This window comes from Juglans regia, chromosome 9, assembly GCF_001411555.2.
Source record: "Juglans regia cultivar Chandler chromosome 9, Walnut 2.0, whole genome shotgun sequence".
NCBI lineage: Eukaryota > Viridiplantae > Streptophyta > Magnoliopsida > Fagales > Juglandaceae > Juglans > Juglans regia.
Window position 1 is genome coordinate 15,897,074 of NC_049909.1, and position 72,089 is coordinate 15,969,162.

General features: G+C 38.3%; 4 protein-coding genes across 6 annotated transcripts in view; 2 read left to right on the forward strand and 2 right to left on the reverse strand.

Moving 5' to 3' along the window:
- The first annotated feature begins 24,174 nt into the window (after window positions 1–24,174).
- Window positions 24,175–28,891, forward strand: LOC108991575 (ATP-dependent Clp protease proteolytic subunit-related protein 4, chloroplastic-like). Its single transcript, XM_018965893.2, has 8 exons — window positions 24,175–24,506; window positions 25,193–25,396; window positions 26,229–26,284; window positions 27,205–27,331; window positions 27,511–27,588; window positions 27,929–28,042; window positions 28,129–28,240; window positions 28,600–28,891. Exons 1-7 carry the CDS (start codon window positions 24,258–24,260, stop codon window positions 28,198–28,200), a joined length of 900 nt encoding a protein of 299 aa, XP_018821438.1. The 5' UTR covers window positions 24,175–24,257; the 3' UTR covers window positions 28,201–28,240; window positions 28,600–28,891.
- A 694-nt stretch (window positions 28,892–29,585) lies between these two features.
- On the reverse strand, window positions 29,586–49,848 carry LOC108991569 (histone-lysine N-methyltransferase, H3 lysine-9 specific SUVH6-like). 2 transcript variants are annotated; one of them, XM_018965882.2, is made up of 3 exons: window positions 49,734–49,848; window positions 38,179–41,186; window positions 29,586–30,168 (listed from the first exon to the last, which is right to left on the reverse strand). In XM_018965882.2, the coding sequence occupies exon 2, from the start codon at window positions 41,143–41,145 to the stop codon at window positions 38,215–38,217; it is 2,931 nt and encodes a 976-aa protein (XP_018821427.2). In that variant the 5' UTR covers window positions 41,146–41,186; window positions 49,734–49,848; the 3' UTR covers window positions 29,586–30,168; window positions 38,179–38,214. The 2 variants fall into 2 exon arrangements, with proteins under 2 accessions (XP_018821427.2, XP_018821426.2); XM_018965881.2 differs by having other exon boundaries at window positions 29,586–30,183.
- An 11,626-nt stretch (window positions 49,849–61,474) lies between these two features.
- On the reverse strand, window positions 61,475–62,473 carry LOC108991562 (protein FAR-RED IMPAIRED RESPONSE 1-like). Its single transcript, XM_018965869.1, has 2 exons — window positions 62,081–62,473; window positions 61,475–61,996 (listed from the first exon to the last, which is right to left on the reverse strand). Exons 1-2 carry the CDS (start codon window positions 62,471–62,473, stop codon window positions 61,475–61,477), a joined length of 915 nt encoding a protein of 304 aa, XP_018821414.1.
- A 6,535-nt stretch (window positions 62,474–69,008) lies between these two features.
- LOC108991578 (E3 ubiquitin-protein ligase MBR1-like) overlaps window positions 69,009–72,089 on the forward strand; it is a 6,787-nt gene continuing 3,706 nt past the window's right edge. For both annotated transcript variants that reach the window (XM_018965896.2, XM_018965897.2), the window contains exons 1-3: window positions 69,009–69,505; window positions 70,625–71,698; window positions 71,828–72,022. In XM_018965896.2, the coding sequence (XP_018821441.1) occupies window positions 69,341–69,505; window positions 70,625–71,698; window positions 71,828–72,022 (1,434 nt within the window). In that variant the 5' untranslated portion in view covers window positions 69,009–69,340. The remainder of the gene's footprint in view (window positions 69,506–70,624; window positions 71,699–71,827; window positions 72,023–72,089) is intronic.

Below are 72,089 nucleotides of genomic sequence, written 5' to 3' on the forward strand. Positions count from 1 at the left end.
AAATTTTCTTGAGAGAGAGAGATGGAGGTTAGGGGTTTGAGAGAATCGAGGAAAAGAGAGTAGATCTGAAAGGGTAGGGATATACAAAGGATTGAGAGAGAGAGAGAGAGAGAGAGAGAGAGAGAGAGAGAGAGAGAGAGAGAGGAGGGGGGAGAAGTTTCGAGAGAATTTGAGGGGGGGAGAAATTACGGGAAGGTGGGAAGGGGGGAAAGAAAAATGGTGGGAGAGAACGAAAAGGGATGGGGAAAAGGGGTGGGGCCCTGGGGAAAAAGAAAAGGGGTGGGGAAAAATAGAACAAGAAAAGGGGTGGGGACGGGAAGGGCTATGGAGTCTGTGAGAAAGAACACATTGTAATGTGTTTGTAGACCTACCTACTAGCACATAGTTTATTTAGGTATATAAATTGCACATAAAATTGTAATAATAATTTAAAATGTCAAAAAAATAAAATTGACATTCTTATAAAATTTTATTTATTTTAATTTATATCAACTAGGCACACATGCAGCACGTGTGTTGCCTTACTAGTGTATATATATATATATATATATATTTATTACAAGTATTGTGACGAGCCCATAGTGAATCAAGTCGAGTTTATACGAATTTTGTTCACGAGCCTACACCAAGTCAAGTCGAGATTACACGAATTTAGCTTGTTTAATATTCGAACCAATATTAATGATCGCGAACAACTTATTTATCAAATGAACTGAATCCGAATCGAGTTTATACGAGTCAAACTCAAGCTATTCGAGCAGTTTTATTTGTTTGCAGCCCTATCCACAATAGAGGATGGGTGGTTCCACAACGCGAAATCGTCCAGGATGGAACCGCCACAGCCAGTAGCGACCTGAGCACAGCTAGAGGACCCGTTGCCCACTAGGGTGTAAGGATTTCATCGAAGCCAAGAAAAATAGAAGAAAAAACAAAGGAACTTTGGAAGAAAAGCGAAGAAAGACAAATGAACTAAGAGCTCATGTAGCAGAGCAAGAATCATAGAATGAAGGAGAAAAGACAGAGTATAATGGGTTTCCCAATGTGGAGGAGGGTCCTTATATAGGTGGGGTTGACGTTTGACATCCCGAGGTGCCATAACTCCACGTATCACCAGGCCTTTTCGTAATCTTAATTTCGCGTCAACGAGGTTCATAATTATTCTTATGCTTATGATGGATCTTTTCCACTCGGACTTCATTGAGAACCAAAAGTACTTGATCGATCTCAGAAAACCATGCAATACCTAAGAAGTTAGCAAGATAATTAAATATGCAAAACAAAGGACATTTGAGTGCACTATTAATCATGAAAGTAATTTCAATATAAAACATATAATGTGTGTGTACCTGTGTGATGGCCTGAAAAGGCATATATAGGTCTTTGGAAGTGAAGGAACAGACGCTTGTTAGCTAGGTTCGGTATGTTTTGGGAATTATATATAATATGGCTGAAGAGCAGATGTGCCATGGGGGTATTATTCCTCATCCTATTATATATATACAGATATGTTATATATCAATCTACACTCTCTACACATCATGGTTTCAATTTTTTTTTAACTCAATACACTAAGTATGTTGAGGCTGATGTAAATAATTTTTCATATATATATATATATGTACACCCTGTAATCTTGTGGGTTCAAATTTTGTGTCTCTTTTTAGAGTGCTTTCCTCTGCTTTAGGTAATATATATGCATGGGCCTGCGTATAGGTCTCTGGTATGTTATTTGGGCAGCGCACGGTGGTTGTGCTTGGACTTGTACAAAATAATTAATTAATTTGTTTATTTATCACGTACAATTGCAGAGAAAAAAATATGGGGCCCGTAGTCATGACATGATATATACTGCGCCGCATGATCACCCCTTAATGCATATAAAGTTAATAATGAAAATAAGAGATTCATGATGAATTAAAATCAAATAAGTTTGTTTATTTTTTATAGATAAGATGAGATAAGTTAAAATCAAAATTAAAAAATTAAATAAGATATTATTAAAATATATTTTTAATATTATTTTTAATTTAAAATTTAAAAAATTAAATTATTTATTTTATTTTATATTAAAAATTAAAATAATAAAATAATAAAATAAAAATATTTTTTAAAAACAAACTAGGAATTTACTTTTTGCCTTTTTCTTACGATAAAACCCATAATTACTTGCAACTTCTTTCCAGTTTCCAGTACTATTAATTTTCTCTGACTGCTCCACACACACACACATCAACTTAATTACTGGACCCTCCAAAGCATCTGCAATAAATTATGAACCCGCGGGTCAATGGTGCAATGCATGATCATTAAGTACTGCAAGTTGACCATTATATATATAGAGAGAAATATTTTGTATCTTCGAAGCTCGAGTGCTTGGATGAAGTTCCATCTCAGATTCTCAGGAATTGAAGGGTCCATCGGATAATTTCCCCATGTCAAAGAAGAGTTCGTCCTTATGCGCAGCTGTACAAAAGGCCAAGACTGCATCTGTCCACTGTCCAATAGTTGGTTAGAATATTCCTCCGTACATTCATCATCCTCCTCTGTATATGGTCTTCATTCAGGCCTCTAGTAATATTAGTGATTTCCTCTGTCATTCTTTGGTTGGTTGCAACCTTGTATATATTCTTTTAGGTGTTATACAATATACGAAGGAATGAAATCATTCTTCTCAAATTCAATTGTCATTTCTTTTATGCTCTCAAATCCAATTTTCTTCATAGTATCAGAGGGCTGCGTAACCTGCATTTTTTCATCTACTTTCTTAACTCATCTTCCATTCTTTCTTCACCTACTCTTTTGTTTCTTTGCAAATGACTGAAGAAGCATCCTCTCATACGAATGCAAATACATTACCCCATACAAACTCACCTTCTAAAGATCCCAACATTCCTTTTTTCCTCTATCACAGTGACAATGCCAACACCGTGATGATCACACCTCCCTTGATAGGTCCCAATTATCTCTCATGGATCAGATCCTTTACTCTAGCCATATCCATCAAGAATAAGCTAGGTTTTCTTGATGGATCCATAACTACCCCAGAGCAGTCCAGCTCTCTGTACGTGCCATGGTTGAGGTGTAACAACCTCCTACTGTCTTGGATCCTCAACTCAATATCTAAGGAGATAGCCTCAAATGTTCTATACAACAACTTTGCAAAAAGGGTGTGGGAGAAGCTCAATGATCGATTTGCTCAACCTGATAAAGTGAGGCTAAATCACTTGCATCATCAACTCAATTTCATTGTTCAAGGAAACCATTCTGTGAGTGATTATTTTACTAAGTTAAATGTTGTTTGGGAAGAATTGAACAACTATCGCCCTCTACCTCATTGTTCTTGTGGACATTGTACCTATCATGCTCTAAGTGATGTTGGTCAACAAGTAGATTATGTTTTTAAATTTCTGATGGGGTTGAATGACTCTTTTGATAGCATTAGAGGGCAGATAATACTCATGAGTCCCATGCCATCTCTGGATAAGACCTTTTCCCTAGTTTTGCAAGAAGAAAGGCAGAAGCAAGCTTGTACCCTAATGTCACTTGCACCAAAATACTCAGCATTTGCAGCATTTCAAGGTCCAAACAAGAAAAAGGATCGGAATGATGTCACTTGTAATCACTGTGGGAAGAATGGACATACGTACCAAGGACAAGTGCTATAGGTTGATTGGGTTTCCACCCAACTTCATGTTCACTAAAACTAAATCAGCATATTCCACGAATCCTTCAGCAAACCAGGTTGCTTCTCATAGTCATGGCCAGGAAAAAGAACCTATGACTCCATCTCTGCTGCCTTTCACTCAAGCACATATTCAGATTCAGCAGCTCATATCTCTTGCCAATGCTCAGACTTCACAATCTAATGATCACCCCTCCATCCCATCTGCTGAGAACATCACTGGCAACACTACTTTTTCCAACATGGCAGGTATAGGACTATCCACCCTCACTGATATTCCAAGTACTTCTATTTTTTCTATCAAACATCATTCATCACTGCATCATTCAAATTCAAACACCACTGAATGGATTGTTAACACTGGAGCCACAGACCATATGGTCTTCTCTCCTTCCCTTCTCACATCCATCACTTGTGAAACACATGCCTATGTCCAACTTCCAAAAAAAACTCTGGCTAGAGTCACACACATAAGGAATGTTCAAATTTCAAAATATCTCACTCTCACAGGGGTACTTTGTATTCCTTCACCTTCAATCTGATTTATGCCAGTAAGCTTACTCACGACTCTTCCTTATGGCTTATTTTCTTGGAAAACTTCTATTTTATACTGGCTCTCTTTCCTTGGATGACGATTGGACTTGCTAAAGTCCACCACGACCTCTGTTTTCTCCTTCAAAGTTCATTTTGCAGCAATGTCAGCAAACTTTGCTCCTCCAATCTATTGCCATCTATCCTACTTCATATCATAAGGCCCTCAATGCCAATACACAGCAGCCTTTCAACCTTTGGCACTTTAGATTAGGGCATGTATCTAATCAGAGGATGAATGTAATCCAATCTCTTGCTCCTAATGTAAAGTTTGATGAATATATGCAATGTACCATTTGTCATTTGGCCAAGCAAAAGAGAGAATCTTTTTCCTTGAGCAATTATGTTTCATCTTCTGTTTTTGAACTTGAGCATTGTAATATATGGGGCCCTTATTCATAAGCATCCTTTCAAGGTCATCATTATTTTCTAACAATAGTTGATGACTATAGCCGAGTCACTTGGGTTTTTCTAATGAGATTCAAATTGAAGTAAGGGCTCTTTTACAGTCCTTTGTTCACATGATAAAAATCCAATTCAATGCAAAAATCAAACAAATTCGATCTAACAATGGCCTTGAATTTCAAATAACTGATTTTTATAATCTTCATGGCATTTTGCATCAAAGATCTTGTGTGTACACTCCACAATAGAATGAAGTTGTTGAAAGGAAACATCAACATCTCTTTTCTGTTGCTCGAGCCATCCTTTTTCAAGCATCTCTTCCAATCAAATTTTGGGGAGATGTTTTCACTACTACACACTTAATCAATCGCATTCCTACACCTATCCTCAATAACAAATCACCCTATGAGGTCCTTTTTTTCCACTACACCCCCATGCAATCACCTCAAAGTGTTTGGTTGTTTATGTTTTGCCTCTACCATTCAACACAACAAGTCTAAGTTTGATCCGAGGGCCAAGAGATGCATTTTTCTTGGCTATCCTGCAGGGGTCAAAGGCTATAAAGTCTTTGATTTAGACACTCAAGCATCCTTCATTTCCAACGATGTAGTTTTCCATGAAAACATCTTCCATTTCCAATCTTCTAGCACTACTTCTCCTCATACTAGTCCCTCTGATCTGACTCTACCTCCAGCTTTACCAAACTTGTCACCTTTTTCTTATCCTTCTTCTGCTACTGATTCTTCTCTTGTTGCCCCTTTGCCCAATTTTTCACCTAATCATGATAACAATGCCTCTTCTCCTTGTCCCTTATCCAACCCTACACATCACAGGCCTTCTTCTTTGCTCCCCTCACACACAAATCAGCCTTCAACCCCATCTACACCCACTGATGTCCAATCTCAAACACTACCTTCTAATACTGATGATCAATCTCCTATTATCCACATTAGAAGGTCTGATCGAGTCAGGCAACCACCCACTTACTTAAATGATTATCATTGTCAGTTAACTCTTACTGATCCTCACCCTTCCTCGACTCAACACTCAACTCACCCAACCACTGCCTATCCCATTCATAACTACCTCTCCTATGCTCAGTTCGCTCCCTCCCACAAAGCATACTCTATTACTCTTTCTCTTACATATGAGCCTATAAGTTATGATGAGGCAGTGTTGTCTGAACATTTAAGAGAGAGGCCATGAGATCTAAACTGGAGGCTTTAGAGGCCAGTGGCACATGGACAATTACCCCCTTATTTGTTGGTAAATCAACAGTAGGGTGCGAATATGTCTACAAAATAAAATTGAAGTTTGATGGTACAGTGGACGAGCACAAAGCCCGATTGGTGGCTAAGGGCTACACATAGATAAAGGGCTTCGATTACCGAGAGACCTTTAGTCATGTTGCTAAAATCACCATTGTTCGATTATTCTTAACCTTGGCAGCCATCCACAATTGGCATTTATGTCAATTGGATGTTAATAACGCATTTCTCCATGGAGATCGTGAAGAAGAAATCTACATGAAATTACATCTAGGCTACCAAGTTCAAGGGGAGTCTCCTTCACATGGCAGTGGAAGATTGGTCTGTAAGTTGCAAAAATCTTTATATGGCTTAAAATAAGCCACTCGGCAGTAGCACTCAAAATTCTCTTCTGCTCTTGTTGTCATTGGTTTTCAACAGTCAACTATTGATTGTTCACAAGATCAGATGAGTAACGATACATTGCCCTTTTGGTCTATGTCGATGATATCCTCATAGGAAGTTCAAGTTTGGCTACCATTGAATTTGTCAAACTGCACTTGCACTCTCAATTTAAGATCAACGACCTTGGATCTTTGAAATACTTCTTGGGTCTAGAGATTGCTCGATTTACAACTGGAATCCATCTTTGCCAAAGAAAATAAAGCCTTGAAATTCTTGAAGATGGTGGTCTTCTTGGTTGCAAACCAGCTAACACTCCTATAGAAGTTAACCATAAGCTGGCTCATTCTCCCACAGATTTATTGGCTGATATTACAGGGTATAGAAGAATGGTGGGTAGATTGATTTATTTGACAATCACACGGCCTAACATCACATATGGTGTTAATATTCTCTGTCAATCCATGGATAAGCAAGCTCAAGTCCCTTTGCAAGCAGCTCATAAGATCTTAAGGTACATAAAAGGCACGATTGAACAAGGAATTTTCTTCTCTTCACAATCTTCATTGCACCTTAAGGCATTCAATGATTCTGATTGGGTTGCATGTCCAGAGACTAAGAGATCAATCAGAGGTTTTTGTGTCTTCATTGGTGACTCTTTAATCAGCTGGAAGTCTAAGAAGCAGGCCACTGTTGCACGATCATCAGCATAATAAATTGTTTGGATTCTTTCTTTATTAAAGGATTTCAATACAGAACATTCACGACATGCTTTACTATTGTGATAGTCAATCAGCTCTCCACCTTACTAAAAATCCCATCTTCCCCGAAAGGACAAATCACATAGAGTTAGATTGTCACTTTGTTAGAGAAAAGGTCCTTTCTGGTATCATCACACCAGTTCACACTGCTTCCAAGTTTTAACTTGCAGATATACTGACCAAAGCCTTGCCTGCAGCCGCACTTCATTTTCTACTATCCAAGATGGGCATCTTGACGGGGAGTCTCAAGAATTGAAGGATCCATCAAATAATTTCCCCAAGTCAGAGAAGAGAGTTCGTCCTTATGCGAGCGCAGCTGTACAAAAGGCCAAGCCTACATCTGTCCACCGTCCAATAGTTAGTTAGAATATTCCTGATCTGTACATTCCTTATTCCTCCTCTGTACATGGCTGGCTGTAGTGCTAGCAATATTAGTGATTCCCTCTGTCATTCTTTGGTTGGCTGCAACCTTGTATATATTCTTTTAGGTGCTATACAATATACGAAGGAATAAAATCATTCTTCTAAAATTCAATTGTCATTTCTTTTATGTTCTCAAATCCACTTTTCATCAATCCAGCAAGTTCATACATATATATTTAAACCCTCTGCCCTGTATTTTCTACATACATGAGTAGTACCATATATTAAAACAATGTGCCTGATCTTTTCCAAGGACAGAGATCTGGGACAAGTAGTCTTCGACGATTATAATGTTTTAACCTTTCATTATGGTTCAGATCGAAGCATAATATATAATATTGCGCTTCTCCATCTTTGCATGTCTGACTCTATGGGCGCTATCCCTGCGTGCTCGTCCGTGCCCCGCCAACCCCACTGATTTATAATATCACATATCGACGGCCAGTACTAGTCTAGCTGAGAATATCTCCAAATATGCTTAATTAATTCCTCATACATTATATTCTAAGCCGAGCTAAGTGCAAGCAATCAATCTCAAAAAGACGACAAATTTAACATGGGGGCCGGAGTCCAGCAACTCGGTCAAAATTAATCTAAAGTTATTGCCGAGTCATCTACTGTCTGTACTGTTTCCCTTCCGAGATCTAATAATTATGATTCTCCACAAAAAGGGTTTCCTTGAGGAAGATGATCAGCATGCAGGCCGTTGTCTAGTAGTGGGAATATCTTATACGAGGCCAGATACGGAGATTGATCACCGATCATGCCACAATGGTAAGTAAACATAAATAAAAAAAGAAAAAGCAGCACTAGAGACGATCAAAGCTGGAATACGTACGTACAGGATTCAAAAAGGAGTGAGACAAACTTCTAGATGATCACTAGGCAGTCCTAAACTGCTATGCGCGCGATGAATCGAAAACCAGGAGCTAGCAATGGCCGGGCCGGAGGCTGCTGGCCTCTGCCTTATGTTTCCTGATTAAAACAGATCGAAGTGATCATGCAAGTTCGTCATAATATATAAAATTATACGTTAATTAATTATTTGGAATTAATCTTTCTTTTTCCTCTAAAAGAATCTAATGCATGCAGCATGCCTCGTTGTAAAGTATTAATAATGCAAGTTCGGGAAACCTAGGTTTTCAGATATCTTTTGGGCTATATATATTGGCAAAGAATAATTAAAGCATTATATATTTAAGGTCAGGGATGATCATGAGAAATCCTTTACTGTACGTACGTATTACCATGATATTCTTGGTGTCTGGCTCTTTTCGATCTCCTTCACGTTTGCTAGCTAAGGCAACCAGCTAGCTAGGTCAGACGTACTATTGATAACAGCACATGCATGGTGCGGTGCTGAATTTATATATATATATATATATATATATATATATATATATCTAGGAAAAGGAGATGATCTCTTTCCAGTCGTGTAGGTTTAATTCGGTGTCATCGATCTCTTCCTGCCCTAATTAGCCATCGATCCCCCTCGGCTCCTGATCACTATAATAGGGTTAAATTAATTATTAGGTTTTCATGAACCAGAAAAAATTCGTTAAAACCTCTAGATTCATGTATAGTGAATCTAGATCTATATATACATGAATCTATTTATTGACACGCCCAACACATCAATTAATAAATCTTCTATATAATTTACCCACTGAAAAGCAATAAATAAACAAATATATATATATGTATGTATGTAAGAGATCCACTACAAGAAATCAGATCTTTTACAGCAACTTTAAAATTGCCACAAATAAGTTAATTGCAAAGACGATTATATTTCACTGGAAATAACTTTTTGCGATGATACTTCACAATCACTGAAAAAGAACTATTTTTTTGCGACGATTTGTTAATTACTTTTTATGACTATTCTTAACGATTTAATGGTAAATAGAAAGTCTATTTCCGTCGATTTTTGGAACAGTTACGACAGAAAGAAATTGTCTGAAATAGTATTTTTTTACGACAATTTTTATATATCACTAAAATTGATCAGAAATGACGCCTTGATTTCATCAAACATGCAGCAAATTATAAATTGTAAAAAATGATCAATTGTATCGATTATTAGGGATATTTGTGATAATTTTGAGCATTGGAAAAGACTTAATTTCTTGTAGTGAGATCATGGAAGTGCATTGGAAAGTAAAAGGTGGAGAATCTCTCGATCGAGCACACGTGCATACGAGAAAGAGAATGTCTGGGCACAAATTCAAGAAGTCATCAAAGGGGAAGCCGACAGCTGATCAAGGGCTCATCATTTTTCTTATATATAATGGTCAGTGATTATAAGGAGTTGTCGTACTCCTATATATATATTATATATAATATATGGTGCAGCTACCTTAACTACTTTATAATTATTTCTTGCTGTTGATCACCGGCGCCACATAACTTTCACATCAGGTATCTAGAGTTCCATATTATATATATATACACACAACAAATATCTACGCAAATTCCATGCCAATTGGTTGCCGTTAACATGCTGAGCATCTGATCAAATATCTCTGTGAAGTCTTAATTATTTTTTTTCTAAATTTTCAGGATTCAAACCGCGTATTTATCATGATCATTAGTCAGAGTACTCCTGAAAAGTCAAAAATATTCTTTGTGATTGGAGCAAAGTAATAATTCAAAAATAAATAAACTTGGAAAAAAACAAAAGAAACAAAAAACAAAATCACAGAGCTCATGATGATGAGAAACATGTGTTGGCTTTAACAATTCCATAATATATATATAAGCTTAGTGGAAGAAGCATTTTCTTTATAAAAACTCAGTTAGATCATCGATGTTGCAGATCACTTCATGAGTCTCTGATCATCATGACTATATTATACAAACAATTAATTAACAAAACGGGAATTATAATGCTAAGCAAAGTGATCATCATCTTGGTGTTGTCTAATCATTCTTGCTCTAATTATATAACTTTAAGATTCTATATTGCATTCCAATGAATGGCCGTGAGAAAGTTTTACTTTGAGTTGGAACATGAAGCCAGAGAAATGCTAATTGCTTTTCTTCCTAATTATAGAATATTTATATATAAATATATATATATATATATATATATTTATATATATTCTCATGCTCGATCGATCGCTAATTCTTTTCTGATATCTGCTATATTTCTTTGATAATATCTAATGCGAACATCTCCATGTGCTGCGAACCTTGTTTTATAATCATGTCGAAAGTTAAAGAATGCCACACGTGGGACCGTCACAAACAACTTAAATAGCAGTCTCTACTAGTAACATGACAAGCGTCAGTCAGCACATGAGAAGCTAGCTAGCTTGATTCTTTCCTTAATTCCCCCGGCCATGTCTGTTTCTTCTTAATTAGTTTAAGAAAACGGCCTCTCCTTTCCAAGTTCCAACCCTAGTCATGGAACACAGAACGATCACGATAACCTTTTTAATCATGGCTATCCTGATCCTCCACCAAAACTTGGGCTCGATAGCAGCGAGGCCATCAAGGCCGCCAATGATCAGTACTACTAGTACTAGTACTACTACAATTCATCCACCAGCTGCAATTATTCCTAGAGGCTCCTTGAGCAAGCCAAGAGTAGTACTACCAAGGCCTCCTTCCATTGATCATGGGTTTACTGTAAATCCTTATAAGATGACCGATGCAGATGCCTTCCGACCGACGACCCCGGGTCCTAGCCCTGGTGTAGGCAACAAAAAAGGGCCGCCATCTACGCACACCATAATAAGAAATTAGGAATCCCATATCACATGCATTCGTGCTTATGCAATAAGATTTTCCTTGCGAAAGTTGTCTTCATCATCATTCTTGTACGTACGTATAAAGACGCTGATTAATCAGGGTTTTCAAGCTGCATGCATGACATGATCATCTGCTTCCAATGTGAGATGCTAGCTCCATTATTATTAGGGCGAAGGTAGTAAGTACGTACTAGATCATGCATGATATATATGAGTGTTCCCTATTTGTGCAAGTACTCGAATTAGTGTTTTTTTTTTTTACATTGTTTTGTGTTTTTTGGTTTTTTAGATATATAGTTTTGGCAATGTTTGGTCTTTGTGCTTTAAGATCTATTGATTAATACTACTCTAAGTTCTCATTTTTCTGAAGGGCTATTAATTACTGAAATGAAATTATAAGCTGCATGGCCCCAAAAGTAAATATTAATTCCCATAATTAAGGGTGCGGTCAGTGCCCTTAAAGAAAAAGAACGTCTCCGTTTCAGTACTTGTCAAACATTAATTTTACTTTTATATCTTGATAAATAAAATGAATAAAATATGTTAAAATAGAGAGAATCTTTATAATTCCCTTGAAGCTTGCTGTGTGTGCGTGTGAGCGTGGGTGTGTTTTACATGAGAGAGAGAGAGAGAGAGAGAGAGAGAGAGAGAGAGAGAGTTCAGCGAGGGGAGAGAGAGAGAGATCAGCGAGGGGTGCGGGGGCGGGGCCTCAACCCGGCCATATATTATATCCCAAGTTGCAGGGTTTAAATGATATCATATATACTAATTTGACATGCAGTTCGTCCTTTTGCTTTGGGAGATCATGATAAAATTAGAAGGGTCTTGCAGCCGTAGTTTATTGCTTTTATCACCTGCTGGGCACGTACATACATATATATATATATATATAGTACTTTAACCAGTCATTTGCCACAATAATTGAAGAAAATACTTTAATTAGGAACCTGACTCTAATGATCATTCATGACCATCAGCTAGCTAGCCACGGCGGGCGGCCTTGATCTAGATCTTGAATGACACATTTGATTTGGGGTTATATCATCATGTGAGCCGAAATCTCTTTCTCTCGATCTCTGATGATCTATAAAAGACGATAATTTATAAGGGTACTGGTACTGCCTTTTAATTTCCTTTATGATTTTGCTAAGACCAGTGCTGCACCAATATTGTCTCTTTCTTTGACAAATTAAGGCTTATAATATATTCAAAAAAACATAAAGATGATCATAAGCTGTAAGGTTCAGAGACTCGGATTGCAAGAAGGGAAAAATGATTCTAATTTCTTCCAAAAAGTAAAGTGATTTTACACTAGTGTTCTATTTATATACATTATAACAAAAGCTATTGAAAACAGAAACAAAAAACATTACACGTGCATACTTAAATAAGAGAGAACTAATTAATTACAAAGTCCTTAATAATAAGCACGTGATTTATATACATCTAATACTTCCCCTCAAGATGGAGAATAAATTTTTAAGATTCTCATCTTGCGTAACAAAATAGAAAAGGATTGAAAACCAAGTGGTTTGGTGAGAATGTCAACCAAATGAGAAGCAGAAGCAACATGTAATGTCCAAATTAATCCAACCTGAAGCTTCTCACAAAATAAGATGACAGTCAATTTATATGTGTTTCATGCGCTCATAAAAAATAGGGTTTGTTGCAATATGAAGTGCAGCCTGATTATCACAAAAAAATAAAACAGCTTGTGGGTGAGAAATGGAAAAATCAGCAAATAAAGAACGAAGCCAAGTAAGTTCACAAACTGTAGAGGCCATAGCCCTATACTCAGCCTTTGCGGAATATCTTGAGACAGTGGACTGCTTCTTAGATTTCCAAGACAACATACCAAGAAACACACAAAAACTAGTGATATATTTCTTTGAATTAGAGCAAGCTGCCCAGTTTGAATCAGCAAAAGCTTTGAGATGAAGTGGAGAATCTGATGGAAAAAATCAGCCTTGACTAGGTGCGAATTTAATGTATCGTAGAATACGATGTGCAGCATGAAGATGAGGAACGAGGATGTGCCATGAACTGACTTAAGTTATGAACTAAAAAAGTGAGATCTAGTCGAGTCAAACACAAGTATAACAGATGACCAATCACATGTTGATAAGCACCAGGATTAGATAATAATTCACCCTTAGAATTATTTAGTTTCAAGTGTTGTTCCATAAAATTGACAGGTTTAGCTCCAAGAAAACTTGTATCTTTTAGAATGTCAAGGGCATATTTTCTTTGGCAAAAAAAAAAATTCCTTTAGCTGAGCAAGCAAATTCAAAGCCTAAAAAAATTTTTAAAGGCCCCAAATCCTTGAGTTTAAACTAACTGTTGAGAAACTCTTTCAAAACAAAAATTGCATGAGTATCATTACTGGCAATGACAATATCGTCAACATAGATAATGAGAGCAATGAAAGAAGAACCTTGAAACCGAGTAAACAAAAAATAGTCATTCTTAGATTGAGCAAAACCATGTTGAACCAAGGTGGAGGAAAATTTAGCAAACCATTAGCGGGAGGCTTGCTTTAATCCATAAAGAGATTTGTGTAACCGGAAAACCCAAGACTCCCCCTTATTGCCAAAACCAGGTGGAAGAGTCATATAAACCCCTTCATCAAGACTACGATTCAAAAAAGCATTATTAACATCTAATTAGTTCAAAGATCAACCCTTGATAGCAGCCAAAGCAAATAAGATTGAATAGTCACCATTTTAGCTACAGGAGAAAAAGTTTCCAAGTAGTCCAAACATTGACGTTGCGTATAACCCTTTGCAACTAAGCGGGCTTTATGCCTTTCAACTGAACCATCAGTTTTAAGTTTAACTTTATAAACCCACTTACAATCGATAGGTTGCTTCCCAACAGGTAAATCAATAAGAGACCAGGTTTTATTCTCTTCTAAAGCTGCAAATTCAGTTGTCATAGCATCTCTCCAGTGGTTATATTGCATAGCTTGTTTAAAAGATGTGGGCTCAAATTGATCAGAAACAAATAAGGAAAAAGCTCGATGGGCAGAAGATTGTTTAGAATATGAAAGTGTATGAGAAAGGTCATAAGGCTTACCTGCAAGAGGAGATAAGATTGTAGGAACTGAAATAGAACTACAATTGTAATCATGCAAATACCCAGGTAATCGAGAAATACGAGTGGATCTTCTCAAAGGACAAGAAGGAACAAAACTAAATTAGAATCTGAAAGAAACTATGAAGAATTAGAAGTGGTAGAATCAAAGATTGGGGAAGGTAAAACAGAAGATGAAAATTGTGAATCAGAAACAGGAGAATGCTTAGAAGTATGAAGGTTAAAAGAATGGAATGGAAAAATAGATTCATGAAACAAAACATCTCGTGAGACAAAGATGAAATTAGTATCAAGATTTAAAAGCTTGTAACCCATGACACCATGAAGATAACCAAGGAGAATATATCGACGAGATCTAGGATCAGATTTAGCTCGATTATGAGAAAGGGTTGCAGCATAGCAAAGAAAACCAAAAACTCTAAGATGAGTATAAGAAGGGATAGCATGAAAAAGCATTTCAAAATGAGTTTTATTGGACAAAACAGGTGTAATGAGATTGATAGCAGTAAGTATACAATCTCCCCAGAAGCAAATAGGAAGATTAGCTTGGAACTTGAGAGAACGAGCAACATTTAGAATGTGTTAATGTTTATGTTCAACAATGAAATTCTGTTGAGATGTTTGCACATAGCTACTTTGATGAACAACACCCATAAGAGCAAAAAAATCTTGCATAGAAAATTCTACACCATTGTCTGACCGAATGATTTTAATTCTAGTTTGAAATTGAGTTTCAACCAAAGTAAAAAAAAAAAAAAGAATGAATCAATGGGCGCACTTCAGATTTATATTTCATCAAATAAACCCGAGTATGCCTAGAATAGTCATCAACAATTGTCGAGAAATATTGGAATCCATCAAATGTAGGAGTAGACATAGGACCCCAAATATCACAATGAATCAAATCAAAGATTGAATTATTAACTCGAGTACTAATAGGAAATGACAGTTTCTTTTGTTTAGCAAGAGGAGAAATTGAGCAATGATGTTGCTTATTAGAAGAAGGAATTTTAGATGCAACATCATGAAGAACAATCAATTGAGAAAATGAAGGGTGACCTAAATGATGATGTCAAAGATTAACAGACTCGTGAAAAATAGGAAAAACAGTAGAAGATATAGTAGAAATGAAAGACTTGTGATACACTGGTTGTTGCAGAATGTAAAGCAACCATCTTTGATTTTATATTTCAAAGTGGATATCATTTAGTTCAGAAAGAAACAAACTTAACCCTACAACAACAATATTTAAGGCCCTACATTTGGGTTTATATTCCAAAAGAAATAGTCAAGTCTATATTTGGAGTCTAATGGAGTCCTTATAAAGGCCAATACGAACCTCATACCAATGTCAGATTGAATCTCATACCAATGTCAAGTCTATATTTGCAAGCTCTCATTTGCCACCGTCTTATAGACATAAGGTGTCATAATCTCGTCCACTTAAATACCTAATGTATCAATTGTCAAGCTATTTTGTTGTGATACGTGTTAAGATATAAAATAAATAATAATTTTTACGTATTTTCATTAGCTTAATCTTTTGGAACAAGTGGTAATTTCACATGGTATCAGAACAAAGGTCTTGAATTCGAACCCTGACTTTACATTTTACCCAATTTAATTAAATATTTCATGTATTGGGCTCACTTATTGAAGAGGGATTTGGCCCACAAGTGTGAGAGAGTGTTAAGATATAAAATAAATAATAAAATCTATCACTTCTCATCAATTAATTAAGTTTTTGGTATAAGTGGTGATTTCACAATACGGCTTAAATCACATACTTTTTTTTTATTAGGATTGGCTTTATTTCCATATGTAATGAACCAACAATGCTCATGTCATATCCGAGCTAATATTCCAAAGGAACTAGTTAAGATTGCAATTCTCATTCAAGTATCTTATAAACCCTTTTAGTGTGATATGATTCAAATTATCTCATATCTAGTTAGGATTGAATTTGACATCATTTATAACAACATAAGAAAAGTATAAGCTGCCACATATGAGTTTATGCTCCAAATTGAAGTTATAGTTGGATTCTTTTAGAATCATTATCAAAGAGCTTCTCCACCATTGTGGGATGTGGAGGTACTCAATGCATGCTTATGATCAGACTCATTCACCTCTATGATAGATCACAACTCACCCAATGTGGAGTTTGATTGTTATTACAATCTCCTCCACTTAAATGATCTCTAGTGTTCTCAGCAAGGCCCACATTGCACTAAGTATCCCAATGTCACATAATACTATGATATTGACTTTAAGGGAGAAATTCCTGGCCTTACAAAGATTCTAGAGAATTTCAAACGTGATATTGACTAATGTTTGGAGTATAAATTCACACGTGGCTTGAACTTTGATTGGGTCGTTACACTTTTCGAATGTGGATCCCATACATATGGAGATAATTATTATTGTGCCTTTCTCTCCAACTTGGGAAATTATTTTTTAAAGTAGAGAATTGGAAATTAGGATCTTAATCCCTACCTAACTAGTGCTCATAGATTTGAAACTAATTAATGAATTATCAATAATGAAACAATGTACTCTTGTCTTACCAACTACTCAATCGGCATCACTATAATAAGAGAAATGGGGTGATCATTGGCATTTTTAACTAGTTTCTAATCAATGAGAATTGAGCTTATAATTAATTAATGAGAAATGATTTATACGAGCTCTAAATAGACAAATCTCATACAAGGCCTTGTAAAAAAATGGACCACACATTAAAAAATTGTAAAAAAAGACTATTATTTATTAGTAAGACCCTCTTTTTTATAAAAAAATTTATATGAGTTTTGTCTATTTGAAACTTATATCTAACATTACTCTTAATTAATTAGACGAACTACATTGTTTTGAAAGAATATATCAAAAAAAAAAAATTTGATGGATGCAAGCCCAACTCAAAATTTAATATATAGGTTATGATTTAACTTAACAAAAGTGGCCCAAAGGCCTATGGCCTTATGGCATAACACCTAAGGCTACGTTTGGATGTTAGGAGTAGCTTAGTCAGGTCAATTTTAGACATCATCTAACATCCAAACGCACTTGAGTCTTCACTTTAGGTTACTTCCACTTGAGACTTCGTGGGACCCACTGACGTTCTCTCCCTATTTCTCTCCAAAAAGTAGCCGAATCTCTCTTTATTTCTCTTTCCTCTAAAAGAGTAATGGGACTCACTAGGGCTGAGCTCCAACATCAATTTCGACTCCGATTCCGTTCACTCCAACTCCAATCGGAGGTCGGAGCTTTAACCGTTTATTGGGCTAAATGAATGCCATTTTTCGACTTTTGGACTCACCAAAGCCCAAGTCCTAACTTGTAAAAAAATACTGGAAAAAAAAAACTTGAATACAATAGTTTAAAAACTAAATAACATGTATGATATAGCCATAAGTTATAGCAGTCTCATTTATAATAACATTGACTTAGCCTTTAAAGATAACTACATAAATATTAAACATGGATTTTACTCAAATTTTAATGGTCCATTGGTTATACCTGAAATGAAGATAGAAAATTGCAATCAATAAATGAAAAAAATTGATAATAAAAAATTGAACACGGTAAAAGTAGAATTTGATTCTTACCAAGAAAGGGGGTTCTTCATAGTCCATAGTCTCTTAACTCCATCACAACTCTCAAGGGGCGTCCATCTCAGATTCTCAATCATCGGCAATTATATTAGAGTTCACAATTAGGTATATAAAATCATAAAAAGTAAAAGTTAGAAACATTAAAAATAATTAAATAATCATTTAAAAACATATAAAGTTACACGATTCAAGCCTATAGCTCTTAGCATCAACGCTAACGGTATCTAGTCCAATGGACATTTCACTTATCCAATTCTATGTGCAAACGAGGCCTCCAAGGTTGACGGTGACAATGAACTCCGATAAGCATACAACACGCGACCTCCAATGCTAAATGCCGACTCTGAGGCATTTGTAGTGACAGGAATGGCTAGCACATCTCGGGCTATACGGGAAAAGACTGGATACTTGGTGGAATTAACCTTCCACCAAGTTAATAATTGAAATACACCAATAGGTGCCTCGACAGCTTCCGTAAAACATCGTTTAACCGCAGACGTACACTGCATAATATTCCTCGTTGTTGCAATGATTTGATGATAGTGTTGCATCATAAGATGGCCTGTAACCTTTACGGATGGGTTAGTATCATCTAAGGAAGCTGTCAACCCCGTCAGCCTCGAATGTGAGGAGCTACCAGCTGCGGATGAAGGTTGACAACTATTGCTATAGTGACTATATAGGTCATCAATATCACTTTTTAGCACTCTAATAAACTCTACAGCCTTCACTGCCCCCGATAACAGAATTTACCCATAATTCTAGAACAGCCAACTTATATCGAGGGTCAAGGATCATAGCCACAAATAGCAATCTATTTATCTTCTCAATATTCCTCCAATATTTATCATATTTGGTCTTCATCCTCGTAGCCATAGACAATAACAATCCCTTAGAGTCAGCACAACTATTTTGCAAGTGGAAGTAAAGCCCCGAGAGCTAGCTAAAGTACAAGTTCACAATCGTATATTTGGATTCAGATATCCACATGGTTATGTCATAAAAAAATTTTAAAAATTGAACAAAGTATCTCACACTAGTCCAATCATGTGCGTCTGGTGCACCGAGCCCCTGTCTTGCTAGTTCCAACAAAACATACATTAGGCCCCCATCTTCGACCTCCATCCGCTCGAACGCTTTTTGGTACTTCTGTGTTACATCCAACATCATGTATGTAGAGTTCTATCCAGTTAGAACATCCAAGTACAACATACTAGAATATACAATCTGAAGATTTTCTGCTATTACTTTAAACTTGGCAAGCCTTTGGGAGAAACCCCTCACATATCGCACAATGTTGCGGACTCGAATAATGGAATCATCAATATCTTTTAACCCATCAACAACTATGAGGTTGATGATATGAACACAACATCGAACATGAATAAACTCGTGGGCCCAAATGACATCATCTTTTACCGTTGTGTTCCGCTTGAACCAATCAATTGCTGTTTCATTGGCACTAGCATTGTCAATTGTAATACACAGCCCTTTTCAAATTCTCCAGTCTTTTATACAATCATCCATCTTCGCCCCAATGGATGCACCTTTATGATCCACAATTTCTTTGAAGTCAATAATTTTTTATGCAAAATCTACTGACTATCAATGTAGTGTGCTATGATACACATGTAGCAGACATTCTGTATGGACATTCATGTGTCAGCCATAAATGACACTCTTTGGTCAGTGGTAATAAACATCTTCCTCATCTCCTTCTTGTCCTTCACATGCCTTTTCATACAATCTCGCATCACCGTATACTGTAATGGAATGGAAAATCGTAGCTCAACAAAGTTTAGAAACTTTTGGAAGCCTCTTTTATCGACTGTGGTAAAGGAAATCTCATAAGTAATTATCATATCTGCAAGCATGTCCCTCAACATCTTCTCACTATATTGAGAGATGAACAATTTCTTAATCTGTGTACCATCAGTGGCCATAGAAGTTTCGTAACTCAGGTTGGTCTGATCAGTGGCCGCCAATCCCTTCGCGATCTTATATCGTTGGCAACCATTTAGATGTGCTATTAACACACTGGTACCTTGCTTTTTCAAATGGCATCCACAAAGTTGCCCATAGTGATGACATCTTGCTAGCGGGTTCGCAATATCACCAGAAATTTTGGTGAAATGCTCTCATGTCCATTACCTTTTTTTATAATGTCGTGGTAGTTGATCGTGTTCAATGGGCATCTCCTCCTCTTCGTTGAACATATCCTCACCCTCTATATCTACTAGGAGTGGGAATCGACTACTCGCACAACATGTAGCTGCTTTAGATGCAGCTGCCCTAGATGTAGCTCTAGGGGTGGAAGTACCCACCAGTGTAGGAGTTGTAGCATTGGCATCTGCCACATCCCCTTGTGGACGATTGTCTCCACTAAGTCTAAGATCCATATCACAATCAAATAAGCTAAAAAATAAATTAGAAGCAAAAAATTAATTTAAAAAATAACTAAGCTATATTAAAAAGCATCAACTCATTTATGATGGAAAAAAAACAAATTAGAAGCTAAACATAAACAAACATACATGAAAACATTGAAAAGAGACATCAATTCATTAAAAGTCATCAACTCATTTAAGACAGAGTGTCTTATGACCACTGAAATGAATCCTAACATAAGCATTTGTATACTCAAGGTGGAACTAAACTTAATCTTACAAAAAAAAAAAAGAGACTCACAAATTTTGTACTAGAAATGTGACTTGGAGCAAAGATTCTTTAACTAATCCTAACATATGAATAGAGACTGAATCCAAGCAACTGGTACAACCAGCATACCTGAGGTAAAGCAACAACCAAAACCCAACAATCAGGAAAGACAAAGGAGCTCATCTGATATTTTTAAAATTCGTTGTAGGCCAATTTCTTTTATTTGTTCAATTTGGATATAAAATAAATGCAGAAAATTGGGATATAAAAGAAGCGCATCTGATTTCTAGCTTAAGGACCATGTTATAACTGACAAAAATGTGGTTTTGATTTTTGAAGCAATAGCATATCTTACACATTTTATCAAACACATTGCATGCATACTGGTTTGCACAGTCCGTTGCCATCAACCATATTCAATTTTTGTTACATTTCCTTATTACAACACAACTTCACAAGAATCACAACAATTAATCCCAAAACAACTAATTCTAGGCAACTCAACAACATGGAAAAAAAGAAAACATCAAATTAAATTTCCTTGATTTAATTTTAGGGCCCGAATCGGACAACTTACCAAAGGCTATGGAGGCTGGCCTAAGAAGTGAAGGGGAATGGAGTGTTGCCCACTACGGAGGCGCAAAGAAGAACAGCAACAACAGAGAGGGAACGAGGCGGCGAGATGTAGAGATCCGAGATGTTCAGAGAAAAAGGAGAAGGAAGAAGGAATGGGGTCCTGCTTTTTGGAACCCCCATGTGATGAAACAACGCCGTTCTACATTAAGTGGAACGGCGTCGTTTAATATTTTTTTTAAATCTAGATGCAAAACGACGTCGTTTTACTTCTGGATTTTTTTTAAAAATAAAATTGGAGTTGGAGTCGGAGTCGGAGCTCGGAGCTCCTACTACTTATTCGGACTACTCCGATTTTTTACCACTCCGACTCGGAATCTGAGCGGAAGTCGGGCGGAGTTAGAATTTTTGGAAGTTTGCACAGCCCTAGGACTCACTAACACTCTTTCTCTCTATTTCTCTCTCTATTTCTCTTTAATTTGTGGGACCTATTGACTCTCTCTCTCTCTGTCTCACTATTTCTCTTCCCCGCAGACCAAAAAAACATTTTGGCTCTCAAGTGGGAGACAAATTTCTCCAGCTCGATTCTTGAGTGACTAAGAGCCCGTTCGAGCAGGAGAAAAATGTCTCCAATGCTGAATCAAGGGAAACCCAATTTCTTGCAATTCAAAAAAAAAAACTTCTTCCGCATTACATGTGTTTTTTTACCGTTAATTAAATAATATATAAATAAATAATAGAATAAAATGTGGACATGATACTGTTGTAATTTTATTAATAATTATTTTTTTATTGTAATTTTTTTATATGCATTGAGGAAATTTATGTTTGATTTATAGTATTTATTAATAAAAAATTTAATAATGTTTGATTTATCTTCTTTATTAGTAAAGGAAATAATAAAATAATTATTCAATCCTTAAAATAACTTTCCAACCATTGGTGGGCTCCATACCTTTTTCAACTTCCTATAAAAAGTATTAAATTCATCTTAATATCTAAACACACTTTTACTTAGTTTAGATGGCACCACATAACTCCATCCACAACTCAACTTACTTAGTTTAAATGGCTCCACATAACTCCATCCACTAGGGGTGCTACCCGCATGGTGCGGGGGGGCACCTCTCCCCCAGGCGGGTGATGGGGTTTTTCCCCCTGGGGGGGGAAAATCCATCCACGCCCGCCATTATATTAAAAAAAAAAAAATTAGTCTAAAAATATTTTTTTGGTCTAAAAATATTTTTTTAGACCAAAATTATAATATAATTTAAATAATAAATTAAAATTTATAAATATAAAAAAAATTTAAACTCATTAGAGTTAGATTTTGGATTGATTTGGCACTAAGTCCCACATTGCTTAAAGATGACTATTGTATTGCCTTGGCCTCCTATATAAAGATTGGCCTAGGAGGCCAAAGCAATCCAATGACTTGAATATAATTTTAAGTCTTTTATAAATTGTGTATATCTATACAATATATTTATTTAATATATATAAATAAAAAAAAAAATTTAATGTGGGGCGGGGGCGGGGGTGGGGCCCCGCTGGGATCATCCCGCCCCCCGCCCCCGCTATGCTCTCTCTATGCGGGGCGGGGGACCCCGCCCCCATATGGGCGGAGTGGGTTAGCCCGCCCGCCCATGCGGGGGCGGGGCAGAAGCCGGGCGCTGCCCACCCCTACCATCCACAACTCAACTTACTACTATTCATAAAGAATTGAACTCAGTTGAGCTGAGCTCAACATTTAAACTTTATCTAAGGCTGTGTTTGGGTGTCCGACTACTCTGAGTTACTCTGAGAAACTCTTGTACAGATGGAAATAGTCTTCCATCCAAATGAGTTTGAAGTAGTTCTCAAACATCTCTTGCCACTGTGTTTCACAATGAGCCTAGAGTCTGTGTTGGGTGTGAATGCCAACGTGCGATGGAAAGGGAGAGGGAGAGGGAGGCTCGTGGTAGCTAGGTCTGCGAGAGGTGGTTGCCGGTGTGAGGTGGTGGAGGTGCGGTGGCTTGGGTGGCTGCGTATGGCGGCACAAGTGGACAGAAATGGGTGAAACACATTTCGGTTGGGTTACCGCAAGAGAGAGAGAGCTGCGCGCGGGGGAGATCGGTAGTGGCTGGCTTGGTCGCCGGCGCGAGGGGGAGTCACCAGTGGTGGCAGTGAGGTTGGGTGGCCGTGTACGGCGGCACAAGTGGAGAAAAAATGGGTGAAACCCATTTCGGTTGGGTTACCACAGGGGAGAGAGAGAGCTGCGCGTGGGGGAGATCGATAGTGACTGGCTTTGTCGCCGGGGTGAAGGGGAGTCGCCGATAATGGCGATGAGGCTGGGCAGCACGCGGCAGCGCCGAGCTAGGCTGAAGGAGAATCGGGCGTGAGAGAGAAAGAGAGAGAGAGAGAGAGAGAGAGAGAGAGAGAGAGAGAGAGAGAGAGAGAGAGAGAGAGAGAGAGAGAATGAGGAAAGAAAAAAATAATAATAAAATCACTATAATATTTATCACTATTATATATAAACAAAAAATAAAATCACTATAATATTTATCACTATTATATATAAAATAAATAAATAAAATCACTAAAATATTTATTACTATTATATATAAAAATAAATAAATAAAATCACTAAAATATTTATCACTATTATATATGAATAAAATTATCATTTCATCATCATTAAAAAAAAATTATTATTGATGCGACCCGTACGTTTTTCAACTATCTATTCAAAAGTCAATAATTTAACATATTTCATACATCCAAATAACTCAAAATATTCTCAATGAGAGCTACAAACTCACTTCAATCTCTACTCATAAATATTTACAAATATTTTTAACACTTCTCAAGTCTCCAAAATGAAAGTTTTGGATTCGACTCCTCCCCAATGTATCAAAAAAAAAACTTAACAAAAGTGAATAGTGGGCTCAGAAGCCCAATCTATGAACCCAAAGCCCACTACAATAATCCTTTTCTAGTTTAGCAATCCTCTGCTCTTCCTTCTCACTCACACGCACCACCAACACGCACCACCAAGTTACCAACTGCTAGCTATGGTGGCCGTCGTCACCACCCCTTCGAGCTTAGCGCTCCACCGGCCCTTGCTATCACCGCCCATCGCTGTAAATCCCATCCGCAACTCATCTTCCTTCTCTCCCAAAGCCTCTTTCTCCACCAATTTCCTCCCTCTCTTCTCCGGTGGTAGCGTCTCCGCCGACTTCTCGGGCCACAAGCTCCGTCCATCGTCTCTCAATCCGGCGTATTTTCCTCGCTCCAAGGGCAAGCGAGGTGTTGTCACCATGGTACAACCCTCTACCCAATTCCTATGCATTTTTTGAATTGTTCTGCAAGGTTTCTTTGTTAAGTTGTGATTGGGTTTGATTTTGAGTCTTTTCCTCGCTTCAGGGTGTATGCATTTCCCGCAATGTCTAGTCATATTTGTGTGTGTCAGTCGAATAGATTTTTCGAATGATGGATTTTGATTAAAATCTCGATTACGACGATTAGCAAAACAGCAAGTATAATAAGAAAGGAAATTTAGTATAAAAATTACAAATATAAACAAACAATATAAAATCTGACTAAACCCCACCTACTAGATTCTAGCTTTAGAATAGACGAAGTAGCAAGGAATGAACTGGTGTATGTGAGTTGATGTTCATAAGCAAGTAAGCTGATGTTTATTTATTTTTTAACCATTAAGAGTTGTTAAGAGTTGCTATGAAGTATGAATGATGTATATGTGATACTCCTGTTCCTGTTGTATAAGCACCTATTAAAATCTTTCATTTTCATTTCTTTGAATATATAACAACGGATTGTAAAACAACTATACGTGGTCTACCACCCCATTGTTATTTTCCTGGTTCTCTTAATTTGATTTTCCTGTGAGCAATATGAAGTTGTTTTACTTCATATTGAATTATTTATAATTCAGAATAAGATATCAGATGCGTCAGTCCCCTTCTCCTTATGTATTTGTGGACAGGTTATTCCATTTTCAAGGGGTAGTGCATGGGAGCAACCTCCTCCAGACTTGGCATCTTACTTGTACAAAAACCGGATTGTTTACTTGGGCATGTCTCTTGTTCCTTCCGTCACAGAATTGATACTGGCCGAATTTTTATACCTCCAGTATGAAGATGTTGACAAGCCTATCTATCTATACATAAACTCCACTGGAACAACCAAGGTCAATAATTTTCTTTAGTCTCTCTAGTTTGTTTCTGAAACTTTACTAGGACATTCTTTTTGTATTTCTAGTATGGATATATTATCATATATATAAATTGTTAACAAGGTTTGGAATTCAGAGTTTGATTCTTCCATGTAAAACACTATCCTTCCTTTTCTCCTTTTCAAATTTATAGTAAAAGAAATCTGCTGGTCCTTTTTATCAAATTAGTTTGAAATTGATTTCCCTTTCTATGGAAGATGAGAAGAATGAAATTGTTGCTCGATCTCTACAACGAAGGCTTCGACCTTGGGAACATTGAGTCTTCTCTATCAGGCTTGACTTGGAACCCCCACGTAGAAAAAATTTATGGATGGATAAACAATTATAGAACTTTTACTATGTGGGGGTTTTATGAGATTTTTTTATATATGAGAGAGCTATAATGACTCTTAGATCTTAAATTGCATGTAGACACTATTAATTACGGTGGAAGGAGGTACAGTGAGGGGAAAGGTATACACTTACCAGCAAATTAGTGATGGTTGTATTAATGGCTCTCATGAGCACTAGCCTTTTTCTCCAATAGTAAGAATCCCCCAACCATAGGGTCTTGTTCTTTGAACTTTGAGAGTAGCGTATTTTCTTTGCCTTTTAAAGCATATGTAATGATATTGAATATAAATATTTTGCCTCTTTTTTTTATTATGTCGTAGTAAAGTGATCCAAGTTCTAATAAGAAGCTATTCCTTCTCTTCTAAGCTTGAAGAAGGAAGAGATGAGAGGACCAAATATCCGGTTTTTTCATGCAACAAATTTTTAATTTAATAGCGTTTTTTACTGTTTTCAGGGCGGCGAGAAGTTGGGTTACGAGACTGAGGCTTTTGCGATTTACGATGTTATGAGGTCATTAATGTTTATACTTTACATTAGTGCATAACAGTCATCTATTTTATCTATCTAATTATGCTGAATGGTTCATATGCTCATTTATTTAACTAGAGGGATGACATAGAGAGCCTTTTTACCCTCTGGTGTTCTCTTGGCCACATTATGAGTTTAAAGTTTGTGATCAAGAATGTTTTGACTGGTTCCAATGTCACCTCGTTTTGTGTTTTGTGAATCATGCCGAGGCTTCATAGTAACTGCAATAAAATCTCACTTCACATCTACCTATCTGACCAGTCGATCTGGCTGATGAAATCTCACAAAAATTCCATGGTCCAATGTTTTACTTTTTTGTTGTTATTGTTATTTTAAAAAAAAATTATGGTTTTTTGTTGTTATATGCAACTCAGAAAAACAAAACTAATTCTGCTCTAAATGATTGATAGTGACCTCAAAACACCAGTCTGAAAAAAAAAAAAAAACCTCAGAACGGTCTCACACTTGGGAATCAAATGAATGTTCCACACCTGATTGGACAGGTTAAGACAGTATTTAGACAAAAGGACTGCCACCAAAAATCTTTATGCATCCTAGCAAAGTGTATTTTATAATGGGGTGGCTCAAATTTGCCCTCAATTTTGTAGATAGCATTATCTTGATCTGTAAGGACTCCATAGTTTTGCTTATCCGTGTACTTGTGCTAGCCCATTTGCACACTATAGTTACACAGGTTTTCATCTCATTCATCATTTTTTTTTTTTTTTTGGTTTAGTTGATGAGTTGTAGCCTTTGTTTCAGTATCTCTCTTCTAGTAAAAATCTAAATAAGCATTGTGAGATAATTGTGTTTGCAAATCAACTGCAGCCTTTATATTAGATTCATGGATTTATAAATGCTGTATGTTGTGTCTATGATAGTGGTATTCTCTTCCACTGCAGGTATGTCAAGCCACCTATATTTACTCTCTGTGTTGGTAATGCTTGGGGAGAAGCAGCCCTACTTTTGGCTGCTGGTGCGAAGGGAAACCGTTCTGCTTTGCCCTCATCAACAATCATGATAAAGCAGGTTTTTTTTTTTTTTTGGATTTGTAATGCTTTATCATTTTGTTCTTTCAGTCTTTGCCTTCTGTGTCAAACTTGCATATCTTTTTAGCCAAGCTGAATTTTGCTATTTATATGATATAGTGGTTAACCCGTGTTAATTCCTTATGAAAATTATGGTCTTCTATTTCAATCGATCTGCAGCCAATTGCCAGGTTCCAAGGTCAAGCAACTGACATTGACCTAGCGAGGAAAGAAGTGAAGAATGTGAAGGCAGAGCTGGTATGTTTTGTAATTAGTAAAAGCACACATTTCTCCTCTTTTATTGTTCCATTCTCAGCCACATTTTCTACTCAATATATTTGACGTCAAAAGCTGGCCAATGCCCAGTGTTTTAACTTGTATTCCAGTTTAGGGTCTTGCTTCGGGAGACGGGGCAAATGAATTTCTCAAATAAGATTCGGAGATTACCCCCCCCCCATTTCCCCAAGAAAAAACAAAGAACCGGAATTGCATTTTAACAACTCTGAGTTTATTACAACTTGACTTAGCAACTTGACATTTTTTATCCATTTAAACGTGAGCCAGTATACCACCTGACAGTTTTGCTATTTAATTGAAGGTTAATCTCCTTGCAAAGCATGTTGGAAAATCACCTGAGCAGATTGAAGCTGACATCAGGCGCCCAAAATATTTCAGTCCCAGTGAAGCAGTTGAATATGGCATCATTGATAAGGTGTCTCTGGCAGAAAGATTACTGCTTTACTCTCTGTCCTACTTATCATAGATCAATAAATTGATATTTCCATTAACTTTGTCCAGGTACTATACAATGAAAGGAGTTCTGAAGACCGGGGAGTTGTCTCTGACCTGAAAAAGGCGCAACTTATCTGACACAGGGAAAGCATGATTTATTATTGCATGGAGTATTCAGGTAAAGCAGAGCCACAAATTCTCGTCAGATTGTGAATTCGATGATGATGCATACTGGATTTTTACACTCTGCAGTAGCTGGATACCAAACACCCTCTTTCACTGGCATTCTTCGTATTCCTTTACACTACTTATGGTTTTTTGTGCACTGTTGTTCATGCCATTCTACATATTTGACAGCAGTCAGACTTGAGTATTTGACTACATATTGGAAATCCTGGTCTTTAAGCATTGATTTAGTTATGTTATTTGTGATCAAATAGATGAAAAACATGTGTTCAGCATACGTGTTTGTAAATTGGTTTGCTCCGTGCTGTGGTTTTACCTTTTTCATTTTTATTTTTGCTCATACCTTATCAGATTGAAGTTTATACAAAGATCAGCTTCATGATAGCCAGAGCAAGTTGCCCTGTATGAGAAGAAATATGAGCATAAAGTGGCTGATAGAGACAGCCATGGAAATCCCATAAGAGTGGAGAAAACTCGTAAACAATTGGCAGTTTAGTTCATGTATGAACCCCAAAGGATGTATTCTAGTCCGACCATGTCCTTCTTGATATCAAAAGGTGTAGCTCAAGTGTACCTATGTGTAACAACTATTTTTTATGGTGCTCTTTATTATTAATGAGACGGTGAATCATGTTTTAAAAGATGGGATTGGGGGGGGGGGGGGGGTGTGGATTGCAACTTTTTTGTACTTTGGGTAGAACAGTATCAAAATTGAAAATTTAGTTAGGACAAAAATTTGATGTTAATGTCTACAAAAGATCTTACCAAAAAATACTTATAACTTGGCATTTATTTTGATAGATCGAATCTACTTTACAATAAATAAAAAAATTATAATCTAATATATCATATTAAATTATGTCAATTTGTAAGTTTTATTTTGTAAGATCTCTTCTGGATTAGGTCGGAAAAATTTGTAAAAGCTATAAAATATTGAGATTGAACTTAATTCTTCGGGTAAATTATATAAACCCTAAAACTACCGTCCAACATACCCGAGAGCTGTGGGAACTACCCCTCGATCAGGTTTGGGCATCTAATAATAAATAAAAGGGTGGCATTACCTCCAATTTATAACGAAAATACAACAATTTCCCTTTCGCTGATAGGAAAAAAAATTCAAAAAATAAAGACACTTTAAAAATTGGAGAATTCAGAAGTCAAAAAGGGCATAATATGTATCCATCGATGAAGGAATTCAGAAGCTTAATTTTGATGCAACAATGAGGAGAATTTCTCCACTGCTCTGTGACCCTATTTTGAAACCACCATGAATATACGCCTCCTCCAGGCAAAAAATATTACAAAAAATAAAAACTGCAAGCATAGGCTACATGTTTCAAAACTCGGATCATAAATCTGATATCAAGAAAATCATATGTACATAGCACAAAAAATCCAGGCTCATTCATCTCTGAAGAATGGATCAGCCAAAAACCAAAGTGCCATAGTAAACAGCCAGTTATTGATTCTGACAATTATTTCTGTCACCAAGTACAACATATAAAATGCAACCATACTGAGTAGTTTGTTTAGACCGATGTCACTTGTATTTGGAAATATAGTCCTCTCCACAAGCAAGGATTCATAACCATCTGGTTGCCAATAGCTGATCGGCTCAAACACAAAATTTAAGTACAATTCACAGGCACTGGCAATAAGCGCACTCAGAAACAGTATATATAACTTGGCATCGGTGGCTGGCATGAAGCCAACCCATATGAAGCCCAAAAATTACCCAGACACCATACAATGTCTGACTTCCATACTGTGAATTTTACCTCCATAACACTAAGATTCTTCGCCATCATCGTCTTCTTTCCCTTACATTCTTTAGAACAAAGATGAAAATCCTTTTGTACCTCCAAACAAGACCACCGCTAACCCACCAAACAAGCTGGCTCCACCCACGTCCCTACACTGAAGGGTAAATTCCTGCTCAGATCAATACTTTTATCATTAACTTCCCCTCCTTCAAAAAGAAAAATAGAGCTGGAAATATAACACTACACTAAAGATTTTTTTTTCTTTAGTTTAATGGTATTCCTTTTTCAATGACAAAACACATTGAAAAATAATTGTTAAACTAAGGTTTTAAGGACATGAACACTTCTTCAACGTGAAGAAGTTATGATGGCACCATGCAATAAATCCTAGCCACCACTCATACCTAAGTCCATTAAATGTCGTCTGCAACTGAATATAAGGCATGTTCTGACTTAACAAGAGCATTATTTCTCGGTTGAAAAATTTGCACAAAATTATTGGTGTTCAATGGTAAATTTTATTTTCAATGGCAAACCAAATTTTACTAAATATTCATGATTTCTGCCCACACTTACTAACACTGTAAAGTCCTCCAACTAAATAACTAAGAATGTATTGTAAAAAAACAAAAAAAAGAGAGAGAAAGCATAAAAGTAATAACCTCCTTCTTCTTGCTTTTAGTGTGACATTAAAGCACCTAGGGCATACAACCCAAGTAAGCAGGGCAGCTCAAAAAGGTGAGCCAAAGAAATTATTTTTGATAAGTAAACAGCCGATCCAAATAAAAAGGTGAGCCAAAGAAATAAAAAGGAAAAAGAAGAAAAATAAAATATAAAATAAATTGCAGCTCAAAACTAAAGTTCAGAGCTTTTCTTTTTGTTTGACAATGGTATCAGAAGCTTTGCCTCAGCTAGTTCCTTGGCTACATGCAGTCTCCCCATCCCACATACATAGAGCAATTAACAGACCACGCTTCTATATATAATTGGTTACTTATCAAAAAATATATATATATAATTGGTCGAAATGGGATTCCTCAAAAGGGAGATGGCAGAGAAGTGTTGGGTTCGAATGAGGAAACATTGATGCAGGCATTGGCTGTTATGGAGGAAAAAGTGCGTTTATTGCTGGAAGATATATTTTGGATGAAATGGTGCGTTAAGGGGAAGGGGATTATGCAGATGGGTCTGGGCCGGGAGATGGGCTCTAAAGAGGGGTTGGGAAGCGATAAGGCCAAGGGTCAGGGTGCATCGCAATTGGGCCTGGGCAGGGTTTCGGATCCAAGAGCAGAGAGGGGCCCGTTGAGGGTTGCGGTTCAGGCTGGGTCAAGGAAAGAATCCGGGCTGGGCCAAAGTTTAGGCCCAAAATGAGTTTGCAAGCCGTTGTATCGGGAACAAGCCGATATTTCGGGGCAGGGCTGTAGTCATCCTCTTGAGATGCTGGCACGTGACCTGCCGGACCCCACACCGACACAGAAAGTGTCGCTGTCAACCACCTTGGTGGGTTGGAATAGTCACTGTGTTGGGAGGAAGCCGAGGAAGGTGAGCTGGTAGAGGAGCTCGACGGCGGGGATGTTTCAGCTAAGGAGATCAGGCTGTCTTCTGCGAAGTCTAGTCCTTCAGAGGGGGAGGTTCTTTCGAGGGAGATTGTTCCGTGGAAGGGTGACACGGATGTTGGTGGAGAGGGTGAAGGTGGCATCGGGAACTCAACAGAGGTGTGGTGTGGTGAGTTACAGTTGGCTCGACTAACAGGGACAGGGCTCTTAGACTCTGTTCAGAAGGAAGTTAAGAAGGGTGGTGGCGTTACAGCGGAGGTGGGGTCTGAAGGAGACTCAATGGATTCTCAGTTAGTGTGTGGCGAGAGTGGGGGAGTTGATATGAAGGAGATGGGTAGCCCCATTCCTCTATGTGCTATTCTACCTAGTTCAGTTCCTCAATCTTCGGATTGGGTGCTAAAAAAGGTGGCGGAGCTACAGTAGTGGGTAGGGATTTCTTGCGAGGGCTATGAGGAACAATTTAAAGCCCTCTTGGTGGCTATCGAATCAGGCATATCAGCGGCTTTGAAGTCAGCAGTTAAAAAAGACAAGGAGTTGAAAAGATTGATGTGCACTATCAACTATGATAACAAGGAGGGTAGTGTTGGGAGGGAAAGGGTGAAGGGGCCGGGGAGTTGTTTATCTTATGAAGCCTATAATTTTATTTAACAAGAGACTCCACATCCGATCTCTTCTCTGCTGTTGGAAAGTTGATGTTGTGTGACTTCAAGAGACCAAATTGTTTAATGTCGACAAAAACATTATTCGAAGTTTATGGGGCTGTTCGTATGTGGGGTTGAGCTATTTAGCCTCTTTGGGGGCCTCAGGAGGGGTGTTATTGATGTGGGATAGGAGAGTGGTGGAACTAGTAGAGGTGTGCATTGGGGATTATTCTATTGCTGATTCTTTCAAGAATATTGTGGATGGATGGGGGTGGGCACTCAGGGGAGTATATGGGCCTAATGTGGATAGTGAAAGAAGATACTTGTGGGAGGAATTTGCGGGTTTGTTCTCTTTATGGGAACTTCCTTGGGTCGTGTGTGGGGACTTTAATGTCGTCCGCTTCCCTTGTGAGAGGGAATGGGCCTCTTTGTTAACAAGGGTGATGGAAGAATTCTCGGAATTGATTTTTTTTATCTTAACTTGATTGATCTCCCTTTGGTTCGGGGGTTGTTTACGTGGTCTAACAGTACGGGGGGTCAAGGTTGGACAGATTTTTAATCTCTGCTTGTTGGGAGACTCAGTATCTGGATTTATGTCAGAAGAGACTGCCACGGGTATGCTCAGATCATTTTCCTATTTTGTTAGATTGTGGGGGTATTCGTGGGGGTCGATGTTATTTTAAATTTGAGAATGTGTGGCTTCAAGGAGAGGGTGAGGGATTGGTGGGCTTCCTATTCATTCCTTGGCGAACCTAGTTTCATTGTGGCTAGGAAGCTTAAGGCTCTTAAGTTGGACCTGAAAAAGTGGAATATTGAGGTTTTTAGACATACGGATGAGCAAAAGAGTCTTCTTTGGGATGAGTTGCATTCTCAAGAAGTAGGGGGGGTCAATGAAGAAGCTTCCCTGAGAAAGATTGAGGTGGTGGCGGAGTTAGAGAAGGTGTTGTTGTTAGAGGAAATTTCTTGGAGACAAAAATCTAGGATGACATTGTTGAAGGAGGGCGATAAATGTACTAAGTTCTTTCACAAAATGGCAAATTCTCACAGGCGTAACAATGTAATTGAGGCGATTCATTCCGGTAATACGGTGTATCAGTCCCCAGAGGATGTTCAAGATCATATAGTGTGCTATAATGAGGAGCTCCTCAAAGAAATGGCGGAGTGGCGTCCTAAACTGGATGGGTTGTCTTTCGATCAGCTGGACAATACTGTTGCAAGTTCGTTGGAGAGACCTTTTGAGGAATCCGAAGTGCATCAAGCGGTGTGTGGTATGTGCATCAAGTGGTATGTGTGGTATGTGTTGGGAAGTGGTGAAGGTTGATGTGATGCAGGTTTTTCAAGAGTTATATCTTTGCCAAAAGTTTGAAAAGTCCCTTAATGCCACCTCTATTGCTCTCATCCCGAAGATTGCAGGGGCTATGGAATTGAAAGATTTCTGTCCTATAAGTTTGGTAAGTGAGATTTATAAAATCATTTCGAATGTGCTAGCAAACCGCATGTGTTTTGTGATGGATAAAATAATCTCTAAACCTCAAAATGCCTTTGTTTGGGGTCGACAAATTTTAGATTCGGTTTTGATAGCAAACGAGTGCTTGGACAGCCGGGTGAGGGAGGGTAGACCGGGAGTCCTTTGTAAGTTGGACATGGAGAAGGCCTATGACTGTGAGCTAGGATTTTCTGCTTTATGTGTTAAGGAGGTGTGGCTTCAGAGATAAGTGGTGTGGTTGGGTTAAACATTGTGTTTCAAACACTCGGTTTTCTGTGCTTGTTAACGGCAAACCATGCGAATTTTTTCAGAGTTCAAGGGGTTTGAGACAAGGGGATCCGTTATCTCCTTTCCTTTTTGTTTTAGTAATGGAGGCCTTAAACCTATGATGGAAGCTGCTGTAAGGGGTGGTTTCTTGGCTGGTTTTTCAGTGGGAAGCACTAGCAACGGGTTATCCATCTCCCATTTATTGTATGCGGATGACACTCTAATTTTCTGCGATGCTGACAGTGGAAATATTGAAGCTTTCAGGGCTGTACTGTTGTGTTTTGAAGCGGTTTCGGGCCTCAAGGTGAACTTGAGAAAGTCGGAATTGGTTCCAGTGGGGGAGGTGGGGAATATTTACTATTTAGCTGATTTGATGGGCTGTAAAGTGGTAGCTCTCCCTATGAGTTACCTCGGTCTTCCTTTGGGAGCCTCTTTTAAAGCAAAATCTATTTGGGATGGAATGGTAGAGAAGGTAGAAAAAAGGTTGTCGGGGTGGAAGCAGCTTTATCTTTCAAAAGGTGGGAGGTTAACTCTTATCAAGAGTACTCTCTCCAATCTTCCTACATACTCTCTCTCTTTATTTCCTTTACCAGTGGGGGGTGGCTAATCAGATTGAAAAACTTTTTAAGGCCTTTTTGTGGGGAGGTATGGGTGAGGAATACAAGTTTCATCTTGTGGGTTGGCCAAGAGTGTGTTGTCCTAAGGAGATGGGAGGTTTGGGGGTGTGTAACCTGATTACTTTCAATAAAGCCCTTTTGGGAAAGTGGCTGTGGAGATTTCAATTGGAGTAGGATTCGCTGTGGAGAATGGTAGTGGATGGGAAGTATGGCTGTGATTGGGGGGGTTGGTGTTCTAAGGAGGGTAGGGGGACTTACAGTGTGAGTCTTTGGAAGTTTATTAGAAAGGGGTGGAAGGAGTTTATAACACATACCAGTTTGGAGGTTGGTGAGGGCACAAGGATCAGTTTCTGGTTTGATGAATGGTGTGGCGAAAGAGCCCTGTTTTCTGCATTTCCAAGAGTTTTCAGACTAGCCGAAAATCAACAAGCTGTCGTGTCAGATGTGTTGTGCCGAGCCAATGACACAGTGTATTGGAACCTGTCCTTTTCCAGAAATGTGCAGGATTGAGAAGTTGAGGAGATAACAGGCTTTTACAGTTTTTTGTATTCCAGGAAGATAGGTGGTATTGTGGGAGATAGAATGCTGTGGAAACACTCAAAGAACAAGAAATTTTCTGTCTAATCCTTCTACAAAGTGCTGCAAAACCACCAGCCCTTAGTGTTCCCATGGAAGGGTATATGGAGAGTCCCGGTTCCACCTAAAGTTGCATTTTTCGTTTGGACTGCGGCTTTAGGTAAAATTCTGATGGCTGACAACTTAAGAAAACGAGGGATGATTATTTTGGAGTGGTGCTACTTGTGTAAGAAAGATGGTGAATCGATTGATCATATTTTTCTGCATTGTGAGGTGGCAAGGGAGTTATGGGATGGCATTATCAGTAGGGCTGGGTTGTCATGGGTTATGCCCAGGAGTGTGGCGGAACTTCTAGCTTGCTGGAATAGACAACATCATAGTTCTCAGTTGGCTGTGACATGGAGGATGGTCCCTTTGTGTTTATTGCGGTGCATTTGGTTGGAAAGAAACGAGAGATGCTTCAACAACAAGGAGAGAACAGTGGGGGAAATCTGGAACTTTTTTGTATTTTCTTTGGTTCAATGGTTTTCTGCTATTGTATTAAAGGGAGGGAATGGTCATGAGTTTTTACTTTCTTTTCAGCTTGCTAGAGTGTAATTAGGTGTCTCTTTTGTATACTACCTGTGTACATGGGCTTTGCCTAGTTGCATTTGATTAATAAAGTTTATTACTGACAAAAAAGAGAGAGAGAGAGAAAGACTGATTGCGACAACTCAACCAGATGAGACATCTCTTACTTACTATTTAATATACCAAAAATAAATAACTTTCTAGATCATACCTTGATTTACGACCCAAACCAATAAACACTAAACATGTCACAAGGTTTACACACTTTGAGATATTGATAGGCCATGACTCCAGTGGGCACCAACGACCTTCCAACTTAACTGTTTATACCTCTGAAAAGCTTACTATATAAAATATATAGATTTGATAGGTAACAACAGCCTGAGAAATCCCAGTGCAATCCCTCCCAGTGACCTCTCTTTGCCTTCAAATGCCCTCTTATAAGCATCAAATAAAAAAGGCGATATAGCCAACAAGTCAACCAAAGACTTGTCTATAACCAGATTAACACCAGTAATGGAAAAGGACTAAAGAAGAGAGATCAAGTGCAACAGACAATGCAAGTAGAAAATTATCCAACGCCTTTCATGCTCGTATAGAACCAGCTCAAGTAGAATATTTTCAGATTTAATGATAATTATGAAATATAGAAACAGATGAGAACAAAACAAATAAAAAGAATTTTAATTGTACCTGTCTAATTAGTGGACAAATTCCAAAGCCCATCATTAAATGATAAAGATCTATACAGTAACTTCCTAGAATTTATGAATTGAGAAATGATAACTAAAGGGAAGCAGCTATAGAAAAGACACTCCATAGGTCAATTCCTAAAAGTATCAATCCGAAAGTGGGTTTAAACAAATCTTACCACATCTATGGAAAATAAAGGAACACAATGATAAGAATTAGTGATGTCTGGATGTGAAAATTCTTGGGATGAATTTGATGAAAAGTGAAGAAATGAAGTTGAGATGAAGCTTTAAATGTTTTTGTGAGAGTTGTGGGTCCCACCTTGAAAATACATTGGAATAATAATTTTTGTCAGATTGACGGCCACCACGGGAAGGTCTGGTGGTGGCCAGTGCTTAATACAAGCTATGTACTATTGATTTTTAATTTATATTAATTGAAATGAAAAATTTTTTGCGTAAGATATTTTTGAGTTTTGTATGTTTGGCAGAGAAGTTGGAAAAAACTTGGAATTGTAGAGTGAAAACCACTCTACAATTTTGTTGCCAAACACGAGCTTAGCCCCAATCTTCAAAGAAGTGTACGTGATTGTGCAGTCCTGTGATACATACATGAAAACTGTTAGCCTTGTCAATAAGTGCCCTCTTAATTAACATTTAAAAAAATGCAAATTGGGATGACATCCATAAGTGGTATATAGCGGCGTAACATTGTTATCCATATGAGAAGAATGTCAAATTGGAGAGAGAAAGATAGGGAGGGAAAGAGAGACAGAGAGACAGATGGGTGGGAAAGCATTCGACTTTGAGACTCGGTTTCAACCTTCAATTAAAGGAGGTAATAAGCTTTGTTTGGAAAGTGTTTTGGGGTATTTGTGATTTGTAACATCCATAAACTGTTTTTGGATGGTTTTGCAATGTAGCACCTGGAAAGTGTTTGGGAAGATTTTTTAGTGAGGAGAAGGGGGAATTGAAAACAAGAAAGTTCGAACAAGAAAACCACTAAGCTCGGTGGTGGATCTACCCCCACCACATCTGGCTGGCCGCAAGGGAGGCGGGAGATACCCCCTCATAGAGCAGCAAAGCAGCCACGTACAAGGATGGGGGAGATCACTTCCTCCCAGTTCCTCCCTTGGCTCAAACATGAGGATATGCGAGATGTGTCCCATCCCTCGCAGCTTGCCGTACAAAAGGCTGCAGGCTGTGGGTGAGGAGGTGGGAGATCTCATGGCAGTATCTCCCCCATCTTCCTTGGGTTCACCATGCGGCTGTAAGGAGGCAAGGAGCAGGACATCTCCCCATCCACCATTGCTCAAAGGCAGGCATGCACAGTAAAGGCCACACTTGCGGCAGAGGGGAACTATCACTACTGCACCACAGTTTTTTTTTTTTTTTGTTGGGGAAGGGGGGAGATCTTCCTCAACATCTGTACTTTTATTTCTTCTGTTTTATTTGCAAATAAAATTATAGAACAAATTAAAGGAAATTGTCCTCTATAACAATTTTAAAACTTTTACTGAGAACGTAAGTTTTATAACTGTCCTCAAAAACAGTTTTGGTCTTCTGTTTTTTTGGCTGCAATTTTAGGGGAAGCTGTTCGAAAAGAAACTTGTTCTCGAGATTCAGCAAAAAAAGAATATTGTTCTTAAGGACAATTACCAAACAATACCTTCAGGCTTCATGTCTGCATATAAAAGTGAACCTTTAAGCAAGAATAAAAATAACTAGGGTTTTCATAAGTAGAATGCAAGAAAATCACCTTTTCTCCGTGAGATCCAACCGGCTGCACTCTGCCTCAATACATCCTGCCAGTGCATTCTATAGAGCCACAATAGCAACTCTTCTTTTTTATATTGCCATTTGAGTCACGAACCTGATCTATCACATAATTGTAATGGTAAGTCAGCTCCTGCAAAGGAGGAATGTTCTCAGCGGCAAAAAGCATTATGTGAGGAATTCTCCTATCATCACGATCATATAGGACATTTTGGGCATACAAATTGGGAGAGCAACTGTGGTTGATGAATCTCCCCACATTGCCATACTGTGCTGCATCAATGGTGAAGCCACCATCCTCCACAACTTCAGAGGAACTTGCTTGCACATCAGGCATAAGGGACGAGAGTCCATCCCAAAGAGAACTGTCATTGTAGAGATTCCCAATGTCAAACAGATACTCATCATTACCAGTTCTTTGCTCAGCTTCCTTCTCTTCGAGGAGCTCTCCTATATACTCACATATAAAACTTCCAGAAGGAATGGAATTAAGGGATCTCACCCCCCATCCCCTCGATTTGGTTTTAAAAATTTCAAGCTGAAATTTGATACCACGCTGGCTAACTCTATTATGGCAAGAAGGAGGACACGAGCAAGAAGGACCACACTCATAGACAAGGGGCTTTGCTTCAACTATAGCACCATTATGGTTAAATGGGATTTCTCCACCATTCTTGACTGCACACAGACATCTCTCAGAATCTGAGCATCCATTGGTGCAGTTACAACCCTTAGGCTGTAGAGGGTGGCACCAATTGGGGTATATCATGCTAGTTATGTATGTAAATGGTGGAGGTTTTGCATCATCTATGGTATTCACCGCAGAAATGGGAATTAATTCTTTCCCTTGTGAGATATCATTTACACAGAGACCCTCCCTTATTTTGTATTTTTTGGACTTCCTGACTTCTTGCCAAGCAAGCTCTGGTTGACCAGGGATTCTGTCCAACTGAAACTTAAAAACCAGCTTACCATGCGGCCCCAACTCCTGCCAACATTTTCCCACCAAATATAGCCCATCATAGACATATGTTTTTCCATCTGAAGACTCGGAGCCACGGATCACCCTAACCGAATTCTTTTCATGCATGCTATTCTTCAAAGCAAGGTTTCCCCTTTCAAGCTTCTGATCTTCGGGTTCTTTATCTGCATTCATCACATTTCCTCCCTGGCCTGTATATATCAATGAATCTGAATTATCCAAAAGATCAGCATAGCCCCCGGATGCTACAACGCTAGTTGCAAGAATCTTCCCACCGTGCTTTACATAATCTATACCACCCTGAATCGGACGATGAAGGCCAATAATATTAAGTTCAACCCTATAGTGAAACTCATCACCAACTTCAACTCCTGGAACAGATCCCAAGATTTGCTTTCCAGTGTTAACATATTTTTTGTTGTCTTTCAGAATTGCTGCTGCTTCAAAATCAATCCTCCTTTTCTTTTCCTTATTTTCCTTAGACTTTCCATTTTCCTTATTTTCCTTAGACTTCCCTTTTACCTTTGACTTTGCTTCTACTTCCTGCAAGAGCTTCCTACAGATGGCTTGAAATAGACGCAGTGTCTCCCTCACTTTGTTCCGGGTAACTACATCATTGTTTTGACCATTAGAACTTACACTCCATTCAATGGGAGGAACGTTTACTTCAAAACTACGTGGCCTTGGAGCCAAATGAAAGTCGTCATGTTCATCATCATCAGCAGCAGAATCCTCCTTATCTGCAATAACCATTTGACCAACACTTTGATTAGCAGTGTTTCCTGTAACAAATGAGTTCTTTTTTTTAGACTTCACTACAGAATCTTTCGCTTCATGCTTTGTCCTCACCGCAGATTTATATTTTCCACTCTGTAGAAAACTATGTTTCTTCTCTTTGCTTTCACTTGTAGCACCAGATTGATGGGGTTTATAGGCCCCTTTCCCCTTCTTCCAAGGACAATTTGGTGCAGCCATCAGACCTTGCACCACAACCCAGTCCAGCATAGTTTCCAAACTTTCATTATCTTTATCTTCCTCCCGCAGCCGGTTCTGATTTCCAGATATTTTGGAAAGCTTTCTCTTTATGCTCGAGTCCTCTCGGTAAACTACTATCTCCTTCCCCATTTTTTCTTCCAGTTCTCCAATGTCCTTGGATTCTTTTATGACAACTGTCTCGGACTGGCGGTCAACATTTCCCCCCAATTTGCTCTCCGGCACATTTTTATCTTGAACATCCTCTCCCATTAGCCTCACATTAGTTTCTATAGTCTTTTTGAATGTCCTGTCATCCATATCAGACTTCTCTTGACCCAAAATATTGTTCTTTGGAGAACTAAACACCTTCAGACTCTCTTTACTAAGACATGGAGCATTTCTTCCACACATGGGAGGGAAGTCTCTAATGGCAGAAACATTTCTTTGAGAAGGATACCTTTTATCCATAGTCCCCCCAAAACCATTGCCATTAGGAACAGCACTAGAACCATCAGATGGTGAGAAGGATTTAAAACTACTTGGCGAAATCATTTCTTCTTTTGAAGCCGAAGCAACCACCAAATGTAAATCCTTCGATAAAGCCATGGCAGCATCTTCTAAACCCTTTACAGGTTCACTCAACCTTGCATTATTCAAAGCTTGTGAAGCTGGTGACTGTGATTCCACATGTTCAGCACTCACAGATTCAAGTCTATTAACTTGACCAGATGAAACAACCACTTTTTCTTCCTCTGATGTCAAAACACTTTTTGGCTCAAGAGAGTGGGTTCTTCGTACAAAAGGTCCACATCCTGGTGGGAAATCACGAACAGAAGAAACTGAACGCCTCTTATACTTGGGTAGACCGGTATGGCAAGAACAATCACCATTTTCCATAGACAATCTTCCCAATTTTCCTTCTGAATGGCCACTATTTACCGATGTAACTGTTTTAAGAGATTCTGGATGCAGCATATTGTCCATAAACCCCATTAGAACTCCCAAAATGAGTTAAAGCTGCAATCTAAAATGACCTGAAAGCAAAAAGTATCAGTAAATCACACTAATACTGCCCATAAGGAAGTGTTAGTGAACTACACTAATTCCAAAGGTTAAATACCAAATGCAAATGCAACATGTCTTTAATCCGGTTAAACGCCAGACCCGCATAGCGCGTCCCCATCACACGGATTGATAACAAGGTCGAAAACCATCTTTACATTGGATGGTTTGGTGTTTTGATGATCCCTACCTTTTTGACCGCAACTTCAGGTAAATCATCGAATTTTCACCAAGGAGACGCGGCTTCTAGAAATTGCTTTTATTTATAAGTAAGAAAATTTATTGATCCTCATAATTAAGTATAGTCCAAGTACACAGGTGGTATACAAGAGAGAAATACCTAATTACAACCTACGAACAAAGAAAGAAGCATACAAGTCATTATAGTTAACCCCTCTAATACAATAGCCTTAGCCCAAAGTAACAAAGATCGAGAAAATAAAGTCTCGTTTGGATGTTGAGATGAGATGAGAAATCTGTGATTAGTAGTGAAATAATTTGTGAATAGTAGTGAATTGATTTGAGTTAAGATGTTTTATGGGGTTTTGAGAAATATTAGAGAGAAAATTGAATAAAAATATTATTAGAATATTATTTTGTTTCGGGATTTGAAAAAGTTGAATTGTTTTTGTATTTTGTTTGGAAGTTTGAGAGAGTTGTAATGATTAGGTAATTATTAGATGAAAAAATTAAAAATTTGAAAAATTTGAAATTGAAAAGTGTTTGTGTTTGTGTTTGTGTTTGAGTGGTGTTTGGATGTTGAGATGAGACAAGATGGGTTGAGAGCATCTCAACATCCAAACGGGGCCTAAGTCTCTAATCCCCCCCAACGAGCGTTCTCTATTTTCAAAACATCTTCCATTCTTCTCATTCCATGCACACCACATATGACATAGGGGCACCATCTTCCAAACATCCGCTACTTGACGATTTCCCCATGTTCCACACCAACAAGTTAAAAGGTCCACCACCCTCTTTGGCATCACCCAAGCAATGTCCAGCATTACAAAGATTTCATCTCCCATCGAGCCTTCGCCACATCGCAATGGAGAAGTAGATGGTCTGTCGATTCACCATTCCTTTTGCACATCAAGCACCAATCCGTTATAAAAAATCCGTGCTTCCTCAGCTTGTCCATGGTCAGAAGTTTCCCATGAGAGGCCAGCCAACCAAAGAAAGCAACTTTTAAGGGAACTTTACACTTCCAAATGCGTCTCCAAGGGAAAACAGTAGAAAAATGGGTAGACAAAGCATTGTATAGAGATCTAACTAAGAAATTCTTGTTCCTGGGGTGTATACACAGCAACTTGTCCTCCACACCACACACCAAATTCAATGCATATAAAGTGCTGAAGAAATTAGAAATATCTCCCACTTCCCAATCTTGAACTGCTCTGATAAATGACACATTCAACTACAGCAAGCCATTTGAAGAGTCCATATAATTAGCAACAGAAGCTTCCTTATGCAATGCAATTCTAAAAAGAGAAGGAAGGAAAAACCTTCTTGAGAACATCACCGCACCAAACATCAATCCAGAATTTGACCCTTGTTCCATACCCCTCCACAAATCTGAAATTATGAATGAAATCCTCCCCTTCCTAATAAGTTTCCATACTCCCACACCATACGATCCACGCACTTCATTAGAAATCCATTGTTATGGGTAAACTAGTGAATTTACCCAGAACTTAGACAACCGAATGTAAGAACAACACTTCAGAGAGGATAACATGAACAGTATTGAGAAAAACCCAAGAATCCCTTGTTGATTCTCGGAAGAGGTATTCGAGGAACCTCCAACCTCCAAAACAATTGCCTTATTGATTCTGATGATTCTCTGTAATTACAATGCACTCAGTATTTATAACACTCGAGTGATCAAAACGCCCCGTATTGAAATGTAACAAACTCACCGCCTTAACCCATTTCAGTTAAAACCGTTATTCCCTTACACTAAACAAAACTCACCGTTTCATTAAAGATGAAACTCCCCGTTTAAACCCCTTAACAATCTCGACTGCTCTCTCTTTATTAACTAACTGTCTAACTAACTTTCAGCCATTACATTCCCTTCCCCTTAACAAAGTCCTTGACCACAAGGACTTAATCCTCCCCACTAGAGGACCTTGCCCACAAGGTGGGGATAACAATCCCTCAATGTCCACAGAAGTTCCCAGGTACTATCTTCAATAGGAGCTCCTAACCATTTCACCAATACTTCTGTGACAGCATGGTTTCTGATTTTCTTCACTCTTCTTTGTAAGATCACTTCAGGTTCAGGTTGCACTTTTCCTTGAGAGTCCAAAGGAGGTAGTGTAGGAAGTGGAATCACATTCTGACCCAACTTTTTCTTCAAACATGACACATGTACAACAGGATGTATCTTTGTAGAAGGAGGCAAGTCGAGTCTGTACGCAACTGTCCCAACTCTTCCCAAAACCTGAAAAGGTCCAAAAAACCTTGGAGATAATTTCAGATTGTGGCGTAGGGAGACAGTTTTCTGTCTGTATGGCTGCAATCTAAGGAAGACCCAATCACCCACTTGAAATTCCCTCTCAGTTCTTTTTCTATCTGCAAACTCCTTCATCCTGTTCTGTGACTTCAGCAAATTCTCCCTTAGCATTAACCAAAGCTGTTCTCTGGTTTTAAGTTGCTGGTCTACTGCAGGATTGACTGAGGTACCAGCTACATAAAAAACCAATTTAGGAGGTAAGTATCCATAAAGTGCTTCAAAAGGGCAGACTTTAATGGAAGAGTGACAAGTGGTGTTGTAACACCATTCAGCCAAAGGAATCCACAAACTCCATTCCTTTGGTTTGTCACTGGTATAACATCTCAAATACCCTTCAAGAGTTTTATTCAAGGCCTCAGTTTGCCCATCCGATTGAGGATGATAGGCAGAACTGAAATTGAGGGAAGTGCCTTGCAATTTGAAAAGCTCCTTCCAAAAATTACTAGTGAAAATAGCATCACGATCTGATACAATTGATTGAGGTAGCCCATGCAGTTTAAAGACACCAGAGAAGAAAACCTGGGCTACTTTGCTTGCTGAATAGGGATGTGCCAAGGGAAAAAAATGTCCAAACTTGGTGAATCTGTCCACCACAGTAAAAATCACATTGTAACCACCAGAAAGAGGAAGACCCTCAATGAAATCCATAGAGATATCTGCCCATGGTAAGGAAGGAACAGGTAGAGGTTGCAAAAGGCCAGCTGGATGCACATTTTCATGTTTGCATGTTTGACATACTTCACATTCTCGAACCAAAGTTTTAATATCCTTGCGCATTCCCTTCCAGTAGAAATCCAACTTGGCCCTATGTAGTGTTTTATGGTAGCCCACGTGGCCAGCTTGTGGGCTATTGTGAATGTGATGCAATACTTTAGCCTTGAATGGTGAATCTGAAACCACCACAAATTTCCCTTTCCTTAATAACAAGCCTTGTTGTAATGTGAAGTGCTTAGGACCCTCTGATCCTTGTTGCAACTTCTCATAGATGTCTTGGATTATGGGGCAAAGTTGATAACTTTGTTTTAATTCTTCCACCCAAAGAGAGGTAGGAAAAGTGATAAGTGCTAAGGTTGCTGATTGTTCTTCAGACTTCCTGGAAAGAGCATCAGCTACCTTATTTTCTTTCCCTCTCTTGTAATCTATAGTAAAATCGTAGCCAATCAACTTCAGAAGCCATTTCTGCTGAGTTTCTGTGCCAACCCTTTGCTCTAGTAAGTACTTAAGAGCTTGCTGATCAGTCTTTATTTTAAACACAGCCCCCAAAAGATAAGGCCTCCATTTAGCTACAGCAGAAACAAGAGCTAGTAACTCCTTCTCATAGGTGGATAAAAGTAATGCTTTACCTTTTAATGCCTTGCTATAAAAAGCAATAGGTTGATTGTCTTGCATGAGAACAGCTCCTAACCCAAAGCCTGAAGCATCACACTCAATAGTGAAGCTTTTAGAAAAATCAGGCAATCTGAGTACTGGTGGACTAGTAACAGCTTTCTTCAAGTGTTGGAAGGCCTGAGATGCCTCCTCAGTCCAATGGAAAGCATTTTTCTTCAACAACACTGTTAATGGGGCAGCAATGGATCCATAATCCTTGATGAATTTCCTGTAATAACCAGTAAGTCCGAGAAATCCTCTCAAGGCCTTCAAGGATTTTGGAATAGGCCAGTCAATCATGGACATAATCTTGGAAGGATCAGCTTTAACACCACAACCAGAAATGATATGACCGAGGTAATCAACTTCATGCATTGCAAACTTGCATTTTGACCTCTTTGCATAGAGTGTATGTTGCTTTAAAACTTCTAGCACTGATCTCAAATGTGCAATATGGTCCACCAAGTTCCTGCTGTAAACCAATATGTCATCAAAAAAAACCAAGACAAACCTTCTTAAAAAAGGTTTAAACACATCATTCATCAAACTTTGAAATGTAGTAGGAGCATTAGTAAGCCCAAAAGGCATTACTAAGAACTCATAGTGCCCCTCATGAGTTCTAAATGCTGTTTTCTCAATATCCACATCTTTAACTCGAATCTGGTGATATCCAGATCTCAAGTCCAGCTTCGAAAATATTGTTGCTCCATATAATTCATCAAGTAACTCATCAATCACAGGAATGGGGAACTTATCCTTGATGGTTACTTGATTTAATGCTCGATAGTCCACACACATCCTCCATGAACCATCAGACTTTTTAACAAGAAGCACTGGTGAAGAAAAGGGGCTCTGACTAGGCCTCACCACCCCAGATTTCAACAAATCCTGAACAATATTCTCAATCTCAGTTTTCTGATAATGAGGGTATCTATAAGGCCTGATTGAAACAGGACCAGTTCCCTCTCTAAGAGGAATATGATGATTGAAAGATCTGATGGGAGGTAAACCCACAGGTTCAGCAAAGACATGCTCGAACCCTTGTAATAGTTCTTCTACCTCTTGCACCTGACTTCCAAGTTTCTCTATTGAGTCCTCAGTTCTCAGCTGCAAAAACCAACCCTGCTGTCTCACCAACGAAGACTTTAAATTGCCCTCTCCATTTTGAAGCTTCATGCCATCAGACTTCAACCCATGTAAGGTGATCTTGGATTGCCCCACGTAAAACTCATAGACATGGAATTAAAATCCCAACAGATTAGCCCCAAGGTCTTTAGCCATTGAACCCCCAATACTATGTCCCAACCACCCAAGGCTAACACATGAAATGGAATTCTAAACTTTGAGTCTTGAACCTTGATGACTTCTTCACAGCTGCCACTGCTTACCAACTTGTCACCATTAGCTACTCTCACTTGTAACTTCAAATCATCATGTAATTTAAGTTTTGCTGCTTGTACCACCAATGGATCCAAAAAATTATGTGTACTCCCCAAGTCCACTAAAATTTCAACCACACAACTTCCAATCCTGCCCAACAACTTCATGGCATTATTGTTAGAGCAGCCAGATATTGCATTAATGGACACCTCCAGCCCTTCTTCTTCTTCTGTCACCAATTGTTCATTGGTCACTAGAGTCTCATCTCCCTCCTCCTGTATTTCTAAGGTACTACCAGCAGTATCCTCAACATGTAACAGATACACTTTGGGAGCCTTAAATATGTTCGTGGGGTTCCATTTTTCATCACAATGGTAACATAACCCTTTCTTCCTTTTTTCATCCATTTGTGAAGAAAAAATTCTCTTAACTGCCACAGGAGGCTTCTGGAATCTGTTGCCTTCCACCATAGATTCACTCATTGCTGAAACACCTTTCCATGGTTTTTTAACAGCTGACAAGTACTCTTCTTGGATTTTTGCCAATCCAAAAGCAGCTCCAAGATTCACTGGATTGAACATCTTCACAGGTAACCCGATTTCATCTTTCAGGCCACTCACAAAACAACTAAGCAAATGCTTATCAGACAAGCCTATCAACCTATTTGTCAAGGCTTCAAACTGTGATTTATACACAGCAACAGATGTGGTCTGTTTTAACTTGGTTAATGCCTCCATTGGGTCATCATATGCAGATGGCCCAAATCTCACTTGCATTGCCATAACCAATGACTCTCAAGAATTGAACTGACCTGAGTTAAAAGCAGTTTGGTACCAAACTAACGCCTCACCCTCCATATGATATGAGGCCACCATTAATTTTTGATGAAATGGTGTTTGATAAAAATCAAAGTATTGATTAGCTTTAAAAACCCATCCAACAGGATCACATCCACTAAATCGTGGAAAATCCAAGCGAAAGCTTCTCTGGATTGCCCTATCTTCATGACCTCTAGGTTCACTTGTATTAACACTAGAAGACTCAACCAAAGATCGTAGCATATCAGAAACTTGTTCTAACCTTGTTGACATTGCAGTAATGCATTGTTGATGGTTCTCCAACTGTCTGTGCACCATTTCTTGCTGCTTCTGGGATCCATCTTGCTGATTCTTCAGAGCTCCACGCGTGCCGTCTGCCATCACAGGATCGAGTACTACTGATACCAATTGTTATGGGTAAACTAGTGAATTTACCCAGAACTTAGACAGCCGAATGTAAGAACAACACTTCAGAGAGGATAACATGAACAGTATTGAGAAAAACCCAAGAATCCCTTGTTGATTCTCGGAAGAGGTATTCGAGGAACCTCCAACCTCCAAAACAATTGCCTTATTGATTCTGATGATTCTCTGTAATTACAATGCACTCAGTATTTATAACACTCGAGTGATCAAAACGCCCCGTATTGAAATGTAACAAACTCACCGCCTTAACCCATTTCAGTTAAAACCGTTATTCCCTTACACTAAACAAAACTCACCGTTTCATTAAAGATGAAACTCCCCGTTTAAACCCCTTAACAATCTCGACTGCTCTGTCTTTATTAACTAACTGTCTAACTAACTTTCAGCCATTACATCCAACCTCCCCAAATGCTTCCAAATTTAGCGTCAACCACGGTCCTCCATAAAGTATCACTTTCTTGATTGTTACTGTCACAATCATTTCCCAAGTAAGACCACATTGAAAATGCTCAACTTTCTAATCCCCAAACCTCCACAAGAAGGGGGGGTTAAAAATCTTGTCTTATCTAATCAAATGGAATTTTTTCTCATCCCCCAATCCACCCCACAAGAAAGCATTGAAGATTCTTTCCATCCTATTAGCCACACCAGCCAGAATCGGGAATAAGATAGTACATAGGGAGGTTAGATAACGTACTCTTAATAAGAATGATTCTTCCCCCTTTAGATAGATACATCATTTTCCAACCAGCCAATGCATTCTCAAATTTTTCGATAACACCATCCCATGTTACCTTGGAAGATCAAGGTACTTCATAGGCAAAGAAGAAACCTTACAACCCAAGATTTAAGCCAATTGTTGACACCCAAGGGTTATCTTAGACCTTAAGGGAGCACTCCAACAAGACCAAGGCTCGTACCTCTTTGGCCAACCCCTAGGGGTTTGTACAAACTTTCTTATTGGCTAAAACCATAAAAGAAAGGAAGACTTGATAAAATTATGAATTATAGGATCTACGAGATTTTGGATTCCAGGGTCAAATACATTAAAAAAAGGAAATAAAACTCCATTGAGAAGATCAAACCAAAATTTGACCAGCAAAATTAACTTTCCCACCTTTTAGCGGCTGACAAACAACATAGAAAATTAAAACAAATAGCAATCTGTCAAAGACCCAACTATTGATCCAAAATCTCTAGGACTGTTGGATATTAATTTGGTTAAACCTTTAACCCTCAATATCATAACATTCAACTACGCTTCTGAATCCAACAACCACGGCAGCTCACTCTATCGACACTGACCCAGTGGTAACTTTTTCCCTTTTGGCGGCTTCACTCATCTATCAGTACTCAATGAGTTAACACTATGCCCATACATAGTTTCAAGGCATTTTAATCCAGCCTATAGGTCACCTCCTTAGTGACTTGAACCTGAGACGTGGTCCCTTCTCTAATACCAATTGTTAAATAACCAATTATTGATCCAAAAGTCCTATGACTGTTGGATATTAATTTGGTTAAACTTTTAATCCTCAACATCATAAAACAATCGGAACACCGTCATAACGTTATGTTTCCGCCAGATCCCAAAAACAGAAAAATCGACCACCATTAAGAAACTTTAACTATCCCATTTTCCAGTCTTCTCTCAACAACCAAAATAAATATAAAAAAAATAACAAACTATTTAGAAAATAACCTATACATCCTTCGACTTCAAGGAAACGATTTTAAAAATAAAATTAGCATATAATTTCGGCTTCTACGATGCATTAACCACTTAGGTAACAAATAAAAAACGACCCGATACTCGTTTCGAACAGTTCCTTCACTATCCTCTAGTTTACCATCTGCCAAACAGAATTGAAAGAACGACGTACCCAAATTTTAGCATTTTAAGCGAAGAAAGTGGGAATTGATCCTCATTTTCGACGAAATTATGCACATGCATCCACTTTTACCAAGACTTATTACTCTTTTTTCTTTTAACATAAAAAAATAAAAGGTACCTGAAAAACTTCGTGTACGAACATCTTCTAGTTCCTCGCTTCCTCAGCAACGGACTTCTGAAATAAAGCGAAAATGAGCCATTTCTTTCGTACTTTACAATCTTACGGAGGATGAGAGAATGGAATGTACTTTTTCCGGATTTGCGGATCCTCAAAAACGACGTCGTTAAGATGTTGTGAGGACGGTAAATCCAGCCTGTAATAAATACACTGACAAAAATGACTGAAAAAAACGGTGGGCAAAATTGTTGCACCGCCCTATTTATGTATCCTTCTTGTCCGTATCCTAAGCATTTTTGTATTTTCAATTAGTAATTAAATTAAATAATAATATGCCCTTAACAACGACAAACAATGAATTTTCTCAAAAATAACCTTATAAATTAAATTATTTAAAGCGATACATTACATCATTTTATAATACTTTATTGGTAAGACTTTGAAATCTAGTTTTTATTATGAGAAATGTTCTTTATAATTTTATAGCGTGCAAGTTTTATAAATTTTTTTTAAAAAAAATTAGATAAATCTGGTATCAACATGAATTTTTTTTTTAATGATAGATCTCACTTTTTTAAAAAAAAAAATTTCAAAAAAAGAAACTTATACATTTTTAAAACTATATCTAATATTATTATTTTATTATTATAAACCTTATTTACTTTTTTCTTTTTGACAAAATTATTACACATATTTATACTTTTTAGGGCCTTTAGCCAATGGCCTAGCCTTTGAGCCATTGCGAGGTAGACTGTAGCTAGTGAGAAAAGCCAACACTCAGCATAGAATAATCTTTTCAGATCTGGACTAAATACGAAGGCTTGAAAAATATATATATGAAAATTTCAAATATTAAGTACTATCTTAATAAATATTCTACTATTTACGGAGTCCTCCTCTGGTCTCTCTAGAGGTTGGAGTGAGGCTTGAGTATCCTTGCCTTATGCAAGGAATTTAGTACCTTTTCTTGTAGAAATTTATAGTGGTAGAGGAGTGGTAATGGAGGAGGAGGAACTGACTAAGAGATGGGAGAGACTTAACTTGTCTTTGGAAGAAAGTTCTGTGTTTCAAGTGGCTGATGAGGGTGTGAAGGAGAGTTGGAACTGTTGGAACTTCTATGTTATAGGAGGGGTGATGGCTGATAAGGGTATCAACAATGAAGCTTTTCGATCGACAATATCTCAAGTATGGAGGTTAGAGGGGTGGGTGAAATTCAAAGAACTAGGGGATCATAGGTTTTTGATTGAGTTTCAAAATCTGTGTGACAAGGAGAAGGTTCTTAGGGGCCGTCCATGGTTCTTTGATAGTTCTTTGATAGAAACCTTCTGTCTCTCCAAGAAGTTGATGCAACAGTACCATTGAGTGCAATCCTTTTTAATATTGAACCTTTTTTGGTTCAGTTGCATGGTTTGCCTTTGGCAACCATGACGGAGGACATTGGTTTTCAGTTTGGTGCTTCCATTGGAGAGGTGATTAGAGTGGATGCTGACTCTGGAGGTATGGCGTGGGGCAAGTGTCTAAGGGTGAGGGTGGCAGTGGATTTAAACAGACCTTTGTTAAGAGGAAAGTGGTTGATGTTGGAGAACCAAAAATACAGGATTTCATTCAAGTATGAGAGGCTCCAAAATTTTTGTTTTCAATGTGGTATTTTATCCCATAAAGGTAAAAGTTGTCTTAAACAAAGAATCTCCACTTTTGAGGATGATCTAAGACACATGCAGTTTGGGCCTTGGATGCGTGCTCAACCTATGAATTTTGCCATTTTTTACTCTAGAAGATATGGTGGCAGTTCATATTCCAAACACCAGCAAGGGTGGCAGCAGACAGCAGCTAAGGGTGCAGGTGGTGCAGTAGCTAAGAATGGAAAGCAGGTCAACGTGGAGGATTCTCAACCTTTAGTTGAGGAGAATGTCAGAAGTTATGATACTGGTATGGAAAGAACTGATACAGTCGTGCCAAAACCAATAGAGAATACAGAATTTCCAAAATTTGTCTCTGATGATTCCTTTAATGTTAGCACTTTCCAAGATGGAATGAGCTCGAGAGTGGAGGTTGAGAAGGTAAAGTCTGAGGTCCTATTCAGGTCTGAGGTTTCCTTAAATAATCAAAAGAGGAATGATGGTGGGGATTCTTGCCTTATGGAATTGGAATCTTTTTTGGGACATGTGGACTAATTTCCAAAAGAAGATGTTTTTACTTTTGGAAGCAGTAGGCCAGAAAAAAGAAAGGCAAGTTGACTCATCAACTCTTGGAGAACAGGGTGTGATTGCTAAAAAGAAGGGAAACACGTGGAAGAGGAGGGCTAGGGAAGTAAATAGTTCGGAGACTAAGGAGGGGAATGTCATTAAGAGGGATACGGGCAAAAGAGGGATGATTTCGGAGATAGATGTTTCCTAGTCAGTAAAGAAGAAAAGGCTTGAGCAATGCAATTTTTCAAACAGTTGTCAAACTAAGTTGGTGGAGGCTGCCATGCAGCTCCACCAACAGCAATGATAGGCCTTAGTTGGAACTGTAGGGGGCTTGGAAACCCCTGTACAGTTAGAGAACTTCACTTATTAGTGAAGTCTAAGTGGCCCAGATTTGTTTTCTTAATGAAAACAAAATGTGGAAGGCACAAGGTGGAAGTGGTAAGGAATAAGGTGGGCTTTGATTGCAATACTGTGGTTGAGAGTAGGGGACTCAGTGGAGGTCTTGCTTTCTTTTGGCATAGTAGTGATGATTTTATTCTTGAGTCATACTCTCAGAATCATATTTCTATGTTGCTAAACCAATATGAGATTAATCATAAAGTGTTATTAACTGGCTTTTATGGCTCCCCTTTAACTGCTAGAATGGGGGAAAGTTGGCAACTGCTGAGATTTCTTAAACCTAAAGATAAGAGGCCTTGGGTTTGTTTTGGTGACTTCAATGAGATTATGCATCAACATGAGAAGCAAGGGGCAGCTAGGAGATCGTATCATCAGATGGAAGATTTTTGAGAAAGTTTGGAGGCTTGTGACTTAAGTGATTTGGGGTTTGTAGGAGCAAAATTCACATGGTGTAATAATAGGAAGGGATCTCAATTTACAAAGGAAAGATTGGATCGTGCTTTGAGAAACCTGCAATGGACAAATTTATTCTCTGAGTGTTGTATTACTGCTCTAGCAACACAAACCTCTGACCATAGTCCTTTGTTGATGACTTTCAATAATGGAGGGGGAAGGTGGCTAAATGAAGGGTGTGGGAAACAAAGGATCATCAGTACATGCAACAGGGTTCTCAGTTGTTTTTAACTTAGAAAAGTCTCAAGAGGTGTAAGGAGGTTTTATTGAAGTGGAGCAGGACTACTCTCAGAAATAATAGGAAGAAGATCCAAGAAAATTTATAGTTCATGTCTAAGATTCAGAACTCGAATACAGGTGCAAGTTTTAGAGCTATTAAGGCATTATAGTAGGATGTTGATAAACTTTTGGAAGAAGACAATGTCAAGTGGAAACAAAGGACAAAACAAGCTTGGTTTAAAGATGGGGATAGAAATTCGAAATACTTTCACAGGTGTGCAAATCAGAGGAGGAAAATAAAAGAGATCAAGTGCTTGACCAAGGAGGACGATAGAATGGTGAGAGATATGGGGGAAATTTCTGAATTGTTTTTTCTGTATTACCAGACTTTGTTCACCTCTTTGAATCCTGTTGGGATAGAGGAGTGCCTGAGAAATGTTGAGAGAAGAGTGGACATGGATATGAACAGGATGCTTGAAGAACAATACACTGCAATTGAAGTTAAAGAAGCTATGTTCCAGATGAATCCTTTGGGCTCTCTTGGCCCATATGGTTTTCCAGTAGAATTTTATCAAGCACATTGGGACATTGTGGGGAGTAATGTCACTAAAGCTACTCTGGAGGTGCCTAACCAAGGAAGGAATATTAGATGCATCAATGATACCTACATAGTATTGGTTCCTAAAGTAAAATACCCAAAGACAGTTGTGGATTTCAGGCCTATTTCCCTTTGTAATGTGATTTATAAAGTGGTGTCTAAGGTTCTTGCAAACAGGTTGAAGAAGATTTTACCTACTATCATATCCCCCACCCAAAGTGCCTTTGTCCCTAGTAGGCTAATTCTTGATAATGCTATAGTAGCTTTTGAGGCTATGCATTGTATGTCTATCAAAAGGAAAGGATAGCAAGGGCACATGGCAATAAAGTTAGACATGAGCAAAGCATATGATAAAGTAGAGTGGAGCTTTTTGCGAAAAATGATGATGAAAATGGGCTTTAATGAGAGATGGATAAGCTTGGTCATGGGGTGTATTGAATCTGTTTCCTACTCTATTTTGATTAATGGGACTCCTTAAAGATCTTTTAAGCCATCTCGAGGTATTAGACAAGGGGACCCATTATCCCCTTATCTTTTTATCTTGGTGGCTGAAGTACTCAGTAGTTTACTCATCCATGCTGAAGCAACAAAGAAAATTCATGGCTTTCCTTTGAGAAGGGGCAAGTTTACTATTAATCATTTATTTTTTGTAGATCATAGCTTGCTTTTTTGTAGAGCAAATGCAAGGGAGTGGCCCAATCTCAACTATGTGCTTAATCTCTATGAAGGAGCCTCGGGTCAACAGCTTAGCAAGGACAAAACATCTATCTTTTTCAGTAAAAATACTCGGAAGGAAACAAAAGACTACATCCTGAGTTTGGCAGGGACTAGATCCATTACATGTTATGAAAAATACCTTGGTTTACCCGCTATCATTGGAAGATCAAGACATAATGCTTTTAAGAGTATCCTGGACAGAGTGAGAAGCAGGGTGAGCAATTGGAAGACCCAGTTTCTGTCTCAAGCAGGTAAGGAAATCTTACTTAAAACAATCATACAAGCACTTCCTACCTATTGCATGGGAGTGTTTAAGCTGCCCAAATCTTTGCTAAAGGAAATCAATAGGGTCATGCATCAGTTCTGGTGGGGTCAACAGCAAAATGAATCTAAAATCCATTGGGTTTCTTGGAGACAAATGGGGGAAGGCAAAAGAGGCAGGTGGTTTGGGTTTTCAAGATCTTGAAAGTTTTAACTTGGCATTGTTGGCTAAGCAAGGGTGGAGAATTCTACAATATACTGATTCTTTAGCAGCTCGGGTTCTTAAGGCAAAGTACTTCTCTCCATCTACTTTTTTCCAAGCAAAGTTGGGAACTAGGCCATCTTTTATTTGGAGAAGTATATTGGCTGCTAGAAATCTTGTTGTCAAAGGCTCTATGTGGAGGATTGGAAATGGACTGGATACGAGAATTTGGAAAGATAGGTGGTTACCTCAGCCCACCTCTTATATGATCCAATCCCCTATCCAGATTTTGGGAGAGAATGCTAAAATTTCTGAACTCATCAATGGTAAGGTAAAGCAATGGGATAGGGATTTGGTTACTAAGATTTTTGGGACTGATACAGCTGCTGTTATTCAAAGAATACCTTTGAGCTCTACTGGTGCTAAGGATAGACTTATGTGGTTGGAGACTAAGGATGGGATGTTTACTGTAAAAAGTGCATACCACTTGCAAAAGGAGCTCGATGAACTGCCTAAGGGACAGTCATCGAGGAGGGTTAAAAATTCCAAAAACTAGACTAGGTGTTGGAAACTAAGCATTCCAAATGTTGCTAAGGTGTTTTTGTGGAGGGCCTGTTTGGAGTATTTGCCTACAAGGGTAAACCTCTTTAAGAAAAAGAGTGTGGACTCTCCTTTATGTCCTATTTGTTGTAGGGAAGAAGAATATGTTGCTCATGTTCTGTGGACCTGTAGCTCAGCCATGGATGTTTGGTGTCAAGGGTCAATTGTGTTTCAAAAGAGTACTTTGAAAGCAGGGAGTTTCTTGGAGATTTTTTAGGCTCAAAGTTCTCAGTGTGATGACCAACAGATGGAATTATTTGCAGTGGCAGCAAAAAGCATATGGTTTAGGAGAAACAAACTGGTTTTTGAAGGGTCTTTCTTGCATCCTACTCTGTTAATGCAACAGTCTACTCAGTGTTTAGCTTATTTTAGAGAGGCCCAAGTATCTTCAAAGGCAAACTCCCGAGTGGAAACAAATCAAGATGTAAACTGGGTCCCCCCTCCCGCTGGATTCATTAAAATAAATTGGGATGCTGCTTTGAGTGAAGTCCACGACAGAATTGGCATTGGTATGGTAGCTCGGGATCATGAAGGGGGCATTATAGCCTCTAAGAAGATCTCCATGGCTGGTGGTTTGTCTCCTCTGTTCAGTTTGCAGCAGAATTGGTATTGGATTCTGTCATCGTGGAGGGTGACTCTCTCCAGGTTGTTCAGGGGCTCAATCACCAAGTTGAAAGGTTGGACAGTGTGGGTTTGGTAATTTCAGATACTAAAATTCTGTTATCTAGTTTTCCCAATTGGCAAGTGAATTTTGTTAAGAGAAGTGGCAATGAAACTGCCCACTGTCTTGCGAAGAATGCTTTAGAGCTTATGGTGGGATCAATAGTCTTTGGTTCTAGTCTAGATTGTAATGTGTTTCCTTCTATTTCTTGAGATGAATAAAAGTTTTATATTTCCTATAAAAAAAAAAAGTACTATCTTAAATCTTAAATCTGTATGAACTAGGATCCATATCATTTATTACCATCTCTTTTTCATTTAAAGAACATTTTATAAAAATCTTGAATTATTGATCCCATGAACATATACAATTGAGATGGGCAACTGCAAGGCAAGAAATCAATGATCCTGATGGCAACCACTTTCCAATATTCTCTGTATGTCAGCATGCTACCGATCCCCTTTTGGATTGAAGGGATTAAAGTTTGCTTAATTTTCAGAGTTGGCTTTTTTATTAAATCCATGCATTATTTGTTCACTTATATTTTGTGGGGTAGTGGTTATCGGGTTATCCCATATCAGTTATAAAAGAAATTGATGGTCAGTTCATAAGTGTGAGAGAAAACATAGCCCCTTGTGCTAGTTTTTGGAGTTAAGAGAACTCGTGACTACTTAACACTGGTATCAGAACCCACATTTACTGACAGTTAGCTGGAGAAACGGGTTGTCTCTGCTTTGACTTAAGACCCAATGTGTGGGGAGGAGATTGTTGAGTTATCCCACATCCCTTATGAAAGGAACATTGGTCAGTTTATGAGGTAAAATCTTATCTCTTAAGCTAGCTTTTGAGATTAAAAGAGCCATATTCAGCAGAGGTTTGGACAAATGATCATGACACAAAGTTGGACATATATATGGATATGAAAAGAGTTTATTAAAGAGAACTAGGGGCGGGCTCTGACTCATCGAAGTTGGAAAGCCCATCTTTGACCTCTAACTCCAACTCCAACTCTGACTCTGACCAAAGTTGATGGACTTGGAGTTGGGGGGGGAGAGAGAGAGAGAGAGAGAGAGAGAGATGGCTTAGTCGGCGCGTTTGTGACGCCATGCATCCTCAACGATGCCCAAGGCCTAAAGCCACCATGCATTTGTCCATCTAGAAGATGCATTGACAAAATTAAAAATTGAAAACTGAAAATAGAGGAGATGAAGAGAGAAGATTGAATACTTATATATGTGCCTTGTATCTAAAAAAAATAAAGACATTGATGAAAATGAGCGAGTGGTCTACCTAGAACCAATAATTTAAAATAAAAAACCCAAAACGACGGTGAATTTTGAACCCAAGCAAAGAAAGCAAACATGACAGACAGCTGACACACAGACACAAACTAACATACTGATGAGACAAATAGACAGACTTAGACAGACACACAGGTGAGTCAGACAAAAAATGAAGACGATTTTTGTTTGGAGAAGGAAATCGCGGCAGATATTTTTTTGTTTAGTCGAAGTTTGGAAGTTAGAGCGAATTTTCCTCCGACTCCAACTCTGACTTCGATTCTGACTATTTTTTTCACAATAACTCCGATTCCGACTATAAACTCTATTTTTTCCGACTTCAATGAAGTCAGAATGAGAGTATACATCGGCCAGAGTTTTTGCCCACCCCTAAAGAGGAACCTTTTCTTCAATCAACTAGTCAAGTTTCATTTATTTGTTTCATATCACAAATGAGTTGTAGTCGATTAATTAGATAGTTGTGAAGCGCAGATAATTAACTTTTAATAATATATGTGTAGAGACGATAAATAAAAAATTTTAAGATACAGTAGCATTAATTTTATATTTAAAATTTAAATAAAAAAACTTAAGACATTTTGAATGAAATAACACAACTACGTTGTTTCAACTTCCAACTCGATTTTATGAATTATTCTTATTGCAGTCTCCCATTCGGGGTCTGCATTGCAGTCTATAAATAAAATGCAACGTTTCATTTTAAAAATGAAACACTGCGTTTCATTAAAGGAAAAGAACGAACAGACCTGCTCTACACGCATCGCCCCAAACCCCTTCATCTCCATACCCATAGCCGAAGCTTGCCCAAGCCCATCACTCGTCACCATCGCCGCTCCCCTGAGCAAGCTACATCGTCATCACTCAATAGAGTATTTCTTGGTGAGGGATTTCCTTCTCTACGATTTGAAATGTTTTTTGTGAGGGATTTCCTTCTCTATGATTTAAAATATTTCATTCTTTGGGATTTCACTCAGTGTCTTCTTCTACATGTAATTCTTCGCTTGGGCGTGAATCTTGAATTGGTTTTGCTAGTTTGTAAATTTGTGTTAAGATCTTTAGTTGTTTGTAGAAAATATATTTGGTTTTGATTGTGCACTCTATGTGTTTGTTCAGATTTGTGAATGGGTTTCATATGGTAATTTATATTTGAAGTGTATGTGTTTGAACTTGCAGACTTGTTGATAGGCTTCTTGCAACTCACTTATGGAATCTAGAAATATTTTCTAGGGTCTGCATAAAATATTTCCTTCTTGCAACTCACTTGTTCCATATGGTAATTTATGCTTGAAGTGTATACGTTTGAATTTGCAGACTTGTTAATAGGCTTCTTGCAACTCACTTATTACTTGAATGCTATCATTTACCAACTGTGTAAGTGATTTGCAAAAGGATCTCTTCTGAAAATGTATGCTTGATTTTCAATCTCAAGCATGATACCCACCAGATATCAATCTCATTACCACCAGATATCAATCTGGTCCAAGAATACCCATTAACTTTTATTTTACCCATAAAAAAAGAATGTCCATTTGCACTTACTAAAAAAGCCTTATATGCCATCTTCAAGACTAGTCTTTCAAAATGGACTAATGTAGTGAATTGAGTGGTTTTGAATTATACTATCTTTTATCAATTATTCTGCAATTGGCAAGAAAGAGGTACAAGACACGGGTAAATTCTTCTTATCATGCAGTCTATCATATGTCCTTCATTGTTATTGGTTTTTACCTTATTTTTGAAACTTTGAGAGCTTTAAGGAAGAATGTACTAGCTACCCAAACTTTGGGAACATTGGTTTCTACTATCATTTATCCATTTTCTTTCTTGCTTTTGCTGGACCAGCAATTACTAAGAGATTATTATATGATGTAGGCATAACACATTTTCAGCATAACACAATTTCGAGAACTGTTTCTATTTTTGATACGCAATGTCTTCATCGCATTCTTCATCTTCTTTGAATCATGCTTGAAAATGTCTATGCAGAGAGATGGCACGTTTAAAATTATCGAAAATAACAAAAAATCCAAGCCGACCTTTTTATTCTTGTCCAAATTACAATAGAAAGGTAACACTAAAAATATTTGTGTGTGCAACTTTTTTAAAATATTGTTGTATTAATTGTAATTTCCCACACTAATTAGATGTTTGCTGCAGGGAATGCCATACTGCGAGTACTTTTTATGGGCAGATATTGAAGTAGAAAATTAAGGAAAAGTTATGTGCGAAAGAGAACGTCGCCTCCGAAAGAGAGAGGAAGAACTCCAAAAATGGAAGGAATAACTCCAACGTGCAAGGGTATAGATTCAAAAATCGAAATATGACATCCAAAATTATCAGGATGAGCTTCATGGTGTCATGAAAGATATTAACCATACAAGCATGCGACCCTGTGTGTATTGGGGACTTGAAATTTTAATATTTTGTTGTTGGATATGATTAAGAACAATTACAAATTAGTAGTAGTATATATCAAACTGTGTAATGTTGTTAAGTAAGTTGTAATAGATAGGTTTACAACCTTTATCAATATTGTAATATTCAAACCCATCAGACTTGTGAACATTATGAATGGTTATGAGAAGTATTTTCTTTGCACTATATTTCATGTATTTTGTTCTACATTGAATAAAACCCATGAAACTTTGAACCAGCACTTTAATATAAGCATCCAATACTTTGATCAATCCTCATTCCGAATAATAATAACATATCTCATGCCCATAACATAATTCATACCCTTAAAATGGTATAGATATCCAATGTTACAACAATACACAAAGTTTACAAGAACACAAAGTAGAGTTATACAACTGAAGTTATGAACTTTTGTCAACATAACAGTTTATAGCACATAACAGTTTACAGCGTCTTCAAATCTCAAGTACTTTGATGGGAGCAGCAGTCTACCATATCTTTCATCAATCATCGAGAGGGCCAGGACATCTGAAGTTCACTTGCAAGTAGTTTGAAATATTTTGTAAAACATCATGCAAAACTCAACATTATTTGTTCAAAATATACATTCTTTCTTTGTTGCTTACCACTAGCCTTTTTATTTTTGGTTTGTAACTTCTCTATTGTAGGTTGTCTCCTCTTTGATGGGGCCTGACTTTGCCTCTAACAATACGAGGGCTCAACACTTTCTTCAAACTTCCAGTTTCAGCATCAATGGAAGCATGAGTGCTTGCAACTGTGGCCTGAGGCTTCGATTTAGTGTAAATTTCATTAATTGCCATTAGCTTTTATGTCCAGAGAATTATCTTCGCTTTCACATGCATTTGTAGCTACTTCGAAACATAATTTTATCAAACCAGAGTACCGACTAGTAGCTGGTTTACCACTCAAGTCATCGTAACTGCATTGAATGAAAGCGTATCTACGTTTAATGTCCTTCATCCACATCTCCATAATGTACTTTTTCGACAACACTTGGACATCCCTTGAGGCGAAAATTGAAAGAATGTGCCTACATATAATCCCCCTCATCTCAAATAGTCCACATATGCACTTTGCCTCACACTCATCTTCATTGAAGTACGCCTGAAAAGTTGACTTTTTGATGTCGTCTTCAACTACCCTTTAGTCATTAACTTGATACGTGGTAATTGCGCCTTCTGTTTTTATGACAACACAATGAGAGTAGATAATCCCCATTACTTCTGACTACACTTTCTTAAATTTAAAATTCGTGTACACTGCTTAAAATTTTTTCACCATGGGTAAATCAGATATACAAGGGACTGTGAATTTGAATGAGTGGAAATACATTGCCATCTCATTCTCTACTTTCTTTCTCAGTGCATTATCTAATTGATAGATGAATTCTTTCAATGTAGTCCCTAAATGTACATATCCATCAAAAATGTATTTTTAAGGTATACGGGAACCCAATACATTCGCTCACTATAGAGACTTTGAAGCCATACATTTTCCTTCAAATTGTAAGTGTCAATAAACACCTCCCAAAACTTCTCAAACTCATTAGAAGTTTGAGAATCATAAACACATCTCTGCAATGCACTTTTCAAATCACACTTAAATTCAGCATGTGAGCTCAACTTCTCTGGTAGTTTTCTCATTATGTGTCACAAACAATATCTATGCCGGATATTTGGAAAGACAATTGCAATATCATTTTTCATGACCCTGACTTGATCAGTGATGATAGCTTTTGCACCCTCCCATCCATACATTTCAAACAAGTGTCAAATAACCAAATAAATATTTCAGTATTTTCACTTGATATCAAGCCTGCTCCCAAAAGTATTGACTGTCCATGGTGGTTTACACCGACAAATGGAGCAAATGACATGCCATATCTATTTGTTAGGTATATTGTATCAAATGTCACAATATCCCCAAAATACTCATATGCTGCTCTGCTACGTGCATCAGCCCAAAAAACATTTTTTAATCGATCATCATCATCCAAATCCATCGATGAGTAAAACTCATCATTCTTATACTGCATCCTCTCAAAATAACCACGAAGTGCATCAGCACCTCCTTTGCCAAGTCTAAGGTGTCGAGCCTTATCTATATAATTCCTTGCATCTTTTTCAATAACTGGAAGTTTCTCAAAACCACCAGCATCGACAACCAATGCGTTAAAACTTTTGGTCATACATATGTCTGCCTTGTCGTTAATATCTAACTGTATCTTCACGGAATCGTCAATTGCGCGATTACATCTAAAAATTCTTGTCTTTTTTGGACTTTACCCATGGTTATGTGCATTGCAGACAGTAGCTATAAATATGACACTATCAACCAAAACTACATTAATTCTCGCCTTACAATCAATCTTTGTTGTCAGGCGTGGTTTAGAAATGTTGGTAATATGTTTCATTGCCTTACCACCACGAGTACAACCAAGTGTTACATATCTAACACTCTCATCATCTTCCCTTTTACTTATTTGGGTCATTATGCTGAATCCAGTATGTCTCCCATATTGCTTGTAGTAGTAAATGAATTCTTTCTCAGTTTTAAAAAGCCTCCCCGACGTTGGCTCTAAAACCCCATCATCATCATTTCCAGGCGTTGGCTCTAAAACCACATCATCATCATCATTCCCCAGCACTACACCATGATTATCAATCACTACCTCATCATCTCTCACATTTGGGGTATCCATATAATTACTGCTTTGTGAAAAAAACAGCGGTCGCCTAGTAGATATGCATTCTTCCCCTTTCTCAATCAAGAACAATCTTGATATATTTAAAGCACAATATGAAAGTAAAATATATATATATATATATTTAAAGTACAATAAATTCGCAAACCTGACAACCAAGAATAGAAAATAATTGAAGCAAAAGTTAATAAATGCTAGAAACAAAATTAAGAAGTATGATTATGTTTCTAACATAGGCAATATATACTCATTTTCATTCTCTTGGTGAAAAAACTTGTAGTAAAATTGAAAAGAACATGATGCATACAAGAGCAAGCACCAAACATTATACCCAAATCATTAGTCATTATACTCACATAAGAGATCAAAGTAGCAGGTGAACCAATAATTATTGTTAGGTGAACCAATAATTTCTTATTTCCTACAAGGCTTTTTACTTCCTTGTTTAATACAATATTAATCAATCCAGCCCATTTTTTATTTTTAATTTATATGAATTGTTTAAACTAGTGTGAGGGAAAACATCTCCATTTGATGCAAAAATTACTTTATTTGCAACAAATGGTGATCATTCTGAATTGGCCTATCTACAAACATAATCGGTATTAAACCCAAAACCTCTCAGTGTAGGGATGAAATCTTAATATTTTGAATTGACCCAAAACCGCAAACTCATCCACCTCTCTATATATTTACCAGAACAACTAACTTCTCCATCTTAAGGGGTGGGAAGCAGAGAAATCAGTGTACAATTATAAATATTAAGCAAGAAAATCCATTGCAAGCAAAAAAATTAGTGTGAACTACAAATATTAATAAAGCTAGAAAATCCGTTGTAAGTAGAGAATGAGAGTCTTCTTCGGCAGGGAAAAATTACCAAGGAGGTCGTCGGCAATCGATGATGGAGAAGGTTGTTCCATCGATGGTGGGTTGAGGGTGGTCGTCGATGGTGGAGGAGAGAGTCGTTCGGATCAAGGGGCACACATGGCGTAGGGGAAAAATTGTCAGGACTCCATGCTATGTGGCCCGCGGCCAAGCCACCAACCATGTCGAGACAAGTCTGGACAGCCCCACTGCAGGCCCTTGCATGGCACCATGCCATGCCCATCAACAAGCCATGTCGTGCCCACCAGCCTTAGACTAGACCGAACCACATGCACCACCCTAGCCCACCCATAGATTCATACATGCCATGGGCCAACTTGGCTCATGCCAACTATGTTATTGCTTATTATTTTTATTTATTTATTTATTTTCCAATAGACCTATTGGGAGTTTCCAAGTTGTAATCCTTATAAATAAGATCATTAGTCTTTGCATTTATATCGTTTGGCAAATTCTCATTGTGGGTAGATTATTTTGTTCTTGAGCTCACCATTCGATGCTTGGCACTTGGGCTACTTGGGGGACATTCGTGAAACCCTTGTAGAGGATCATCACATTGATATTCGTGAATTGGTGTGATCCAATCGATCTTCTTTTTTGTCAACTTTGTGAAATTCGTGAATCAAAGTTGGTTTATGTTTATCCTTGTGTTCATTCATTAATTTGAGTGTTCCTATATTTTCTATCTTATTCATCCATTGTTCATCCATTCAATACCATACACGCATTTGATCTTCCATTTTCTCTCTATTGATCTAATTACTTTTTGTGAATAGTGCTTGCACTGTTCTTAAGAGTTCTTGGTGATATTCGGCCACCACATTATCCATTCATTCATTTTAATCTTCCCACCTACAAAATTCGACCAACTCTAGTATTTTCCCTAATTTCCATAAATAGATCACTTCTCATAATTGCCATTATCCATCACAAACATTGAACTAGCCGAAACCCTAATTGCCTCCCATCTTTGCATACTTACACTTACCATACTCGGCTACACATAAGTCATCCACTCATAAAATCATAGCCGTCCACCTCAAGTCCCTATAAGGTAATTGTTTCCTTTTAGGAGTCTTGACTTCCTCCCATTTCAAATCCCTTAATTTAAGAAATTGACAATCATCTTCAATTCCTTAAATCACTCTTTCTACAATTTCTCTAGCCAACTATTGACTTGTCATCTTAGTTCAAATTCAAATTTCCCTCTTCCCTCAAAGATTCGCTCCATCTTACAAACTTTCCATATCAATTCATAAACCAACCAAATCTAGCCAATCTTCTAAAGACCAAGTCAACCCTAATCTGTCCACCTTAGCCAATACCAAATCCAACACTTACCTAAAGAGATTCCTACCACTTAGGATTCTTTCCTTAATTTTATCCTAGTCAATCCCTAAACTCTAGGAACAACCTTAGACTCCTTCAAACACCATTCATCTTCATGCACTTACCTTATCCAAATCCTATCTTCCTCATCTTATCTTTAATCAATCCCTAAAGTCAAGGAGCAATTCTAGAATCATTCAACCACCAAACCCTAGCCTCACTTATCTTTGTGTGTGCAAGAAGGGTTGCCCACCCACCAAGGTGGACAACTCAAGGTTGGAATTTTGAGGCTTGTTCCACCATCCAAGAGAGTCAAGAGTTTGCAAGCATCATGCAATGGGGCAACCAAGAACCCGAGGGGCCACATGTTTTCAATAGGGGATGCTTTGAAGCTTTGGAAAGGCAAAGCTCAAGGCTTGACAACCTCATCAATGAGATCAAGTCTACCTTGGCCGAATTTACCATGACCTTGAATGCTACCAACTGTGCGATTGAGGAGAATAGAAGAGACATTGAGACCATTAAGCGGGAGACCAATGCAAGCCTTGAGAGGTTTGAGACAATAATGGTGGAGACTATTGGGCAAAGACCACCACCAAGTCCGAATAGGCAAGGGCATGAGGCCTTTGTTGATGGGGCCGAGACAAGTGTCACGGGGTCCATACGTGAGCTACCACAACATGAGTTGAGAATGAGTGGTAGAGTTGAAAACAATAGAGTGGTTGTTGAGAGGTGGATCCCAAATATTGACCATCTCACTAGAACCCCTAGTGTGAGAGAAGAGTATCAAGATGTAAGGCTTGATAGACCACAAAGAGATGAAACCTTTGAGTTTGAGCATGTGCATGAGTATGGAAGGCCTTATGGCCGTGGAGGCCATTATGAAAGAAGAAGAGACCATCATGGGAGAGGGTATGATGTTGACCACCATGAAGATAGAAGGGAAAACCGGGCTTATGGTCGGGGACCTATGAGGCCAAAGGTGGACTTTCCCTAGTTTAATGGGGGAGATACATATGAATGGCTAGATAAGGTGGACCACTACTTCCATGTGTATGAGGTGCTTAGGCAAGAAAGAGAGTCAACGGCGTGTTTTTATTTAGAGGGGAAAGTAAGCAAGTGGTAGAGGTGGATCCGGGACCAATATAAGAAGGAGATGAGAAGATTGGGTTGGACGACACTTGAAAAAGAGTTTCTCATGCAATTTGGGTCATCCCCTACCATTAATCATGGCCAACTTGCCAAGTTGAGGCAATAAGACAAGGTGCATGCTTACATTGATGAGTTTAGACAACTCCAAACTCTTGTGAGATATTGGTCCGAGGAGGCCATTCTGGGCACATTTGTGGATGGATTGAAGTCTTGGATATCCAAGAAAATTAAGTTGAAGCAACCCACTAAGAATCAAGAGGCTATGAGGATGGCGGAGATCCTAGAAGAGAGCACTAATATGGAGAAACGTCAATCTAAGGAAATGTGGAGTAAGGTCACTACACCCTTGCAAACCAATGTTCCTTGGAAAGACAAGGAGGAAATGGGGAGTGTCTCTAAATCTAAGCAAATTGAAGTAAAAAAGCTTTCAAGGGAAGATGTCCAAGATAGAATAAAAAATGGCATTTGTTTTAAGTGTGGAGAAAAATGAGGCATAGGGCACAAATGTAAATCCGGACAAGTCTACATGTTGGTTGATGAGAGAAGTGTTGAAGAGGAGGATGGTTACTTTGTAGAGTCATGTAGCCAAGAGTCCGATCAAGAAGAGGCCAAAGTTAAAAAAAATAATGAGGAGGCCGAACTGTCCCTTAATACCATGATTGAGACCCAAAAGCATACCTCCATGAGGGTAATGGCATGGATATGAACAATTGAAGTCCCTTTGTTGGTAGATAGTGGCTCCACATACAACTTTATCAACTCCAACATTGTGGCCAAGGTTGGGTTGAAGCCAATTTCTATAAACCCATTTGATGTAAGGATGGCAAGTGGGGACAAGATGAAATGTGAAGGGCTAGTAAAAGAAGTTAAAATGCATGTGCAAGGAATGGGGGTAGTGGCGGACTTACATGTACTTCATTTGGTAGAGTTTACTGTTGTATTGGGCAATCCATGGCTCAAAGGCCTTAGAAGGGAAGTGCTTGACTACAACAAAAGGACCATGGAATTCAAGCTAGGGTCCAAGAAGAATGTATGGGTAACTTTGTCATCCAATGAGGAGGTCTCAATGTTAGATAAGTTGGGTAAAAGAGGGGCACATTATTTTGCCATAGAGATGGCTAAGGAAGAAAATGAGAAGATGGCATGGACATTCTCAAATTTGATCCTTGAGGGCAAGGATATTCTTGAAGGAATGGGGAATGTCAGGACCCCATGCTTTGTGGCCCACGACCAAGCCACCAGCCATGTCGAGACAAGGCTTAACAGCCCCATAGCAGGCCCTTGTATGGCACCATGCGATGCCCATCAACAAGCCATGACGTTCCCACCAGCCTTAGACCAGACCGAACCACATGCACCACCCCATGCATGGGCCAACTTGGCCCATGCCAACTATGTTATTACTTATTATTTTTATTTATATATTTATCAATTGACCTATTGGGGGTTTTCAAGTCGTAATCCTTATAAATAAGACCCTTAGTCTTTGCATTTACATCTTTTAGCAAATTCCCATTGTGGGAGAATTATTTTGCTCTTGAGATCACCATTCGGAGCTTGACACTTGGGCTACTTGGGACGTTCGTGAAACCCTTGTAGAGGATCATCACATTGACATTCATGAATTGATGTGATCCAATCTATCTTTTTTTTGTCAACTTTGTGAAATTTGTGAATCAAAGTTGGTTTATGTTTATCCTTGTGTTCATTCATTAATTTTGAGTGTTCCTATCTTTTCTATCTTATTCATCCATTGTTCATCCATTCAATACCATACACGAATTTGATCTTTCATTTTCTCTTCATTGATCCAATTACTTTTTGTGAATAGTGCTTGCATTGTTCTTGAGAGTTTTTGGTGATATTCGGCCACCACATTATTCATCCATCCATTTTGATCTTCCCACTTACAAAACTCGACCTACCCTAATATTTGCCCTAATTTCCATAAATATATCACTTCCCATAATTGCCCTTCATCCATCATAAACATTGACCTAGCCGAAACCCTAATTGCCTCACATCTTTCCATACTTACACTTACCATACTCGGCTACACATAAGTCATCCACTTATAAAACCCTAGCCTTCCACCTCAAGTCCCTATAAGGTAATTGTTTCCTTTTAGGAGTCTTGACTTCCTCCCATTTCAAATCCCTTAATTTAAGAAATTGACAATCACCTTCAATTCTTTAAATCACTCTTTCTACAATCTCTCTAGTCAACTATTGACTTGTCATCTTAGTTCAAATTCAAATTCCCCTCTTCTCTCAAAGATTTTTTCCATCTTACAAATTTTCCATATCCATTTCTAAACCAACCAAATCTAGCTAATCTTTCAAAGACCAAGTCAACCCCAATCCGTCCACCTTAGCCAATACCAAATCCAACACTTACTTAAAGAGATTCTTATCACTTAGGAATCTTTCCTTACTTTTATCCTAGCCAATCCCTAAACTCTAGGAACAACCTTAGACTCATTCAAACACCATTCATCTTCATGCACTTACCTTATCCAAATCCTATCTTCCTCATCTTATATTTAATCAATCCCTAAAGTCAATGAGCAACTCTAGACTCATTCAACCACCAAACCCTAGCCTCACTCTTTCACCTCATTTCCAAACCCTAGCATCATTCTAAACAACAATCATAAGCCAACTCTTCCAAATCTCGAAATCCACCCTAACAATCTCACAAAAAACCTAGTTACACTTCACCATACCAACCCTAATTATCATCCAAGTGGCTCAAACATCAAAGGCACCCTTCAAGTCGCCCACATTGCATCAAACACTCATAATCAACACTTAGCCTACTCGAGTTCATCATCATCTCCATCATTTCATTACTCAAACACAATCTCTTTGTTGAAGGCCAAACAAGTTGGAAAGGTCACTCGATCATCATCCTCACCAAAGCAAGCTCGTGTTCCTTAATATTAGGGATAAGATCGGGGTCCCTAAAAAAATATAGAGGGGTGCGATTTGAATTTGGGTATAATTTATTTCAAATTTAGGTTGTAGAGAAAGAAGGGCAATTTAGTCGATTCATACTTTAAAATAAGAAGGTCATTTCAAGTACAATAATGCAATACATTATAACTGTATATATAGAACTACTCCCATTTTATACGGAGTCACTGACACGTACAGTTTCTTAGAAAAATAAAATACACTTTCCTTCCGTTAGAAGGCTCGCTCATTCATTCATTCCCACGCCTCTGTGCCTGTCTCTGCAACCTACTTTGTCACATTCCCTAGCCAATGCCCCCTCCCTTCTTCACTCAAGCAAATCAACTCTCTCTCTCCCTCTCTCGTGCATTTCGTTTCCTTTCATCATGCTTGAACTCATTTCGCCAGCTGTGAAATCTCTATCAACTTTCTACTGCTAGATCTGATATTTTTCCCTGTGATTCGACTGTTCGTGATGTAATCGACAGGCCAGATTGAGGTGTGGAGGATTTGGAGACCCGCATTGGTAGTAGGGGCAGAGGAAATGGGATCGGGCGGAAGTAAGGCGTCTTTCGGTGGTGTGACGACATCGTCTTCGACTTCCTCGGGTAGCGTACCGAGGGGTCGATCGAGAGGGCACCGAGTTTTCCAGTCGTCTTGTCTTGGAACATCCTCTGGATCCCGCGACGGTGGCAATGCCGATCACCAGGTCCATCATTTTTGTTACTCATTTTGCCCCTTCTGTTTTGTTTTTCCTTCTGTTTCAGTTTTCGTGTAGCTCCTTCGATTTTCATATTCTTTTTTTCTTTTGGTATTCGTTTGTCTTACATTTGCTACAGACAAGTCGATTTCTCCTAGTATTATTTAGCGAATCTACGTTGGATCTAAAACAGTTATTTTTTTCTGTGAGGCGAAACTTTAGAGTCCATTTCCAATGTACCGGGCTCTAGGTCCAATGGAAGGCCTATATAGTTTAGTTAGGCTCCAATGAAGAACTATGTATATGTAGGAGAATTCTATATACTCCGTTCTGAGGGCATTCCCTTCTCAATAAGTAGACGTGACATTTTCTCATTGACCTTTGAATTTATTATTTGAAAAAATAATAAATGAAGATTAGGGTGTACTTAACATAATTCCTATAAATAATTCGGTTAGAGAGCGGGACCTGTTATTTTATCAGTTTTGTTTTCTGGATCAAATGTGCACAAATTTCAATTGATAGTTATGTTCCGGGTTATAACTCAACCATACTTCGGTTGACTTTATGAACGGTCATGCACTAATTGGAAAGTTGCGAATGAATTTTTAATAGTATCAGATTTATAGTAGATGCCAAAACTCTTATAAATTAGTTCATTTAAGATACGAGTCTTGATGCTTTACTTCTCATGATTATGGCGATTTCTATTAGTGGAGTTTAGTGAATTTGCTGGAAAGATTCCACCAGTAGTTTTGTTGTTTGGTCAATTAATGTGAAGCTCCAGGGTGTGGGGTCATATTGTTGACGGGAAACTTGAATTTTTGGTTTTAGATTCTATTTCCAAATTTCAATTGCTATTGAGAATTGAGAACATTGGGTTTTCTGGTGAATAAACATTTGAAGAAATTGTGTTGAAGTATTTGCCTGTAGACACGGATTGCTCTATGGTGTGTTGTTTCCTCTCTCTCTCGGTGAGAGGTTGAACTTCGGTGCCAGTGGGCATTATGCATATTGACACTGTTTTTCGTGGTTTAGCAATTATCAAAGGGCGTATTAGTGACATGCAATCATTTAGTTAGTCGTTATTGGTTTTCTAAATACGTGCATGTGTAAATCATGTTTCAGGTCTGCAATTTTGGGAAGAAAGAAAATGGTTATGGTATCGGTCCATGTACAGATCGCACCGAAACAAGTTCAGATGAGGTGAAGACTGAGTGTTACAGAAAGGTTAAAGCTGATCAAACTAGTGAACTACCTTGTTTATCTTCTAATGGTGATCTTGAAGAATGGGATGAAGCAAACGTTACTGATACGGCATCCAGAACTGGTAGCAGCTCCCAAGCTTCTTCAACTCAATCCTTGAACCCCTCGAGTCATTTCCTTTCTCGCTTTAGCTTAATACCGGGTAATGGAAGCTTCAGACTCAGCAGAGCAATCAGTTTAGGGTCATCAAGATCCTATCCTGTTTCTTCTACAAGTCTCACAATACTAAACGACGAAGATGAGCTTCATCTACAAGCAGGACCTGCCAGCAGCTTTGTTCATAGAAATGAAACGCGTCAAGGTAGTCACTTGCTTCCTGCATCATTGTGTGATGGAACATCCACACAATGTTATGAAGAGGCTACTGGCAGTTTAATGTTACATGCTCCAACACCTGATGTTTCTGACAATTTTCAAGATAATCAGACAAGTCCTCATATCCACAATACGACCATAGATGGTGATATAACAAGAAATGGGGTTGAAGGTCATTTGTATTCACCAAGGGTTCATACTGAAACTGGGAGTGTTGAGACTAGGCATTCTGATAGGCGGACTGGAGCTCGCGAACCAGTTGAACGGAATGTTCGTTTCAGTCGGACCCTAAGTGTTGGAAGACTTCGTGACAGAGTTCTTCGTCAATCATCACTGTCTAACTTAACATTTTGTCCTTTTCAACCAGAGACAGAAACAAGAGATGCTAGTCAGGGCAGTGGTAGACCGGCCTGGGAGGATGAGATAAGCCAACCAGTATCTGAAGATAATGCCGTAATGACTCCAACTACCTCCAGTTATCCTACATCCGGCACATCTAGCTCTTTATTTGGTATCCAAGATTACGAGGTGGAAACTTCACGGTCAAGAGAAGGTAGGTACCATGATCTACTGGAGCATAGATCAAATTTCCTTGAAAGGAGAAGAAGAATACGGTCTCAGGTTTGTAAAGTTTTTGCTGGACTCTGCTAAGTTGCCACCTAACCTTTTTTGTATGGCATAATGCAATTTTGTGATTTTCCATCATTATGTGTGTTTGATTCGGAATAGTGATTCTTTTTCATGATTTAGGTTCGTGCTCTTCAGCGATTGGGGAGTCGTTTTGAGAATCTGTCTGGACATGAGAGGTCTTGTATATTGTCTGGTCAACATAGAACAGGTCGTTGTACATGTCGTGTTAGCAATCGGGATGCCAATGTAAATGATGATGGCAGTGCTAGGGCCAGCATATCAAGAATTGTTATGTTAGCTGAAGCTTTATTTGAGGTAGTGCTGATATGCAATTACCTTTTCAAATGGACTTTTTTGGTATTATTTATACAAGTTGAATCCT

Bases quoted from the DNA above. Each gene is read 5' to 3' on its own strand.
- LOC108991575 (XM_018965893.2), top strand. From the start codon at position 24,258: ATGGTGGCCGTCGTCACCACCCCTTCGAGCTTAGCGCTCCACCGGCCC. The intron at 27,332-27,510 runs GTTTTTTTTTTT...ATCGATCTGCAG, and splicing joins CAACAATCATGATAAAGCAG to CCAATTGCCAGGTTCCAAGG. The intron at 27,589-27,928 runs GTATGTTTTGTA...ATTTAATTGAAG, and splicing joins AGAATGTGAAGGCAGAGCTG to GTTAATCTCCTTGCAAAGCA.
- LOC108991569 (XM_018965882.2), bottom strand. From the start codon at position 41,145: ATGGGGTTTATGGACAATATGCTGCATCCAGAATCTCTTAAAACAGTT.
- LOC108991562 (XM_018965869.1), bottom strand. From the start codon at position 62,473: ATGGATACCCCAAATGTGAGAGATGATGAGGTAGTGATTGATAATCAT. The intron at 61,997-62,080 runs GTCTGCAATGCA...GATTCCGTGAAG, and splicing joins GTGTCATATTTATAGCTACT to ATACAGTTAGATATTAACGA.